Below are 60,948 nucleotides of genomic sequence, written 5' to 3'. Positions count from 1 at the left end.
GCGTGTGTGAAGTCCGCCAAACCGTATTAGGCCAGCGTGGTGGTCTATTGGCCTTACCCCTCTCATTCTGAGAGGAGACTTGAGCTCAGCAGTGAGACGTATATGGGTTGATATGACCTCATCCTTTCGGGTTGCAGAGAGCCGCTAGATGCTGCTTGAGATGGTTGTGCTTGGAAGTTCATTTTGATGACGTTGTGACTCCGTGCCTCAGAGAGCACGTCATTGTCGCCGAACCATTCTCATTAACAAATATGAAGTGCTCATAACAAAATCAGAACTATTCGAAGTCGCTTACCCTTAACTGATGTATATTTCTTTACTGATGTATATTTTGATCTTGTTCCTATTTTACCCTTCTACCTCAGAACAGCAAGACACCGTGAACAGTGGTATTGTCATCCATGCGACCCGCACCAGACCATCCAGGTCATGGTCATTAACAAATATGAAGTGGTCATAACAAAATCAGAACTATTCGAAATAGCTTACCCTTACTGATGTATATTTTGATCTTGTTCCTATTTCACTCTTCTACCTCAGAACAGCAAGACACCGTGAACGGTGGTATCGACATCCATGCGTCTCGCTCCAGACGATTCTGTTTATCTAATCCGAACAGCAGCTCTAGCCACGTTACAAATTGATTTTCTTTCTACAACCGCTAACGCGATCTGATTGCTAAGTTGGTCACTGACCTATCGATAACGAAGGTCATTCCCATACATTTTATGGTTTTCGAAGCGTTTGCGATAGCAAAAAAAGAAACGATTTGTAACATCAGTTAAGTGTGAGCACACCGAAGGTTCCGTAAAAATTCGTGGTAGATTTCGTAGGTTAAATAAAAAAGACTTCAAATATTTAGATAAATACTTAAAATATATATATATTTTTTTTTAATAGCTAAAGCTAAAAAACTGAGTTTTACTCGGACGTTGTCACGTCTGATAATAGTTAGTATAACAACTAAATGTTTTCTAGTTCTAATTATCGTGCACATCGAAATATACAAACCTCTGAATACGTTGAGGAAAACTCAAGTGAAATGGCGTTATCTACAATAGTTTTGAATGAACCAATTACTACGATAACACTTCTATAATAATATAGAAATTTAACTAATAACATAATTACACTATTACGTCTGTGGATGGTTATTATGAAATTTGATAAGGTTATTTGTCTTAATAGTCACATGAGGAAGGAAGGATAGCGGCGCTTCGGGGAAACCCATTCATTCGCTACAGGCACCGGACGCTGACAATCCAGCGTTCGGTGTCTGTAGGCGTAAGTGCTTGAGTAATGGTAGGCGTCCACTGATCCGCATCGTACGGATCGCATTAAACGGATTTTATCCAACGCCTACTATAATAGAAAAATCGTGGTGGTTTCGATAGCAAGTTCAAATAGATTTACGATTTTATATGTTCTGAATTAGCTCTAGTCTGGTACAACTCTACCGGAAAAGATACCACCAAGCGATTCGCATTCCGGTACGATGCTGCGTAGAATCCGTCATTGGGTAGAATAAGCTTGTATCTCTTTAAAATAAGCCCACTGCTAGGCTATTCTGTAACGAAAAGTTTCGAATACACCTCTATGTCTCTCTGTTTAACACGATGCTATAGAATGAGAAAGATAGCGGTAAATTCGAGATATACAAAACGTCGTAAGAGAATAGCCGTGCTGTAACTGCAAACTTAATATAGTGAGATTTCTACTCACTTACCTTGTTAAAAAAATATTCACAAGTAAAATGAGTATTTTTTTTGTATAACATTTTCCAATGTTAGGGAGTTTGATCACTAAAATATTTCCATAAGTTTGAAAGAGGTCTTGAGTTCGATTCCTAGTTTGAGTCGGTTTACAATTTTATATTTTACCTTGAGGACGCCCGCGACATCGTCCGCGTGGAATTCAGTTAAGTTTCAGGGAACCACGGATTTTTCCAGGATGAAAGTTCCCAATGTGTTAATCCAGAGTAAAATATATTTCCATTCCAAATTTCAGCCAAATCGCTCCAGTAGTACCGGCGTTAAAGAGTAACAAAGATCCAAATAAACATCCATTCAATAAATATCAAACTTTCGCGTTTTTATTATTAGTCCATCCATAGTAGCATCGTCCGTTGTTAATTACAAGCCTAACATATTTCAGTTTTAAATATAATTATGAAGATGTAATAATAAACTGTAACCATTTCTTAAATATTTACTGTTAAATATGAACTTAAAAGAAAAGTACTGTTAGTAATAGATACAATCGGAAAATTTATTATAAAACATGTGTAAATATAACTTATGCAGAGCAAAACAACAATCTATTATTAATATTCTTATCATAAAAACCCCACTATGCAAGTAGTGTTAAGAAAAAATTACGTCCATACTTAAAGTTAAGTATGTCGATCTTTACTTCCAAATATACATACATGTTACATGACTGTTTGTGTGTTTACTTCTCTACCCATGCATACCACTTTCAACTTAATTAAACAACAAATTAGCGCCGGGTTGCATACAAAAAAACTTTGAAGTCCCTCAAATTGATATGCTTATTTTAGTTATTTAATACCTAATTTTACCATAGAACATATCCTTTTGTTTCTTTTTTAAATCTAGATAGTTCTCGTTCTTAGACGGTGTGACCTTGGGTTTCATCCATCCTTCCCTATTTTGTTCAGCCACATTTATGAAATAAGCCTGTCTTGAAGCAGATTGCTTGAAATCCTCGCCTTTGAAGAACCTGTCCACTGCATCATAAACAACGCGAAGGAGGAAGAATAAAAAGAAATCAACTAGTGAGATCACAGTGAAGCCCAACATTAAACTCAGCAGTCCACCAAATGCAGCTGAAACAAACAAACATTAGATCCAATTATTTTATTTAATTATTGACCCAGCTTTGCTTACTTATGAATGGAAAATTTTCTAAAAATTAAACAGGTATACAGGTTTCTATACGATGTTCTTCCTTCACCGTTTGAAACGCGTGTTATATAATTTCTTAAATTGCTTACAGCTGAAAAGTTGAATCGAGGAGGTTGAATATCCACTCGGATATCACAGCTCCAAATAACGGCTATAAATTGAAATCCTATGCACATGCTCTATGCCAAATTTCACGAAAATCGTTGATCTTGTTTCCGAGATTGAGAATAAATCTAAATACAAGAATTTCTCGTTTAAGGTATACGATTTAAATATTTTTTTTAAATAATTAAATATGTTATTTGATTATTTTTAAAAGAATGGATTCCCATAACTTTCAAATAACTGTGATCAATAATATTCTTTCCAATTTCCCCGCGTATATCCTGTTTCCGCAGAAATATCGAGAAAAACCGGACAAGTGCGAGTCGAACTCGCCGACCGAGGATTCCATACGTATAGTTTCTCAATTGCGTACTCATCAAAGAATCCAAGAGTATAATATTACTCGTATATTTGAAAGTTTAAATTCAAAAAAGAATAAAAACAGACTTGTAGAATGTGAAATACAATATTTATGGCTAGACTAGAAAATATTACCAACATTGAATAAAGAAATCGTATAAATACTTTGAAGATATTCCTAGACAGTGCACGTAGAAACCGACGTAGTTTTAGATACCGAATACTCGATTAAAAGTTATATCAAACCCATGATATAAGGAGATAAGGAATTAGATCCGAGTTCAAAATACTTACGGAAGGAATACGTTTTAAAGAAATAAATTTTAAGATTTATTTTTATTTGTAGAGACTTTATCGGTTTGGACGATGGATATTACGGAAAAGAGCCGGCATGAAAATCAGGCTTTCCCAAAAAAGGTTTCATGTATGTAATCAACAAAATCACTTGTTTTTTAGTGACTGGAGTTAGTATCCAGTAACTCTAGGTTATGTCTAAGGCATAACCTAGTGTTACTAAAATGTGTTTTAATATTTATTATTATTATTTAGTTTTTCTTTTATTTGATAAGCTTGGCTGCGCTTGTATTGTATTTTATGGCTGCAATAACGCTGTAAGCGATGATGCAGCCTATGGTAAAACACGCTTGCCTAGAAGATTAAGTTAAGTTTTCTTCTTTATGCTATTGTTTTAAAATTGTATACTATTTTATAAATTTTAAAATTAGGTAATAATTAATTTTGACATTTAATCCTTCCTATAAATTTGACATATTATTATAATTAGTTTAGTGTTGACATATAATTATATAAATGTTATGTGCGCCTATTGTTTATATGCATATCAGAACTCTTTAATATGTGTTATCTTATGTTTTAACGTTTAATATGTGTATTGTTGGCGTGCTTTATATAAATAAATAAAAAATAAATAAATAAATAAAAATAAATAAAGATGCGTAAAATTTAAAATTCGTTATTGCAAGTAGGCTAGCACTTTTGAAAAATCGAATTTGACTACTTGTAAGAATACCACCGGTTCGGCAGGTTCTGCTGAGAAGATCCGGCAATAAATATCAATACATATAGCCGTGACAGTCGAGTGGATATGACCTCTGCTTCCGATTCCGGAGGGTATGGTTCGAATCCGGCTTGGGGCATGCACCTCCAACTTTTCAGTTGTGTGCATTTAAAAAAAAAATCTGCCTCTCCGTATTGGGCCAGCGTGGTGGACTATTGGCCTAACCACTCTCATTCTGAGAGGAGACTCGAGCTCAGCAGTGAGCCGTATATGGGTTGATAACGACGAAGATTATTAATTCTACTTCTTGGGTGAAGGAAACCTGACCCAACTGATTTAAAATATTTTTGTAATTAATTGTATTTGTATAATAATCATGGCGTGTAATATTATGAATGATGGCACTCTAGACATCTGTCGAGCGTGTCATCGTCCTGGGGAGTCCATCAGGCATATTGTGTCCGGGTGTTCTCACCTTGCTAACGGCGAATACTTGCACAGACATAATCAAGTAGCCAAGATAATCCACCAACAGCTTGCTCTTCAGAATGGCCTTATCGATTCTGAGATGCCTTACTATAGGTACGACCCAGCGTCAGTGAGTGAAAATATTGTATATTTTATATGTATAACATTGTTAAAAATTAAAAAAAAAATATGGTGTAATATTGTTTAAACTTAAGCATTGGCAGGTCTACTGATTTAGGATCTTCGGGAGTTATCGAAGAACTACTATAAACTCATATAGGTATAATATCTTAAAAGGATATTCCATTATAATAATAATAAATAATAATTAGTGATAAGATTAAATGATTAATACGAAATGCGTACATGCCCCTCACGTTTACTGATTCACGATATCCCTTGAAGGTGAACTTTATCATCGCATCTGATGTGATAGTGTTTGAGCATAAAGCTTAGAGGACTAATTAATGTTTTATCGTCATCGACACAGCAAGTTATGTAGATATATGAAACGTAATAAACAAATAGGTAAATTAGTAGATATACCTATTGAGATAATACACACATCTCACATTGAACCAGCGTGGTGAACTATTGGCCTAACCCCTCATCGAGACTCGAGCTCATCAGTGAGCCAAATATGGGTTGATAATGTTGATGGTGATGACACATCTCACACATCACATCTAGCCCTCAAAGTAAACGAATCTTGTCTTATGGGTCCTTAGATCATCATTATCGACCGATAAACTACCCACCACAGAGGGCTAGGCCTTTCTCACCACGTTGTTACCACGACCCTCAGCCCCCATTCGCACGAGAATTTTTTTTACCCGACGCGGTTAAAAAAGCGTTCAAATATAGTATGAAGTTAAATAAATTTCTATTTCCAACGCTAAAATTGAAAATGCAACTACTCATAAAAAGCGTTGTTTTAAAAACGTTGTCGTGTGAACATATACCTACTTGGGAATGCATTCGTTGTATTTAAACACATATATAACGTTCGTTAAAAAAAAATCGTGTGAATGACGGCTAAAAGCAAGCATCCAACAGTACTACTAGTACTATATGTTGCCAGTGATGACACACGGAACCGAGACTTGGTCGCTGAGTATCACCCTCGTAAGGTAGCTCAGAGTCACGCGTATCTTTGCATGATCAAAACTAAAATGAGAAGATCTGCAAAAGAACCAATCTTACCAACATAGCTCAACGAAGCGAGAAACTGTAGTGGCAATTAGGTCACATAGTACGAAGAGCTCATGGACGTTGGAGCCTAAGGCAATGGAATAGTGACGCCACACTGGAAAGCACAGTGTTGCAATTGCTTACATGACGCCTATGTCCAATACAAGTATGACTTTCATCGACTGTTAATGTAGAACAATATTTCATAAAAATTGACAATGATATTAAATACAGTTAGATATGTTACTAGCGCATGAAAAATGAGGAGCTCAAAAGAGGAAATTTATACACAACTCAATGTTAGTTGGGGTCAACAACGAACGTTTTTTAAACAAATAAATAATAGGGTAGGGTAGGGCTAGGGTAGGAGTAGAGTTGGGTCCGACATAACCTCCTCGCCTCCCCGTGGCGCGGAGGTATCCATGAGGATTTCCCCACGAAAAAAAAAAAAAAAAAAAAAAAAAAAGGAGTAGAGTTGGGTAGGGGTAGTTGAAAGTTTACATCGAGTTTCACGCGGACGAAGTCGCGGGCGTCCGCTAGTATAGTATAAAATCGTCATTGCAAAGTGCTCTATGTTCGGCTACTTATCCAATAATATCTTGAGACCACTCACCTAATACGTTCTGCCAATTAAGGTAAGCATCCCGACGGTATCTGGTCGCCACGAGATCATTGAAGAACACATTCACCACGGAGCGATTTATCAGATCTATGTCTTTACTGAAAGAAATATTGGAACCATCAGCGTCATAACTAGTCACTTCATCGTTATCAACCCATATTCTCACTGTTGAGCTCGAGTCTCCTCTCAGAATGAGAGGGGTTAGGCCAATCCACCACGCTGGCCCAATGCGGATTGGCAAACTTCACACACGCAGGTTTCCTCCCGATGTTTTTCTTCACCGTTTGAGACACGTGATATTTAATTTCTTAAAATGCACACTACTGGAAAGTTGGAGGTGCATGCCCCGGACCGGGTTCGGACCCGTACCCTCCGGAATCGGAGGCATGGGTCATATCCACTGGGCTATCACGGCTAAATAAGACTATTACTGACTTACAGAAATGAAATGCAACAACATTAAATTATTACAACTTATGATCTTCGATCGACTTGAGGATGCTCCGGTTTCGGGGTGATATATATTTACATAATAATATTATTTTGACGACCTCCGTGGCGCAGTTGTTTGTATGTGCGTTGGATTTACAAGACGGAGATCCTGGGTTCGATCCCCGGCTAGGCTGATTGAGGTTTTATTAATTGGTCCAGGTCTGACTAGTGGGAGGCTTCGGCCGGGACTAGTTGCCACCCTACAGGCAAAGGCGTATGGCCAATCGATTAAGTGCTCCGGTATTGTCGTGTAGAAACCGAGCGGGGTGTGGATTTTCATCCTCCTCCTACAAGTTAGCCCGCTTCCATCTTATATTGCATCATCACTTACCATCAGGTGAGACTATCAAGGGCTAGCTTGTAAATAATTAAAAAAAAAAGCAATGTCCTCCGCCACGACTATCTGTCTTTGTGTTCGCGATGAACTCGAAAACATTTGTACGGATTTTTTATGTTTTTATCAGTAATAGATAAGGTGATTCATTTGGAAGGTTTAGTTAGGTCATTGGTCAAGGTTTTATGTAAATTAGTTAAAATGTGACTATAATTGTGTCCGAAAAATTCAAGACGCCTGGGAGTTTTTATCAAAAACGCTGCCAAAAAAATTTTATCTCAAAGGAATTACCTTTGAGATAAAAATAAATACCTAACATTTACCTGGCATATGGCAGGTGAAGCGGGCGTCTGATATTTAAATATACTTTATTAATTTAAACCTTTATTTGGCTACCACAATACTTCATGAGCAGAAATACGACTTAAGGAACAATAATAAAGCAAATTACATAAGACAAAAGGCGTGCTTATAGCCTTTAACGGGTCATCACAATTGAATGTCGGAATTTAAAAGGTATTAATTCGCGTTTATGTTGTCAAACAATGCATTTCTGCCTGGTGGAAAATGCTTTTCATGTGGACTGCATCTGAGAACTCCTATCGATTCGCTTTATAAAGAGAGGTATGGGGCTTACTGAGCTTAGTATGTTTTTTTTTCAATTTTCTAATTAAGGTTTATTGCGATACCTATAATTGCGATCTCAAATAAAAATTCATTCATTTCAAGTAACCTTAACCTTCATTCACACGTGAGTTGTTTTAACGGATTTTAGAAAAGCGTTCAAATATATACACAGAGGTACAATTATCCGCCCACTTTACTTACTTTGACGCGAGTATATTAACGCGAGAGTATATAGTATGAAGTTAAAAGAAGGTCTATTTTCAACGTCCAAAATTTCAAATGCAACACCGCAAGAAAAAAGCGTCGTATTTTATGCCGTCTCCACATTAGTGCCGTGAATTCACGCGCGAATTCTCGCTATGAATTCACGGCACAAGTACATGCCCTCCACATTCACGGGATACTGACAATCATTTGATCCCCGCCGCGAAATGGACATAGAATCTGCTGCAGCAATAACATTGTTTGCTGTGAATGTGAATGCGTGAACGCTGCGCGAAGGAGGTGTGAAACCTTTGTCGTGGGACAAAATACTGTGATCAGTCTGACTATGACTACTTTGATCAGTCTGACTATGACTACGACTGGGAACTGTCGCGAACGTGCGTAAACCCCGCGAAAACCGTCCACATTCGCGTTCGCGCCTGTTCACAGAGCTTTACGGCACTAATGTGGAGCCGGCATTAGCGCTGTCGTGTGAACATATACTTGCGAATGCATTTGTTGTATTCGAACGCTTTTTAACGTCCTTTAAAAAAACTCTCGTGCGAATAAGGGCTTAGTTTACAAGTGCAGCACTTTTAAAATTTCACCACTAGGTAGAAGCAGGTAGAAGGCATATACTCACTAAAATTCTATTCCTGAGAGCGGTACCCGATTGGATATAGTCCCCAAACCAACTTGTAGCGGATACGAAAAATGTTCACACTCAGGCAGACATTCTATATCATTTTCTATTTTGTCGACGCTCTCTGTTATGTTATTATATGTTAAGCCTTGAATATATGTCATATCTGAAACATAATAACAAAATTAATCTAACTAATCATCATTGACAACCCATGTTCGGCTCACTGTTGAGCACGAGTCTTCTCTCATAGTGAGAGGGGTTAGACATACTTCACACACGTAGAGAATTAAAACAATTCTCAGCTATGCAGGTTTCCTCACGATGTTTTTCCTTCACCGTCACTTGATATTTAATTTCTCAATGTGTACGTAACTGAAAAGTTAGAGATGCATGTCCCGGACCGAATTCGGACATACGCCCTCCGAATCGAAGGTCGAGGAAATATCCACTGAGCTATTACGTTACGTAATAACTGAGCTTTTCTTTGTTCTAAGAAATTGTTAGTAAAAACTCTCAGCCAGTAGTTGGGAAATTGGTGATGTTACAATCCCGTGCTTACAGTGGTCGTTAAAAGATTAAACATTGTCAACCTAAGCCGTGCCTCGTTGGTCCAGTGGTTAGCCTGTATGGTTTTGAAACCCGAGGTCCTGGGTTCGAGTATTCGGAATATGAGATATTGAGTTTTCTTTCTTCTAAGGAATTAACAACTAAAATTCTCAGACTGGAGTTGGGAAGTTAATGGTGTTACACCCCCGTGCCTCGAAGAGCACGTTCAGCTGTCGGTCCCAGTCTTTATCGCAGGGTAGGGTAGGGGTAGGGTAGGGGTAGTTAATGGTATACATCGAATTTTACGCGGACAAAGTCGCAGGCGTCCGCTAGTATCTATACTAATATTATAAAGAGGTAAAGTTTGTAAGTTTGTAAGTTTGTCACATTTTTTAAATGGGGTAATCTTCGGAACTACTGGTCCGATTTCAAAAATTCTTTCACCAGTAGAATGCTACATTATTGGGGAGTGCTATAGGCTATATTTTATATTAGTATGATATATATTCGCCGAGTTAACACAGTTTTTGTCATACAGGTCGGACCGAAATCCTCTTAAGCAGACTTATTCGCATGCGCTGCCTTAACCATTGTGTAAAATTGAAATTAATGTATGGAGGCTTTATGTATCTTTAAAATTTCTACAAAAAAGTCCGCGACGCCATATATCTATCTTCTATATATTAGCAGATATAGTACCTTTTGTGTTTTAAAAATTATAAATTTTATATACTTAGGTTTGCGTCATTATTTATGCTACTTAACTTAAATCCTTATCAAAATAAATTATTTAATAATCACAAGGATATTATGGAGATAAGATTTGCCCTTTATAGTATGTTAATTAGTTAAATAGTTTCGGAGATAATACAAAATTTCTAAAAGACTCAGAAATTCCGCTACATGACGCCCTGCGCTTTCAATTACGTAGTTCCCGTTCCTGTGTGAATATGGGAATCAAACATAGCCTATGACACTCGCAAATAAAAACAATTTTCCAAATCGGTCCTGTAGATCCAAAGATTATAATTTTAACATAGAAGTCTCTATTTTCCTTTGTCATCGCACCACGCTCATAGGGCTGGACCGATTTTGCTAAGGGTAAGGTAGGGAAGGTATAGGGTAGGGTAGGGTAGGGTACAGGTAGGATAGGGGTTGTGTAAGGGTAGGGTAGGGGTAAAAGTAGGGTAGGGGTAGGGTGGGGTAGGGCAGGGTAGGGGAGTGTATGTCTAGGTTAGGGGTAGGGTAGGGGTAGGGCCTACCCCTATCGTAGGGGTAGGGAAAGGGAAGATTACGGGTAGGGTAGGGTAGGGTACGGGTAGGGTAGGGGTAGGATACAGTTAGGGTACGGGTAGGGTAGGAGTAGGTAGGGTAGAGGTAGGAGATCGATACTGAAGCCTATTTTCTATTTTTTGTCTGTCTGTTTGCCTTTTTTTTGACCGGGTATCTCGCTGAAACTACAGAATGAATGATACTTAAGACGATTTGAGACCATAACACGTAGAAGGATAATATGATACTTTTTGTCGCGAAAACAAAATCAGAAATGGGTGAAGTAGGGGTAGAAAGTTTGTACGGAAAGTTCTTAATTTTTCTAGGTACATTTGTAAATGTAAAATGATAAGTGGACTATTTATTAGGTATAAGTTATAAAACTTGCAAAATACAATGTGAAATAGGGGTTGAAAGTTGACATCGATTTTTACGCGGACGAAGTCGCGGGCGTCCGCTAGTTAATATATAAATGTGAAAGGTCATCACGGAATCTCAAAAACCGTTTGACGTACAAAGATGAAATTGGTCAGGGAGGTAGTTTACAGTTAGTACACGTCCGATATGAACGGATTTTGCATGAGGGCCGGATTAAGGAGTTCGAAGGGCGAACGAAGTCGAAAGCATCCGCTAGTGCTTCAGATTGCAAGTAAATTACAAAATAAATTTCTCGACTAATTCAAAAAAGCAATTCAGTACTATCTTATTTTTCAGGGTCGTTTTAATCCGATTATCTGGATCGATAATTTGCTATCAAACTCCTTCTAATAAGATTTATCACGTAGAACAACACTTTGCATTATTATCGATCGATCAAAGCTGTCAGCTTTGATTGGTCGAGTTACCAAAACTGTCACACAATCGATGACATTCACAGGCTTCAATGTGTTTTACAATCTTTCCCTTTATCATTCTCATGTTTTTAAAGTAATGGTTGAGAAAACAAACAGATGGCCTTCGACGGCCAAGAGGTGCAGATGGTAGTGACCCTGCCTTTTGCATCCAACTGTGGATTCGATTCCCACAACGGAATTTTTTTCGTGTAATTAACATAGATGTCTTCCAGTGTCTGATATCGTTATCGTCGTTCGTCGTTATCAACCCATTCGGCTCACTGCTGAACAAGTCTCCTCTCAGAATGAGAGGGGTTAGGCCAATAGTCCACCACGCTGGCCCAATGCGGATTGGCAGACTTCACACACGCAGAGCATTAAGATAATTCTCTGGTATGCAGGTTTCCTCACTATGTTTTCCTTCACCGATTGTGACACGTGATATATAATTTCTTATAATGCACATAACTGAAAAGTTGGAGGTGCATGCCCCGGACCGGATTCGAACCCACAACCTCCGGAATCGGGGCAGAGGTCATATCCACTGGGCTATCACGGCTTTTTTTATTTTATCGTCGTTATTCGTTATAATATATTTTTTTATATTTTTATTTTTTATCTTGATTTTGCAATCAATCAAATTGAAATTAAAAGAGTCTGAAATTGATAGTGTTATTTAACAAATGACACTAATTTCGACATTGTAACGGCTCATTTATCAAATCTGAGCCCAACAATATATAAAAAATAGAATTGATTTAATTATGATTTATTTGTAATCGCATTTCGTTAATATCTCATCTGATAGAGAAAGAATATCAATCAAGTCATCAAACTTAACAAATAATCTCCTTTCCTCGCAAATACGAAAATATGTACTAAAACTGGGTACCAGAGTTTGTCATACAGGGCATAGAACCCACAATCCTTTTGATTCCGGAATGGCGCAACAACCGAGTCCATAGTTCCAAAGTACGTACCTAAGATCACCATGGCATGAAATTAAAAGCACTCCAGAATATAAAACCCAAAAATCTTCATGCCCTCACCACTTGCTAAAAACTTCAAAATTTTTGAATTTTTGAAGGTCAAGTTATTAATTACACTCTCGGTCAAGTCATCAATATTCTTTTTCAGTGCGCGTTCATTTGAGACCCCACTCGAGTATATTTGCTGACATTCAGTCATTCTTCCCCTCTGGCACCCCCAAAACTTTTAAACGGCTCAACCGATTCTTCCTAGCGGCGTCATGCCCGAGTTTCAGCGACCGGCGGAACCCCAATTTCAGCCCAATATTTAGTTAAATAAATATTTGTCGAGACTTCTAAAGGTTACAGTGTTTGTTAGGAAATTCTGTACCCATATTCAATTTCGAATCGAATGACACCTTAACCTCAAAAATGAGACGGAGAACTTTTTTACTACTAAAGAGCACTTGTGAATTAGACTATTACCCACCCGTAAGAAGTTATCACTTCAAAACTTACATGTTCTAACAATTATAAGATACGAACATTAGCTAGTATAATGTACCTACTTGACAATGATTCCAGGCACTCGATGTCATTGAAGTTACATATTCTATTGCGATCTGCAACAAATTGAAAACTTTACAAATAAACCAGTAATTTTAGGCATTTTAAACCCCAATCTGGGGAAAATTCCTACTGTGCTGATTTTTTGTATACTATACACCTTTATTACGGTCTTATTATTAAGATGTGAAAAATCGACATCGATATCGTGTTGGCTAAAAAAATTAAGGAAGGTCAAAAGGTCATGAAAATCAGAATCAAATATCAAAACTGTAAGCATCTATAGAACGGGAGCCTGCTTAGTCAGACCTACTTCATTTTATGAATACTGAATGTTTGTCAACTCATGCTCTCTGGAATGCAGCAAATGTAACTACCCTAGTATAAAACGTAATGCTATGATACTTTCTACGAAATACCATGCCGAATGAGTTCCCCAGCCACAGAAAGCAGTTAATTGGCAGAAGGCCAATTAACTTCTATGAGTTCTATGCAAGCATAGAGTCAATCGCTAGAAGTTTTTTTTTTAATCTTCAACAATGAATTTTCGAAAGTTGCCGAATAGAAAAATTTAAGTGAGGCGATTGGGGACATGATTTCTCATAGTATACGCATATATATAAGAAAATATAAAACAAATGTGCTACCTTTCAAACCACAGACCATAATAGGCTGATTGACTCTTTTTTTTAAAAGGTCTTAAATTATTCATTATCGTTCTACTAGATAAAAAAAATTGTTTATTTTGTTAAAACTCTGTCTGCCATGATGGTCTATGTTTTATCTGTGCCATGACGTCACTTTAACAAATCCTATTCCAGGATAGTACTAGACAAAAATATTAATTTACAATTAGTTTTACTTTGACGTTTAGTTTATCAAGTGTGTTAATGACGTCACAAAATGGACGTCAGCGTTTTTGACGTTTGGAAAATTTGAAAAAATACGTGATATTTTTTTTTTATTGAGAATGAATACAATAAGGAACTTAAGCTAACTTATCCTAATAACTATACAAATCATGCCCACGTGGAATGGTGGCAAGAATACTGGGCTGCATTTCCGCGCTGGACAGCCAGGCTGATCCTTTGCGCAAAAAATGAGCCAGCCCTTCTGTCACCAGTCTAGGCAACAAGCCGCGGTGAAATGGTATGGAAAATTTTTTTGGCACTGCGACTCCATGGCCCAAGGGTCTCCACGGCAAAAGGTACAAATATGTAACTCTCTGTCAGAGAGGCATACTTGAGCCACTTACGCATGTAGCATCCCACATTAGGGCCCGCCCCATTTCGTGATATTTAAATTAAGTGTTATAGAAAATCCTTAAGTTTTATTAATTGATATCGATATATTTCGGACTCTTATTCCATTACTACACGAAATTAATATTGTGTATATTAAATTTGATATGAGTCAACTATCCTATTGAGTAGCGTATTTACCATGGTAGGAACATTGGCTATCACAATATTTTCAATACAGTTCATAAAATGTGGTATGTCTGACTATTGCAAACAGCTCTGAATCCACTACTACTTCATGGCTCTTCCTTCGATAGTTGTGTAAAAAAACGAGAAAAACTAGAATTACCTCTCTTTGGAAAATAAAATGGTACACAGTCACACAATTTTACCATTAACTGCATTCTTCGTAAAGCCCTGCAATTGTGGAACGAGTATTGTTTTATGTTTGGGATTTCGATCTGAAAATAAAATATAAGTCTAAATAAAGTATCAACCATAAATGTATTTAACGATATATAAATAAATAAGTATACTTGCACTACACACATCACTACATAGCTACAAAGTAAGCATATGAGTACTAAGGTAGCGGTTTTAATACATATTTATATCTATGTACATTGTACATATAATGTATAAATATACCGAGACACTGGAAAACACCCATGCTCATTTTTCAGTTGTAGGAATCGAACCCACGACCGTGGATGCAGAAAGCAAGATCACTACCCGCTGCGTCACGCGGTCGTCAAATATATATATTTTATATATTGTATGAAATATGTTGGTTTGATAGCTTATATGTATTTATACCTCAACCCCTAACCCTATGTTGGTTATGATAGCCTAGTAAACAATCATAGGCGTATATAGCGGGTGGGCCGGGTGGGCCGGGCCCACCCTAGAGTAGTCCAGTGCCCACGCTAGGATACTGGGCTACCGATTTGAAATCCTGTGATGAACGTCGAAATACCAATAATTTTATAGAAAATATCATTTAAAATATCAAATAATAACAATTACAATAGATTCAAAGAAAAAATAATAAAAAAGTCGAGCCTTTTCAGAAGTCTACATCTACAAAGTATATTGCTAACGAAATATTTATATTGAGTGTCGACTTTGTCATAGTAACTTTGTTTAGTAATATGCAGGCCCACCCTAGGAAATAATACTAGTCGTCGTCATCAACCCATATTCGGCTCACTGCTGAGCTCGAGTCTCCTCTCAGAATGAGAGGGGTTAGGCCAATAGTCCACCACGCTGGCCCAATGCGGATTGGCAGACTTCACACAAGCAGAGAATGAAGATAATTCTCTGGTATGCAGGTTTCCTCACGATGTTTTCCTTCACCGATTGAGACACGTGATATTTAATTAGGCCTTAGGTTTGAGGATCATGTGGCAGAGGTAGTTCGAAATTGTTTTTATCGGCTAAAAATCATTTATAAGGTCCGTGATTACCTCTCTCAGGAACTACGTATAAAATTGGTCGAATCTTTGGTATTGTCAAAGCTTAACTATGCAGATGTTGTATTTGGTCCTCGACTTCTGTGTAGAACCAAGCGCTTAATACAACGAGTACAAAATGCTTGTGCTCGTTTCTGTTTTAATGTCCCGCCAAGAACTCATATTACTCCATTTTTGAACCATCATAGTTTGTTAAAGATGAGAACTAGAAGAAAGTTACATTTGGCGTGTTTACTGTTTGGAGTTATTAAGGAGGGTAAACCACTGTATCTTCTTCATAAACTCACTTGGGCGGCTGATGATGAAACCGTGCGTCGCAGCTGCCGACATCAATTTCGGGTTCCCCCTCACCGTACTGCCGCGTTTAGAGGGTCATTTACATACTCCGCTACTAAATGCTGGAATAATATTCCCCCACCAATAAAAAAAATCAAGTCTAAATTTAAATTTAAAAAATTATTGAACCGATTTCTCCTCGACAAACAGATGGAATTCCAGCATCATGTGGCGGAGTTTTCTTTCTTATAGCAAATATTTATATACTATACTATGTGTAACTTATATGTGTAATCAATATTATATTTAATAATGTACAAATTTAGTAATTATTCATTCATATTACATTTTTATATAAATATTCTTTTTCTTTTTTTATTTATTATGTAGTTATAGTAAGTAAATATAATAATAATAGTATAGTTATTAAACTTGGGAATAAATTTGATTGTTGGTTTTAATACTGTAGGTACTTTAATGTTATATAATTTTTCTTTTTGTTCTTTTTTATATGTTTTAAACTAGTTATAAGTTTTAATTTGGTTTTGCTTTAAATATAGGTTTATGTTGCCTGTTTTCATGGTGGCACTTAGAACTGGGTCCTAGCTGAAAATCAGCGCTGTATGTTCTTTGTTTATGGGGAGCATACAGCAATATGCTGAGCTAGGACCTTTTTCTAGGTTATGCCACACATCGCAGGGTATTATTCTTAAATAATTGTGGTGTGTGGCATAATGTAGTAATAAATATATTTTCTTTCTTTCTTTCTTTCTTTCTAATTTCTTAAAATGCACACAACTGAAAAGTTGGAGGTGCATGCCCCGGACCGGATTCGAACCCACACCCTCCGGAATCGGAGATAGATAGAGCAGTGATAGCCCAGTGGATAATACTAGTTACGCCAATGTAAACAATAATCGATACCCTCGTTCATATATGTAGGTACCTAAAAATGTTCTGTGCATTATAAAAAAAAATACTAAGAATTCCATCAAATTAGGCTATTCATAATAATTGTTGACGCACACTAATAAGATCTGATAAGTTCTCAAGATATAAAGCCTATGTCGGGTCTAGATAGCTTATCTTGAACATTTTGCGTCAATGCTTATTTGCGAAGATACATCACGATAGAACTGTGAATTGACGCACGCGTTCTTAATACTCAATCGAAATTCTTAAATATTAAGTAGTGTCATAAATTGATTGCTGAAGAAGCCGTCACTAAGCTGAGAAACTAAGCAATACGTTTTTGATAAACGACTTTATATGCGAGCTGACGCCGCGCGGTTTTACCCGCGTGGTTCCCGTTCTCGTAAGAATATGGGGATAATATATAGCCTATAGCGTTCCTCGATTAATGGGCTATGTAACACTAAAAAAAAAATTCAAATCAGACCAGTAGTTCCTGATTTATTTTTTTTTATTTTATTCTTTACAACTTAGCCCTTGACTACAATCTCACCTGATGGTAAGTGATGATGCAATCTAAGATGGAAGCGGGCTAACTTGTTAGGAATAGGATGAAATCCACGCTCCTTTAGGTTTCTACACGACATCGTACCGAAACGCTAAATAGCTAACGTCTTTGTTGGTAGGACGGCCAAGCCAGACCTGGACCAATTAAGAAAACCTCAATTGGCCCAGCCGAGGATCGAACCCAAGACCTCCGTCTTGTAAATCCACACCACTGCGCCACGGAGGCCGCCAAAAACTAACTATTAATAAAAATAACTATTAGTTTTTAATATTTTCTCATGTATTCTACGGGATATCATGAGGTATCATGTCTCCAAGATCCTTAGCTTTGTGGCAACCCTTCGCTAGAGCCCTTCTCTTTAAAATTCTTTAATTGTGTTTTTGGGAGGGTTACCGCGAAGCTAAATGACTGATGACTATACTATAGTCTGGCAAGTTGATAACACTCGCATGATATGCGGGCGACAGGGGGAAAGACTGCGCGGGTATGAAATCGTGCGTGCGGGGAAGTGACGTGCATCACTCGTGGGTTTTTTATTTATCGCTACACGCCCTCGGTTCTGTATTAGGAGTGGGTACGACAATAGACCGGCGGGGCTGGTATCGAATCACCACCGCTCGGTGATGAGTCCAACCGCTTTACCGTTGAGCTATTGATGCTCTCTAGTGAGGCATATATGTCTATCGCAGGTTCTCAGTCCACACCCGATTTGTTCGTGTCAGGCACAGTATAGAGATGATCCAGAATGAGTCTTTACAAGCAGTGTGGTGACGCCGGTGAAATCCATAAAAAAACTAAATTCACGCGTATTATTCACACATCCGCATATACAAACTTTTATCATAATTTGTATTTTAGAAAAAATTAACACTAACAACAATTATGTAAATCGATAAAATAATCAATAAAAAATACTTACTCCATCTGATTTCTTCAGTTTTTGTGAACAGTTTGTGTTTTTGTTTTTTCTTTAATAGTATTGAAAATTACTGACGCGTGTCGTACTGACTCGAGAATGTATTCATTTTTGAATTTTGTATTTGGCTACGACACCGTCGTGTTCCGTGCGCTCTATCTGTATTATTCTTTAATCTGTGGTGTCAGGAATCTGACTTTTACCGGTGACCTTATGGAATTTTTAATAAAGAGCATTCATTTTCTGTGCGCACGGTGTCAAATAACATGAACAACAAACCCATAGTTTTCATAGGTTCCATCCTTTATCCCATGAAAAGCGGACGGACGTTCTACGTAAAAGCTTTTAGAGGAAACAAAGGTGGGTATGGATGGTGTATGTCATAGCAATGCCTTTGCTGGTGTGACATTCGACGGCTTTAGCCTTTTATGATGTCAAGCTCTAATAAAGCCTTTGTTTGGAAGGTATTCTTTGAACACAATGACCACATATCAAATAACTCCTATATTAAATGAAGTAACTTTATTATTCTAGTGATTTTTAAAATAAACAAACAAACAATGGATGTGGATGTGTGGCGAGGTTCTAAGAAATATTGAAAGGGAAAAGCCAAGGAAAATTTTCTTGGCTCAAATATCAATAAAAGTCCAGATCAAAAGCAAGGGAGATGCAAGGATAATGGCAAGTGGAAAGATGGTCTCAGATTGCGTCTATTGTAATGGGTCGTGTTAATATGTATATTATTATATTGGTATCACACTGGGATCAGTAATTATATAACATTTCAAGCAAAATACAAAAGAAGCCGAATATAGCTCGATCGCTCAGGTATATCAACAAAATCAGTTTTTCACAAATTCCCCGGGAACGATTAATTGTTTTGGCATAAAAAGCATATATGTCGCTCAATAATCTCCTCTTTTCAATATAAGTGAAAGTCACATTAGAGTCGTTTCAGCCGTTGAAAAAGATTAGCCCGGACAAATGGAAAGAATATACAGACAGAAAAACACGAAAATCTATTATACTTATAATAAATCTGTAGAGAGGTCAATTTAGTAGTATCAGGGGGTGGTTAGTGATAGATAAAACTTTCGTCTGTTTGTCTGTATGTTTGTTATAGAAAAAAAAACTACTCGACGGATTTTAACGTAACATGGTATTATTATTCTTCATACTCCTGGGCAGATTATAGTATACTTTTCGTCACGCTACGATCAATAGTAGAAGAGTAGTGAAGGGAAACGTTCGAAAACCGGGAGTAGTTACTCCATTTTTACAGCGATACTACTGCAAGGGCTGGATTATAGAGGCCTAGGCCTAAGGGCGGACGAAGTCGCGGGCGTCCGCTAGTGTAAAATAAGCTTGTTTGTTTTTGGAATCGTGTACATAACTATACACACTTGGTAAAACAGTTATCTTGAAATCACAAACAGACACTTTTTATTTATATGTATTGATAGATAATCGATACATCTATTTTAATGACGGCCTCCGTGGCACAGTGGTATGCGCTGTGGATTTACAAGACGAAGGTCCTGGTTTCAATCCCCGTCTGGGTTGATTGAGGATTTCTTAATTGATTTAGCGTTCCGGTACGATGTCGTGTAGAAACCGAAAGGAGAGTGGATTCAAAAAGAAATCAAAATACATTTATTTCAGTTAGGCTTAGTTTACAAGCACATTTGTGCATTTTGAAAGGCACACGCGCATTGGTCAGAGAAGAGCCCACAACAAACTCAGCCAAGGTTTATTTTTTTTGTTTACCACCACTTTACAAACTTATTCCAAGCTTTTTTATCATTTATATACTCATTAACAGTATAATAAGACTTTCCTAAAAGCTTGCGTTTAATAAACACTTTGAACTTTTGATATTGTAGTCAAGGGCTAACTTGTAGAAAGAAAAATTAAAAAAAAAAAGTTACATACTTCATCGGTGTAGTAGCAGTGTCTGTCGTAGACTGGGAACGATCTGATTCCCGACGTAGCGTAAGTCCTCTCCGCTGATACAGCGATTAGTAGTTCGGATGACGGGTTGACTACTCGCATAGGCGAATCTAGGTCCGGAACGTTGTATGCGTTGTCAACAAACACCTGTGTGATAGCCAAATAGTCATCATCATCATCATCATCATCATCATCATCATCAACATTTTTAGCTTAATTACTACACTTATATTGGTTTATAATTTAGTTAAATTTTATTATTTCAGTTTGTGTAAGTGATAATAAATAAATAAATTATCATCACTATCATCATTTTGGCCCTAACAGGAGAGGAGATATGGAACTTCAGATATGCTTCCCTAAGTTAGAAGACAATAATCGTCATAAACACAATAATCTCAAATTAAACGATTTACGACATTCAATAAATATTAATTTAATTGCACCACTGCATATTTTTCTCTTTTACAATTATTCCATAACTAATAACTTTGCCAACTTTCAAAACTCTAGACCAGAGTTCCCCAAACTGTTTTTGTGTTGTAGACCCCTTGCCATGGTTTTCCGTGTTGGGTAGACCCCCTACTTACCTGATATGGATTTCCTGTAAATTTCTAACTTTAGTGAAGTTTAGTGTTAAAAACTTAAAATAAAAATATATGTTAATTAATACATTTATTTATTGCATGCCCCGGACCAGATTCGAACCCACCAGAATCGGAGGCAGAGGTCATATCCACTGGGCTATCACAGCTCCATGGGTGCGTTTAGGGCAACAAAAAAACTAACTTCAGAAATAACATTTAGACGGCCTCCGTGGCGCAGTGATGTGCGCGATGGATTTACTTGTCGGACCTGGGTTCGATCCCCGGTTGGGCCGATTGAAGTTTTCTTAATTGGTCCAGGTCTGGCTGATGGGAGGCTTCGGCCGTGGCTAGTTACCACCCTATCGACAAAGACGTACCGCCAAGCGATTTAGCGTTCCGGTACGATATCGTGTAGAAACCGAAAGGGGTGTGGATTTTCATCCTCCTCCTAACAAGTGAGCCCGCTTCCATCTTAGATTGCATCATCACTTACCATCAGGTGAGATTGTAGTCGAGGGCTGACTTGTAGAGAATAAAAAAAAAACATACTCAACCAACACGTCAGATACATAGTATATACATAGTAGGTTAGTTAATTACTAGGTGTGCATTTCGAAAATCTAACGATTTGAGAGTTATGTAATGGAATGGGAGGGTCCCAAAGTTACATAATATAATCCCTATACTATTTTAGTTCTCGATTTACGAGCGCGATGAAATTATTACTTATTTTGATCAAAATAATCTCTTAGTTAATCGCCAAAATTTTCTGATAATTTCAGTAAGCCGTAATAAAAATTGCTTTTATAAGAAAAATAATATTTTTTCATGAAACCTTTGTTTTTACTTCATGCCCTTTTTTATCCTCTTGGCTATTTTAAGGTTGGTTGTATAATCGCCCAATTGAGTTACACGAGTTACTGCAAAAACACTATGGGCCTATCGTAAGAATAGACGGCAATCTCGGTTTCCCTCCAATCACTTTTATCTTTGATCCGGAAGCTGCCATAACGGTAAGTATTAGTAACTAGCTGATACACGCGACTTTTTCCGCGTGAACTTGATGTACTTTATAAATTCTTTTTTGTTAATAAGTTCCTATCTATCTAAGACTGGGCAGTAAGTACTCATTAGTTAAGATTCGGTATCGCCCAAGTTAATAACCCGATCCCAGTGAAATTCTGGGAATAACTAAAAGCAAAAAAAATTAATTAACGTTTGTTCTTCCTATCATTTAATCTACCAAATGTAATCAGTTCCCATGACGCGTTAGTAACTGCAAATTTAGCATCCCGGGCTATTACTATAGTGTGATGGACCTGCCAATGCATAGCTTTAAGCAATGTGTTAAAAAACATTTACTTAGTCGAGGATACTACAACATCGATGAGTTCCTTAAAGATAAAAGCGCTTGGAGGCCATTGGATCATCTTCCACCTTTAAACAAAAAGTAAAACTATATGAAATTGTAATGTTATCATCAATTGTAAATAATAATAATGTACCTATGATTTTTTAAAAAGAGCAACAGTTGAGTTTCTTGTCGGTTTCTTCTCAGCAGAACCTGCCTTACGAACCGGTGGTAGAATAGAAATAGTCAACTGACGTATCAAAAGTGCTTGTAAACTGAGCCTACTTGAAATAAATGATTTTTGATTTTTTGATTTTTTGATTAAGTACTCAACCTTAAAGACTTTCCAAAATAACTGGATTAGCGAATCTAAAAGAAAATCTGCTAAGCAGCCGTTAATACCAATTAGGATATTGTTAAAGGATTAGTCAGGGTTCCGTAAAACATTTTGTAAAACTATCAAGTTAATTTTTCGCAAGTAGCCTCATATCGATGAGACGATCAACATTTTTATTTACGAATATTTTTTTTTTATTCTTTATAAGTTAGCCCTTGACTACAATCTCACCTGATGGTAAGTGATGATGCAACCTAAGTTGCAAGCGGGCTAACTTGTTAGGAGGAGGATGAAAATCCACACCTCTTTAGGTTTCTACACGACATCGCAACGGAACGCTAAATCCCTTGGCGGTATGTCTTTCTCGATAGGGTGGTAACTAGCCACGGCCGAAGCCTCCCACCAGCCATATTTATATTTTTGTTTCTGGTAGCTAACTGAGTTACTGGGAAATAAATATTTCTGAGTGTCAGAATGAGATAATATGCCTCGCAATTTGTAGGACATTGTTGCTATTAAGTTGTATAACTATTAATTAATCAACAGTAACAGTAGTGTGATAGCCCAGTGGATATGACCTCTGCCTTTGATTCTGGAGGGTGTGGGTTCGAATCCGGTCGAGGGCATGCACTCCAACTTTTCATTTGTGTGCATTTTAAGAAATTAAATATCACGTGCCTCAAACGGTCAAGGAAAACATCGTGAGGAAACCTGCATACCAGAGAATTTTCCTAATTCTCTGCGTGTGTGAAGTCCGCATTGGGCCAGCGTGGTGGACTATTGGCCTAACCCCTCTCATTCTAAGAGGACTCGAGCTCAGCAGTGAGCCGAATATGGGTTGATAACAACGAATCAACAGTAAAAAACATCTGGTACTTCAACTTGTATCAATAACGAGGTTATTAAAAGTTGTTACTAAGCAGCTGTTTTTTTTATTGTGCTTAATAAATAGTGTTACATTATCTCGTACCACTATCGTATCGAAATACGTAAGTACTTACGTATCACAGTAGTAATCATGCAACTTAAATCAACAATACTTGATATTGTTGTTCGAAGGCTTTCCTTGATGGTACAGTGGTTAACCTATGCGGCATCGGATCACGAGGTCCGGGGTTCGAATTCTGGGTCGGGTAATGAAATAGCTACTTAGATTTTCTTACCCGCACCTTGGAGAGCAAGTTAAGCCATCGGTCCCGGTCATTATCATTAACATCCGATAGTGATCATTAATATAACATTATCAAGTGAAAAACCCTTGCAAGGGGCATTGCTTGAATGCCCTTCCGGCTTCTGTGTTTCCTAACAATTATGATTTGTGCACCTTCAAGACAAAGTGAATAGGCATTTTCTAGGCAAGCGCGCTCCAACCTAGACCTCATCATTGCTTTCCACCAGGCATGATGTAGTCAAGCACAAGTCTATTATGAATAAAAAAAAGCCCGCCAACCCTCATTGGATCAGCGTGGTGGGTCAATGCTCCATATCACCTCTCCTATAAGGAGGGACGCCTGGCCATGTAGTAGGCCGTTCCTCACACGTATAATTTGAGCACCTTCAAGGCAAGAGTGAACAGGCAACTTCTAGGCAAGCGCGCTTCGTCTTTGACTCTCATCATTTCTTTCCATTAGGCATGATTGTAGTCAAGAGCAAGCCTATACAACATGAAAAAAAATATCGATTGTCTATAAAGTCGGTTTACTGACAATAGTTGAACATGACAACGTCATAAGAAAATCCCGATGGAATGGTTGCATTTTTCATCGTTTTTCTAAAATACTGTTTAATAATCTTTATAGACTACAATATACTTTATTTCTTGTAAAAAAGTTGGCAACCCTAGAGCGTCGAACGACGCATGATGTCATTTTTTTCGAATGTGCAGCCGGCTCCATCGAATTATAAGACGTTGTCACGTCAAAAAACTTACGAGTGATCCTAATGAAGCATGGTTACTGCTGTAGTAATCTGTAGGATCTGTTTTGACGACAACTGTCAAGGCAGTTTGATATCCGCAGGAGGCTACGCGTCTGGGTAACGAAAAGCGGAACACTTTTAACCTGTAAAACCAAAAATGAAACTAATTCGTATAAAATACTAATATAAATAGTGTACTAATGTAAATAGTACTTTAACACATTAAAGAATAATAGACAGATAGAGCATACGGAACCGTTCCAAATATAATTTCAAAAACTAATAAATTCTTGAGTCAGTACGACACGAAGCGTCGCTTCAGTAATTTTTAATATTATTCAAGAATAACCTTGTCTTGTGTTTTTAAACATTTTTAAAACTGTTTACAAAAACTAAAAAAATATGATGGAGTATTTTTTACAGGTTTGATTAATTATTGATTATTACTTTATTATGATATCAATTTAAGTATTTAATTGTTGTTAGCGTTAAATCTTGAAATACAAATTATGAAAAAAGTTTGTAGGTATATATATTTTTTTTTTATTCTTTACGAGTTAGCCCTTGACTACAATAATCACCTGGTGGTAAGTGATGATGCAATCTAAGATGGAAGCGGGCTAACTTGTTAGGAGGAGGATGAAAATCCACAGCCCTTTCGGTTTCTACACGACATCGTACCGGAACGCTAAATCGCTTGGTGGTACGTCTTTGTCGGTAGGGCGGTAACTAGCCACGGCCAAAGCCTCCCACCAGCCAGACCTGGACCAATTAAGAAAACCTCAACCGGCCCAGCTGGGGATCGAACCTAGGACCTCCGTTTTGTAAATCCACCGCGCATACCAGTGCGCCACGGAGGTCGTCATGTATATGCGGATGTCAAGGACGCATGACGTTTGTTTTTCTGGGTTTCACTCTGTATCATTCTTTATTCTGTGGCAATAATAAAGTTGTATTTGAACTTCCGGGTAAGTTGAAAAGTCTAACTGTTGTAATATAGTCGCAAAATATTTTTTTTAACAACAATTAAAACGCAGTGTCAGCGTATTGTAATTTGTTCGAGAATGTCCAACGAACCTACGCAGAGCTAGTGGTACGTCGATTCTCTATCTACAAACGCTAACGCTGGAAAAATGGAGGGCTATGACAGATCCGATGGATACCTTGATCACCTGTCGATAACAAATGTCATTGCCGTACGTTTTCAATTTTCGTAGAAAGAGAATCAACGTTCCACAGAGCTCTTTATCCATTTCAAAAATGCCTGTAAACTAAGCCTTATTAAAATAAATGAATTTTGATTTTTTTTTTGTTCGTGGCACGTCGTGTAGGGACATGGTGACTACCTAGTTTGTTAAAAAAAAATACATACTAGTTACCACCCTACCGGCAAAGACGTACCGCCAAGCGATTTAGCGTTCCGGTACGATGCCGTGTAGAAACCGAAAGAGGTGTGCATTTTCATCCTCCTCCTAACAAGTTAGCCCGCTTCCATCTTACACTGCATCATCATTTACCATCAGGTGAGATTGTAGTCAAGGGCTAACTTGTAAAGAATAAAAAAAAAAAAAAACATACTCATTGTCCTCGTCGTTTACGGCGTAATAATTAAATGTGCAGCACTGATGGACTGACACGAACGTGTGTCGGAAAATCTGGTTGCAGTGATATATCGTGTTCTTCCACATACATCGCTCCAATATGTTGCTGCACACGTTGGTTGACGAAAGCTAAAATACAAAAAATCAGTTGTCTGTAAAGTCGGTTTAAAACAGTTTCTTCGTGTAAAGCTTAAGTAACAGTAAAAGTAGTAAGTAGTAAAGAAGATTTTATTTTTCAGTGAATAAGACCGTCTCTTTTGATTTATGACGTTACTTTGACTGTTACTTGCGATGAAGAAACTGGCCGTTACTGACGATAGTTGAACGTGACAACGTCATGAGAAAATACTGATGTAATGGTTGTATTTTTCAAAAGAAAATGTTCGTTTTTCTAAAATACTGTTCAATAATCTTCATAGACCAGAATATAAGTATATTCTGGTCTGGATAGACTCTCATCATTTATTTCCATTAGGCATGATTGTAGTCAAGAGCAAGCAACATGAAAAAAAATCAGTTGTCTATAAAGTCGGTTTACTGACGATAGTTGAACGTGACAACGTCATAAGAAAATACTAATAGACTTTTGCATTTTTCAAGAGAAAATTTCGTTTTTCTAAAATACTGTTTAATAATCTTTATAGACTAGAATAAACTTTATTTCTTTTAAAATAAGTTGGCAACCCTACAGTGATCCCTCACTGTAGGGTTGCCAACCTTAGACGAGGGATTATAAGACGTTGTTACGTCAATAAAGAAATAACAAATATATCTTTACAGAGGCGGCTTTATCTATTGATTTTTTTTTATTATTCTTTACAAGTTAGCCCTTGACTACAATCTCACCAGATGGTAAGTGATGATGCAGTCTAAGGTGGAAGCGGGCTAACTTGTTAGGAGATGGATGAAAATCCACACCTCTTTCGGTTTCTACACGGCATCGTACCGAAACGCTAAATCGCTTGGCGGTACGTCTTTGTCGGTAGGGTGGTAACTAGCCTCGACCGAAGCCTCCCACCAGCCAGACCTGGACCAATTAAGAAAATCTCAATCTGCCCAGCCGGGGATCGTACCCAGGACCTCCGTCTTGTAAATCCACCGCGCATACCACTGCGCTGAGGCCGTCAAATTCGTCAAAGGGGAGGCCACCTGCGCCTATTGTGCAGGGGGTGCGTTGCACCCGCCGCGCGAGTTGTGATAGCGGGCCTGGGCCCAGTAGGTATAACTTTTTTTTTTAATGAAATCCTCATAGATACCGTCTCGCTACGGGGAGGCATGAAGGTTATGTCGGATTTCAACCGACTAAAACCCCACGGTGTTCCGCCTCGTTGCTTGATGACTCAGCCACGGGAACATTTCGTAAACTACACACTTACATTTTAAAATTTTAAAGTTTGGTTGGTTTATTATTTATTCCGAAATTATTAATTTTAGAATACAAATGTTCTTATGCGTGACCGAATAAGAAATGAGGAGATCCGCAGAAGAACCAAAGTCACCGACATAGCTCAACGAGTTGCGAAGCTGAAGTGGCAATGGGCGGGGCACATAGTTCGAAGAGCCGATGGACGTTGGGGTCCCAAAGTGCTGGAACGGCGACCCCGCACTAGTAAGCGCAGTGTTGGCCGACCAGGTGTACTGACGACATCAAGCGAGTCGCAGGGATTCGCTGGATGCAGGTGGCTCAGTATCGTGATGTTTGGAAGTCCCTACAAAAGGCCTATGTCTTGAAGTGGACGTCCATCGGCTGATATGATGATGATGATGATGATGATCCCGTATATATATACTAACTTACTCTTTTGAATAATGTTTTCATGGTAATTTTGTTTAGCTCCAGAACGTCCTGTAGAATGTTCAGCTCTCTTTTCTCATCAGGCCCAACGGTTTTTAAGGAATGCAATAGTGGGACCAGTCGTAGTGTCTTGAACACGAAATCTGATGTCACGTTCTCAGGCAACATCCTAATTAAACATTATGTAATCAGTGCAACAATATATAGTATAAAGCATCGTTGAGTGCATTTAATTTTGTTTTGAATTATTTCAACAAAATTGAATTACATACATACATACATACATACGAGTAGGTAAGCCGTGATAGCCTAGTGGATATGACCTCTGCCTCCGATTCCGGAGGGTGTGGGTTCGAATCCGGTCCGGGGCATGCACCTCCAACTTTTCAGTTGTGTGCATTTTAAGAAATTAAATATCACGTGTCTCAAACGGTGAAGGAAAACATCGTGTGGAAACGTGCATACCAGAGAATTATCTTAATTCTCTGCGTGTGTGAAGTCTGCCAATCCACATTGGGCCAGCGTGGTGGACTATTGGCCTAACCCCTCTCATTCTGAGAGGAGACTCGAGCTCAGCAGTGAGCCGAATATGGGTTGATGACGACGATACGAGTAGGTATATAATATCAGGGTAAGATTGCTTTAGATGAAGCTACTGTTACACGTGTTCATTCCAAGCACGAAAGCTTATTATTGCTACTTATTAGCATGTGTATCGCAACATATTCAGGAGCATACTTGAAAATAGAATGCTTATTGCTAGGAAATGTAAAATGATGATAAGCACGCTCGTATGGAATATACTTAATAACACGTTTTTAGCATGGTATTTTAGAGCAGTGTAACAGTGCCTTAAGTGACAAAGACTGTGAAGACTAAAATTGTCACTACCCACCTCCGAATATTAAAAATCACATGAAGATTAGTGGACCTTTCAAATAGATTTTTATAGATTACATATTATTATATATTTTATGAGCCATGATAGGCCAGTGGATATGACCTCTGCCTCAGATTCCGGAGGGTATGGGTACGAATCCGGTCTTGTGCATGCACCTCAAACATTTCAGTTGTGTGCATTTTAAGAAATTAAATATCACGTGTCTCAAACGGTGAAAGAAAAACATCGTAAGGAAACCTACATACCAGATAATTTTCTTAATTCTGCGTGTGTGAAGTCTGCAAATCCGCAAGGGGCCAGCTGGTGGACTATTGGCTTAACCCATCTTATTCTGAGAAGAGTAAAAGTTGGAAAAGTAAAAGGTTTTGGTTGTTAGCCGCTCCAGTAATAAGGGCGTGTGTAGTAAAATAACGGTCTTATTCATAAAATTGGATTAAGATTTAAGCCTCAAATGTCTTTACCGTAAAGAAAACTTTAAACTGTAGTTTAAAATTGAGGTTTAAATCTCAATCTATGTTTATGAATATAAAGGTTAAAACAAAAAACATAAGTTCTATGTAGTGGAGCCGAAATTTTAAATACTTTATTCATATGATATATATTATATCCTAGATACTTCGTAGTAGTGTACCTGACATAGTAGAATAATAAGTCAGTTATACTAACAGTTCTAGGGACAATCTTCGGGCTGCACTCTTAGATACAATATTCATATCGCATAGAGTTACCGCTGGAAATGGAATATCCCAAATAACGCCTTGAGTTGTCTCTACCACCTGCGAAATAAGTAGACATAGTTGTATGAGAATACTTTAGCTTGGCAACTTCGTTCGTAACACTCCCGATGCGGGAGCGGGCCGGGGGCGTGTAGCGATGAATGAAAACCCACGGCTGACGCACCTCACTTCCCCGCACGCACGATTTCACACCCGCACAGTCTCGTCACCCGCATATCATGGGAGTGTCATGAACCTGGCAAATCCCACACGTTACTAAATTAGATTTCATCGTATAATCGAATATACTTTGAGTTTTTCCTAATTTTTAGTCAATTTGCTAACTAAGCCTAATTGAAATAAATTTCAATTAGGATTAGTATACAGTACTTTCGAAACGCCAGGTAATAATTAATATTATAAGATAATGGTGATAATAATTAGTCGAAAACTTAAAATTTAATTTACGAGGGTCCTAAACGCGCGTTTGTCCGAAAAGACCCACAACAAACTCGGTCAGGTTTTAGGTTCTGTACCTCAAAAGGAAATAACGAAACCCATAAAAGATCACTTTGACCGTTTGACCAAAGTTGTCACCACTCAGCAAAGGCTACGCTAGTATAGTGTAGTAGAGGTGGTACCCTAAAAAATTATTATACAAGATTTTATTTTACGACTTTGTTCACATTTTTAATATACTCGTACATACTCAAGCCAATTTACAACTTTCTAGTAGTACCTAATAGTCTCTACGCTAAACCGCGGACGGACAGACAGACGGACATGGCGAAAGGATATGGATTCCTTGTGGACTACGTTCGTTATCAACCCATATTCGACTCACTGCTGAACTCGAGTCTCCTCTCAGAATAAGAGGCGTTAGTTAATACGGATTGACAGACTTCACACACGCAGAGAATTAAGAAAATTCTCTGGTATGCAGGTTTCCTCACGATGTTTTTCCTTCACCGTTTAAGACACGTGATATTTTATTTCTTAAAATGCACACAACTGAAAAGTTGGAGGTGCATGCCCCGGACCGGATTCGAAGAACCCACACCCTTCAGTATCGGAGGCAGAGGTCATACAGTCTATCACGGATCACGGTTGTGGACTACGGAACTACCTAAAAACAGGGCACACATTTTTGTAGGAAGTGGGAATTTCAAATTGATGCGACAAATTCAAATAGTGCAGTTCGAATCCTGGACTGTTTATTGTTAATGATCCTACTGTTTTTAAACCCCTACGCAAAAAGAGGGGCGTCAGTGAATTTGAGCACCATTCCCTTTAACTCTCCCTTAACATGGAGTGTTCTTAGACATGTTTGATGAGAATCGGTTTAGCCGTTGAACGTTCTGGGGGTTAATTTTGGTTTAGAATAAAAATATCACAAATATCACAAATATCACTCGAGTGGGATCTCAAATGAGAGCGCACTGAAAGAGAATATTACTAACAACATCGAATATCTGCTCGAGGAGCTAAATCCCACTACACTGCTCCAATTAGCTGGCTTAGAGTGAAAATGCATTTTCAACAATCTCTGTAACATGTTAATGATAATAATCGTGACTGAGGGCTTTACGTTCTCTACAATAGGGGAGTGTAACACCCATGTGGGCAGGATATTAAATTAAATTAATCTATTTCAAGCAGGCATTATTTCAATTATATACCTGAGTAGACATTACTTAATACCTTGGTAGGGCCATGAAATGGGGCTAGGTAGGGAGAACAACACGAGCAGAGGAGGGGAGTGCTAATCGATTGTCAAGGAATTCCTTAACCCTACGAGTACATCCTTTAGTCACAAGTTTAGGACAATGCTCGGAGTTTTTCTCTACCACGCGATGGACCCGGCACCTGAACGGCGAATTTATGGAATGCTAAGATATTTGTCTCATAAACTGCATCGATTGCTGCCGAATGTATTCAATTGGTTGCTTTGTTGTTGAGTGAGCAAATTTTAAGTGTTTCAAAAGAATTCCTTTTAAATTTACCCACCAAAACTTAGTTTCTTTAGTACGAAAAAATTACCACATGATTATGTGGAAGTTTCGGTTTCGGCCGTCCAATAGCCACTGCGTTGCTGACGCTCACCGCCCTCGAGAGGGGACGTGAGATGAGGTCGAGTTTCGAGTCGAGACAAGTTAATTCGCACGAGTTACACGTCTCAGGTTGAACCACAGGGTGGTTTGTTGGACGTGTTTCTGGCGTGTCCAGAAAATTATTGCTCTGTTTATAGGCGATGGTGTCCCACCTATTATCAGGTGCAATGATTTTATACTATTAGATACGTTACGTGCCTACAAAACCACCTCTACAAGTGCTCTAAGCTCAGCTGCTCCACTGGGCGCACACATGCACAATATTGTGTTTACTTATAGTAGTCATCAACCCATATTCGGCCCACTGCTGAGCTCGACTCTCCTCTCAGAATGAGAGGGGTTAGGCCAATAGTCCACCACGCTGGCCCAATGCGGATTGGCAGACTTCACACACGCAGAGAATTAAGATAATTCTCTGGTATGCAGGTTTCCTCACGATGTTTTCCTTCACCGATTGAAACACGTGATATTTAATTTCTTAAAATGCACACAACTGAATAGTTGGAGGTGCATGCCCCGGACCGGATTCGAACCCACACCCTCCGGAATCGGAGGCAGAGGTCATATCCACTGGGCTATCACAGCTCCAGCTTGTGTTTACTTAATATATACTTATAATATGTATAATGTTTATCAGTTTTTACACTTCCTGAACACGTAGACAATATAAGAAAAATTTGTTCGCCTCAGTTTCGACGAGCTAGTGCCATATCTATAGTGTAAAATTATCGATCAGGTAGACTATGTCCGCAAATTATTGCTAGGTAAGTTAAAAAAATATATTAGAGTTTGGCTAATGAAAGTAGATAACGAAATTATCCGCCAAATTTAAAAAATCAAATAAAAACATGCGTTTTCATAATTTGTTTAAATTATGCCTATGATTGTGAATACATTACTACCTATACTATAAGTATAGGTAGTTGTTCCAATATTTGCACCGATTTCTTTTTTAATTTGGGTGATTTCAGTCTATACTTTTATTCGCCAAACTCTAATCAAATACTTACAGTCACGATGGGATTTTTGGCGTACCATCTGTACGCTGTGACTAGAAGAAATCCCGCACATATAATACTGATTCCGACCACGACCGCCCACACGGTCCTAGTAAAAAAAAAACATTTGACTCCAATTAATTCCTTCGCGAACTTCAAACGATACTGGATTCATTTCCCAGCTTTAAGTAATTAGGAATCTAAATTAGTTTATGTCAGTTCTAGTTATTGGATTCGGTGGTGAACAATACGTAAACCCTCTGTCGACATAGTGGTAACACCAAACGATGTATCGGCACGGTACCGTATAGAAACCTTTACTTAACGAAACCTTTAATATTATATTTCCTCGTTGTTTCCGTTCCCGCATTTTATAAAACTCACTTCATTAGTTTTATAACATGCAACTCGTGCTTTAATAACCATCATTATGCAACCGTTACATAATCTACTACTTTAAGAGCGCGCAGCGCGTCGTTACGATATGGATAAAATTCGAAGCGCAAACGAGACGCCGAATTATGACTTTCACGTGAGTGATAAAAATTTTAATAAAAAAATTCAACCGACTTCCAACTCAAAAATTAGCCTAAACTAAATAGCAAAAAATAACATCTTACCTATGTGCTACCTTCTGATCAGTTTGAAGGCGGTGCCAAGCCAGTGATGTTTTAATTTAAGCCGTTTAAATTACAAAATTTCTGTGGTTCTTTCAGAAACGGCTTTTTGGAAGTCGGTTAAAAAGCACGGAGCGATTGACGCGCGACGCAAATTTTATGACGTGAGCGCCAAAACCATTTTTACCTAATTGCAAATAAATTAAACAACATAACGAAAAACAAAACGGCCATGTTCAAGATTTATACCTAATTTTCTATACAAAACAAAAACTTAAGAAAATAAGTTTGCTTTTCCTGAGATTGAAAGCAAAATGTGAGCAAAACATGTATTTTTCAAAAAATAAATTATCGAGAAAAGTTTTACAAATTGTGTATTTTGTATAGTCGTAAATAACACTTTGAAATATCATTTACTCAAATATCAGGCTCCTAACTTTTCCAGAATCTGAGATCCAGAACCATTTGTAACCACCAAATTACATATTGCACACTCTTAAAAAGATCATTTCTCAGCAGTACCTGCCTTCCGAACCCTTGGTAGAGTCTTACAAATAGTCAAACTTGTCGGCTCAAAATTTCTTGTAAACAAAGCTTACTTGAAAATTCTGATTTAGATTTTTAATTTTAACAAACAGAGTACAAACCTTTCAGCTACGTTGAGCCCATCCTTGGTGATGTACTTAAAACCGTGCAGATCCGTCCTCGCACAGAACTCCTTGAATTTTATAGCGGCAAAGTGTCCTAGGGACGTCCGCGGAGGCTCGGCGGTTTTATTTTTTAAATTATACTTCATATTGAGTTTTTGGTGATGTCTGTAATAAACCATATCGCGGGATTTATTTCAGTGTGACCGCATGCAAACTGATCGAGGAATCCGGAATGACAAATAGTTGTTACGTTAGGGTTGTCAGTTGTCGCCCGAATAGTGTATACCCAATAATCTATACTAAAATTATAAAGCTGAAAAGTTTTATTTGAACGCGCTAATCTCAGGATCTGATTTCAAAAGTTCTTTCAGTGTTAGATAGCCCATTTATTTATCCCCGTATTCCTATGGGAACAGGAACCACTCGGGTGAAACCGCGCGGCGTCTACTAGTAATATTATAAAGAGGTAAAGTTTATGTTGTAAGGGGTAATCTCTGGATCTACTTAACCGATTTTGAAAATTCTTTTACTACTAGAAAGCCACGTTTGTGGCTCATAATCATATCAAATCAGAATCATAGGCTATATTTTAGACTTGTATGCTCAAGGGAACGGGAACTGCGTGGGTGAAACCGCGGGGCGTCGGCTAGTATTTATATCTAGTCTACCTATCATCATCAATAAGCACGAGTCTCCTCTCAGAAAGAGAGGGCCTAGGCCTTAGTCCACCACACCCAATGCGGATTGGCTTCGAGCCTACGTCCTTCGAATCGAAGGCAAGGGTTACATCCACTGGGCTATCACGTCTCCTAAAGAAAGTCTTCCTAAACTAAGTGGTAACCCTAGACCGGTAAGCAACAGAACGACCTCCCGTCGATTAGGTATACAACGGTAATTATAAAAGATAGATCGAATAGATACGTCAAATACGTACTCGAATGAAATTGATGGACGTGTAAAGTACCACACAATTATAAAAGGCTTTCGTTAACCCTGTACTGAATAGTATAATTTATTTATTTATTTATTATCATTATAACTTAAACTAGCCTTACAGGTATCACCTAATTCGCTAGCTTAGCAATATATTATGAATCTAAAACTTGATTCTATTTACCTACTTAGTATAACAAATACACCACTCAGCAATCCTTGTGAGTTCACACAGAGTACAATAGAATATGTCAATGTTCTCAGCTACGACGTTCAGAGTGCGAAGTGCGCACGTCAACGGAGCTTTTTTTGCTAAAATTGTACGTCCGTTCCATTGTACGTAAAATGTCAATAGTAGGTAGGGCTTTTGCGAAAGAGTTATACTGAGGAAGTACTACTACTTGTTTTTATCACGAAATATTTGTTTTTCATTTAATGGGACTATAGGTATACAAGAAAAAACATTAGAAGCAATAGATACCGCGATGCAAATAGTAGTAATGGGATTACTACAGAGTACCGGAGAGTACTCAGGGAGAACCGAATTTTTATAATAAAAATAATCATAAAGCCGAACGTAAAACCTCCTCCTTTTTGGAAGTCGGTTAAAAAAAAGGAATTCAACCCTTTATTCAAGGTGGCGGAAAATGCACATAGAAAATCTTGGTCAACAATTTAAAGGTACCGTGAGCCGTGATAGCCCAGTGGATATGACCTCTGCCTCCGATTTCGGAGGGTGTGGGTTCGAATCCCGTCCGGGGCATGCACCTCCAACTTTTCAGTTGTGTGCATTTTAAGAAATTAAATATCACGTGTCTCAAACGGTGAAGGAAAACATCGTGAGGAAACCAGAGAATTTCTTAAATCTCCGCGTGTGTGAAGTCTGCCAATCCGCATTGGGCCAGCGTAGTGGACTATTGGCCTAACCCCTCTCATTCTGAGAGGAGATTCGAGCTCAGCAGTGAGCCGAATATGGGTTGATAATGAAGCTTTTCTAGGCTCCCCCAAGTCATATCAAAAATTCAGCTAACTCGGTTAATTTGCATTTCCAATAGGTATTAGGTATAACTACTGGACTACTAATACCTATAATTAATATGCATCGGTCTATTTTGACGATTTACTAGGGCTAAGCCTCCCTCCATATAAGAGAAGGAATATAGAGCGTAAATCCACCACGCCGCTCCAATACTGGTTGGCGGGCTTAGAGTAATAATGTTCTACTATTTAACAATCACTATCAAATGTTAATAATGGCCGGGGCGGGATTAACACCGCGAACTTTCTGACTCCGGGCTGAGAATTTTTACTGTAAATTTCTAGAAAGAAAGAAAAGCTCGACTCAGAATTCAAAACTAGGACCTCAAGATCCGAAGCCTTAATGACGATAACCACGAACTGTAATGTAACGAAAAAAAATGTATGTGCGTATAATATTAAATAAATAAAACAAAAACTCCGGTAAACATATACAGGGTTATTTATTAACCTATCCCTATACCAACTAGAGTACAGTAAATAAATACCCATCGTACATATTGTAGGTACCAATTTCATATTAATAATCCTTCGTGTGATTATAATCAGAGCTAATGATACCATATTTAATTTTCATGCTCAGCGTTAATTAAACCTACTTAAAGCCTTAATTCATAATTGAATATATATGAAAAGCACTTTCAATGACCATGTTAACTGGCCAATTTTTAGGATTCCGTAGTCCACAAGGAACCCTTATAGTTTCGTTATGTCCGTCTGTCTGTCCGCCCGTCCGTGGATTAGTGCAGAGACGATTACTACCAGAAAGCTGTAATTTAGCATAAAATAGGTAAAATCTTGAAAAATATTTTTATGGTACTTTTAGGCTTTATTTTTACGTACTTTTTTACTCGTTTATCTCATACTTGTGGGGTTCCGTTGGATAGGTCTTTGACAGATATGACGGGTCTTCTACCACTATTTTTCAATTTACGGATCAGTTTGTAAAACATTAAAGTTTTAAGAGTTAATTTTTGTTAGAGTCAAGTGTCCTACCAGCTGAATGGAATGACCGCGTGGTGCCCAGCCCCGGATACGGGGATAATATTATACAGCCTATAGACTTACTCTATGAATGGGCTATCTAACACTGAAAGAATTTTTCAAATCGGACTAGTAATTCCTGAGATTAGCGCGTTCAAACAAACAAATTCTTCATCATAATATTAATATAGACTAGCGGATGCCCGCGATTTCGTCCGCGTGAAACCCTACTACTACCCTACCCTACTCCCACTCTACCGCTATGCTACCAAGGGGAGTGGGGACTCAACCCTATCCCTAACCTACTCCTACCGTACCCAACCCCCACCCCCCTCCTAAGGAAGCTTATAAAATGGAGTAACTTCTCCCGTTTTCCCAACATTTCCCTTCACTGCTCTGCTCCTATTGATTGTAGCGTGATGAAAGTATACTATAACCTGCCCAGGAGTATGAAGATAATTGTACCAAGTTTCGTTAAAATCCGTCGAGTAGTTTTTGTTTCTATGACGAACATCAGTCAGACAGACAGACAGACAGACAGTATCAGTATCAGTATTCAATACCGTCTTTACCATAAGGGCACACGGGGCCCGTGCCCAGGGCCCCTGCTCTCAGGGGGCCCCGAAGGATTGACAATATTCTTCAAGATGTTGACTAATGATATACCTAATAGAAGATTTTGCTCAACAAAATCCCAAAAGAAACTGTTATCGTAATCGTTACCAAAAAACCAGCAGCATTCTAAGATTATTAATGACATATTCGATTACCTATAATAAATGGCTATACTTAGTAAATAAAGTTAGGGGTAAAAGCAAATTACTTATAATTCGCTTTTTTTTCTTTCCAAAAGGGCCCCAAACTCTTGTGTGCCCAAGGGCCCCAGCCTAGCTTAAGACGGCGGTGTCAGTATTGATCACTAATCTCCCTCTGATAGTTATTTTGGAAATATATTTCTTGTACAGAATTGATCTCTCTTCAGATTTATTAAGTTAGTTTTGAATAATTTGATAAGTAATCATGGAAAGGCTAAAGACATGTAATCAAAATCAAAGGAAAGGAAAAACATGTTTCTTATTTTGGCAACTTTTTATTTTATACGTCAACATAGTTTAACACTTTACAGTTTAATTTAAAAAGTTACATTTGTAAAATTCTTTAAAAATAAAATATTTTTATAATTTTTTTATAAAAATACAACAATTATATAAATGAAAAAATATATATATTAAAATAAAATATGTATTTATAAAATAACTGCATACTTTAAAGGTTTTCAAGTTTTTATCAAACTATATTTACAAAATTACGTAGCACCTGTTTTAAAGGGAAAGAACGTATTCTATGATTATATATTTTAATACAAATATTCTGTAGTACTACTACCTTTCTAATGGCATTTTACGAAGACAATATACACAAGCGTAAGTACAAATCTAAACAATTTGTTTAAAAAAATATATACATATTTACATCATGCTCGTATGTAGGATGTATATTGTATATTATGTTTTGTTCGTATTCTAATAATCCTTTAGTTAACATACAGATTTGATACATCTTTTATCTATTTTAAACATTTTTACAAAACTTCTTTTATTTAAGGCACTCACGTTTTTGTATATAATATACATTTAATATATAAAATTATCATGTAAGGCGTTTGTTTGTTTGTTAGCAAACTCCTCCGAAACTGCTGGATTATATGTGTACATATTGGGTAGGTCTGAGAATTCATATAAGGGCAACCCACATTTTTTTTTTTAACAAAGAAGATGTCCGAAATTGGGCCAAATTCAGAATGATACAGAAATGAAAAATGTACTAAAAATCTTGTATAGATATTTTACTAGATTGCTCCATTAAAATCTAAGCCTATATATTGGGTTAACAGGGAAAATAAAGTGATTTCATTATTTTCACACCGATCGCAGTGATTTATGTATCCTCTTTCATGCGTATTTCACTGATTGTCAGTTGTCTTTGTCAACGCTGTTGTTGTCAATGTCAATGTCAATCAAACTAAATTTTGACCCGTCTAACATCAACCCCTATTTATTAATAGTGATAAGGCAAATCAAATCAATCTTTGGTCATCTGGTACATCACAAATTACTGCCTTTCCACTTTCATTAAGCACATGATAAATTTTTAATAGTGATGATCTGAAATTCGTATTATTTTCCGTAAGACGCAGTATATGATGGAACATTTTATCATGTTATTCTTTAAAAAATTTTAAGCCTTACTTCAACGAAAGCGATAGCATAAATATCCCTTTCTAAGATAACGATATAATTTTGTCTAAATATTAATCTCTCTCTCGTTCCATTGCAACGAATTGTTTTCGAAGCGTTAGCGTTTGTAGAAAGAGAATCGACGTGCCACGTACCCAGAGGCCCTGCCCTCCTAGCTAAGTGGCACGTCGATTTCGATTCTACAAACGCTAACGCTTCGAAAACAATTACGACCTGACGATAGCAAATGCCATTCATATGAATGACATTTGCTATCGTCAGGTCCCGTGATCAAGATCTGTCATTCTAATACATTTTTATAGTTTTCGAAGCGTTTGCGATCGTAGAAAGGGAATCGACTTGCCACCTAATTCCAATATTAAAGGATTATTGAGCAATTCTACACACAAACATTACGCTTGGTATGAAGCAACAACTTGCTTAACTTATAAATTATGTAAGGATTTTATCAAAAAAATGAAAACAGATTCCACGCGTAAACGGAAGTCCGGTGGTAGTTACATATTTAGCACCCGTTTTAAATATCGACTCAACGGTCACGGAGTATTTTTCAGAGGTGTATAATTTGTTAAAATCTATAAATAATTATGACCTAATTATATGTCGGATTATATCTCTGAATTAGAGATGAAATTGCTTAAAAGAAATATATTTTGCGCATGACTGAAGGGCTAGGAAAATGCTAACCTACCTCCTCCTCCTTCCTTATAGGGAGCATACTGCTCTAGTGTGGGTTGACGGGCTATATATGATTAATTAAATTTATTCTAATACTATTAATATATATGTCGGAGGAAGTACTGAGTTGGTTGTATAAAAGCAAAACCAAACATTGTTAATAAGGTTGTTCAAAAGAGTGGATAGCAGGTTTTTGAAAAGAGCTACATTTGATTAAAGAAATTATCAAAATTCTTTAAAAGTAGAATTTTATATTGTTTTTTATTTTGTTTTACTATTCTGTTTTTCCTCTCGTTGACTAGCTCTATAAATTGAGCATTGATCTTGTATAATTCTAGCTGACGCCGCGCGGTTTCACCCGCGTGGTTCCCGTTCCCGTAGGAATACGGAGATAATATATAGCCTATAGTCTACCTCGATAAATGGACTATCTAACACTGAAATAATTTTTCAAATAGGACCAGTAGTTCCTGAGATTAGCGCGTTCAATTAAACAAACAAACTCTTCAACTTTATTATATTAGTACCTATGGATTTGAGTTCTGAAATAACCTCGTAGTGAGATCAGCTAGCTGGTCGTTAATTTTTCTCTTATTTATTTATTTATCAACTTTTTTTTTTAATTATCGACATTGTTATTAAAATTTCTGGTTGTTATATTGTTAAGTTAAAGGCTTGTGTGAAATTGTGATTAAATTTGCACGTAACCCTTATCAAGCCGAGATAGGTTAATGACAAAGATGTCCAGAAAAATCATAAAAGAATAGCGTTTTCTCCGATATATATATATAAGAAACTTAGTACCTGATATCACCAGTGCAGTTTATTTGTCCCCATTTTTGTCAACTTTCACTAAGCATTTGTTTAATTAAACTACAGCACTTGCTCTTAGTACTAATAATCCATCGTTACCGATTAGTTCAAACTGCATATAGCAACTGCAACACGTGGCAACTGCTAGATACTGAATTATGCACGGACTTCGTGGACAGTATACCTCTTTCCTTTTACCATATAACAAAGATAGAGATAGAAGATTTTAAATGCCACGATACAAGATGGCGTCGACGTCGACCATATGGGAATATATGGTCGATTTTAATTTCAAATTATATTACTAACTACATTTACAAAGTTCCCTTGTATTACTATTTCTTAACTATGTAACAGTAAATATATATAAATCTTTACAAAATACTTTATAAAAATATAAATCTTAATCTACAACATAGAACTAATAAATTTCAAAACTTGTATATTTTGGTAACATTGTAAATGTTCATAATCCTCGTACGTAAAAAAAAGTTTATTGAAGGAATGTAAACAATTAAATTGTAATATATTATACAATAGTTATACGAGTAAAACATCCATAGAATATTAAAACAGTAAACAAAAATAAGATACGCACAAACGATAGTAAAAACATTTTTTATAAACGACTTCTTGAAACAGGGTTCAGTGTTCGATCCGTGATTTTCTTTAAATATACAAACATAACTAAAAAGTTGGAGGTGCATGCCCTAGACCGGATTCGAACTCACACCCTCCGGAATCGGAGACAGACGTCATATCCACTGGGCTATCAAGGCTCTAGTTATAGAATACTCTATATATATGCTATTGATCTGACCCATGAAACTCCTATGGCATCGCAAGCAATTTGACACGAGTGAAGACCACGCATGCGCCATCCCATTTTATTGACAAAGTAACCATCTCGAAACTATTAACAATATATCTGATTTGAAAAAACAGTACAAAATATATATAAATTGCATAAAAAGTGAAAAATCTTAATGTATTATCATAAACAACCATAACTTCTTAATTTGATGTCAATATAGTTGATGTCATTTGATTTGATGTCATAATTGAATATCGATTGTAAAGTGTTTTGAAACCTATTTCCAAATAATGAAATGTGTGTGTGTGTTGTCATTAAATAGCTATTCAATGGTGTTCGAATAATTTTCAACTAACAGTTTATTAACTATGTTTTAAGTTTTATAAAAGACAATACTTTTTTTTTAATTATTCGACTTGAAATATATAAACTTTATTTTAATTTTATTAAAAAAATTAAAATGGAAGTGATATTAAATTAGCAGCTTTTCATAAATAAATACATATATTGGCACTTATTTAAAATGATGATGAAAAAATGTTTGTTTAATACTTTGGCTAATTAATGAAAAGGCCTTATTTAAATCCGATTAAAAGAGACTTTTACAGACATAAATTAAATATCAAATGTATTTTCAATTCTCAATTTAATATTTATTTAAAAAGAAGCTTGCCCTTCAGTTGTTTTTTTTATATTCGATATAATGAACTAAATTTCTAAGTATCCTAAGTATCCAAGTAACGAATCACTATAGTTCATTTTAATTAACCTAAAATAAATTTGAAGTGTCAAGTGATTATAAGCACGCGTCGCGAGTGGTATAATGTTATGAAACGTTAATCACGTAAGTATGTAATCTAGTATCACCGAAAATACCTCTCTTCCGTTCGGGACGAAAAGAAAGAGTAAGCAATATTTTCGATATCGCCAATATTGGTCGACAATATTTTGTATGTCATTTTCCCTTTGGTGTAAGCCGCATAAAAGTTTGTTCCTAAAGAACTATTTGCTTGACGTTTTTAAATATCAAATATTATTGTCACAATGATACACTATCAGCTAGGTTATTTTTTAGTACGATGTTGTATAAATTATAACAAAATTTATTAACGATTCAAAATGAGTGTTTTTAATGAATACATGATTTTTTGACTTTATTATCACTATCAATAATTACTTATACGAATTATTTTTCTATATTTTAAAGGATAAGATACCTTTAGGGAAATATTTTGAGTTAGATATTAATTTTTTTAATCATTTCAGGTTATTCTGTCAATTACTATTCGTTTGTGCGTATAAGCGCATTGCATATTTCTTTACACAATATATACAATTTAGTCAGCGGCGGGGCAAGACCAGAATTTGATACGAAAAAATTCCGAATATTGAACAATATCCTTTATGAACTTCTAGACCTAGAGCCTAGACAACGGCCAATACGAGTCCAGCTTACCCCGCTTCTGGTAAAAATAATCGCTCCATGTATTTCTTGTACGTATACAAATACGTACGTATATTGTACATTTACAAATGTATTTACACGTTATAAACTTAAAATGACTATAAATGCTTTGTGATATTTTGCGGACTTTAAAAATAAGCAAACAAATATTTTCAAGATAGGCGGTTATGAGATGTACAAGTAAATAAGGGTTAGGAGCCGCCAAAAATGTTTATTTTGACTTTCAAACTTACATTATGTAAAATCTAAATTATAAAACCGTTAAACTTGAAATATTTTGTTACTTATTTCATTTTAAAGTTTTAATTTTTACGTAATGACATGAAAAATAAAACTTTAAATGATACTTAATGACGTAATATTTTTCATAATACCTATTTACTTCCTTTATAGCCACATTATTACTAGAATTTTGCTGACTATTTGTCACAATCTGACTCCTCAATACAAAATAATATGTACGAGTAATCCGTAATTTTTTTGGCAATCTTATTAGATTTTATATTTTATAGTAGTACTATTACACTAATCCAGCCCTTTTGATACCCATATTGATAAAGAGATTAATAGAAAAGGTATAGTTATACATTAATAATAATCTTGTTTTTTTTTTTTAATTTTAAAGAGATTAAATTTTATCCTTGGAATTTAAGATTCAAAATATATTTCTACTAACTGCTATTATTTGACATACTAACTAGTCACGTCAAAGTATGAGTCATACTCATTGCAAACAAATTGAAAATATGTATATATATACAGTGAAAACTCTATGTAACGTCACTCGATTTAACGTCAAACTCGCTAAAGCGTCAAAATCATGGCTTTGATTGGTTAAGCTTGCTTTCCATACAATGATACACTCTATATAACGTTGTACTCGCTATCTATAACGACAATTAAGTAATAAAAAGTATTCTTTAAGTTCCCAAAATTAGTTAAAAAAAAATTAGAAAAAATACTTTTGTCGCTTTATTATCCTAGCCCACAATAAACTCGACTGTCGGCAACATACAAAAAAACACATTCCAAGAAATTCGTTCTTTTGTTTACAAATTGGGATTGGGATTACATGTGTACACTGTTGCTGACCATGAATAATAAGTAGAAGTCATGGACTTAATACGTTATCATATTCTTAGTTGTTCACAAACTATATAGTAAACATGGCTAATAAAAGAAAATCACTGTGTACTGACGAAAAAGCTTACCCTTACATTTTTCTTCTGTCCATATAACGACCACTCTCTATAACGCTGCAAAATTTATAATCCCTATAGTGTCGTTATATAGAGTTTACACTGTATATTGAATTTTAGTAATTCCGCATTTTGGAATAAATGCAAAGTTCAATGGGAACTCCTTTTAGGGGTATTTGGTATTAAAGCGTCAGCATCACTAAAATTGCTCACAAAGTGCGGCCACTCTTTAATAATATCGAAAACTTTATCACCAGGGCTCAATGTGGACATCAATTGTCTATGAGCAAAAAGTTTATAGTCCTTCCTTAGTTTTCCTAATTTTACACCCTGTTTGATAATTTTTTCGCACGCTTCAATTTGCTGTTTCGGCGGTGAGTCGTTGTTGAAGGTACCTATGAAGGCTATGCCGATACTATACTTGTTGTATCCCTTAGTATGTGCGCCCTCATAGTCCCAGCCACGACCGAAGTATACTGACCCGTCACCTCCTACTAAGAAGTTGTATCCGATGTCGTACCAGCCTCTCGACTCGACGTGGAACGATTGTATCAGCCGTACCCGTAGAACACATTGGCTCTGAAATTATTTATACAAATAATCTACTTTAAAATAAATATACAAAGATTAAAGAGTTTGCAATGTCAGAAAGAGACTACAATCACAATTGCACATAGCATCATCATTAACAACCCAAACCGGCATACTGTTGAGTACGAGTCTCCTCTTAGAATTATAGGGGTTAGGCCCCACCATCCTGGCCCAATGCGGATTGCACTATATTTGGCACAAAATTATTCATACTTAGGGCCACAAAAAAAAACGTTGTTTACTCTATGGCAAACAAAAAATATCCTGTAGTTCAAGGTTACACACAGTAGTACTGACAGATACACTACGATCCAAAATTCAATGCACCTATTTTTCGTAATGCCATTTTATAACAGAACGGCGAGAACTTATTCAAGGTCCTTTGTAGATAGCGGACTATAATATAATATAATTGTTTATATATTTTTATATAAATTTACCCTAAGTCCACACACTTGCATCGGAACTGCGTGGTCAGTCTAAGCTTCATACCCACTCCTATAAAAAAGGTTGCCTGTTGTGCCGTCAAAATTGACTGATAATCATGATAGATAGCGGTTTACATAGATGGAGGTTGTGGTATGCCTTTCGGGTCAATAAATAATATATATGTATATAGTACACTATCAAAATAATGACTCATGTCACAAAAGGCACATCATTCGCAATATCGTGCGACGCAACGTCAGGAATTCCCCAATATATACGATTATAGTATGAGCAGGGGCGAAGCTAGCGCCGTATCAGCCGTATCAATGATAAATGGCCCCCGGACTACAAGGGCCCCTTGTAACAAAAAAAACATTGGTCTTTGATATTGTCTTAATTAAAATACGAAATTCAAAAATTCATGAGAACTTTTTATTTTTAAAGATTCCATTGTTTAATGAATTTTTTTTTTCAAACATTAACTATTTTGTACCTTATTAACATTAAAAGATTTACCACATATTTACATTTGTTGCAAAATTACTTGAAGTATTTTGTGTTATTTCAAATCGAAATATTTAAGATAACCTGAGATATCGCGAGTACAAGTCAAAATTTTATTAAATTTGAAAATTAGAAACATAGACATTTTCATTATTTCAATGTTCCCGCATTCAAACTCAAAAAAAATATTACATCTTGTAAATGCTCATGTAGTTATGCTACAACAATAATTTTGGTACCAATTTAACATTGTGATGAAAGAGTTAGGGGTAATTAAAAAACTACAGAGGCTTTGCCGCTCGTCTATTGAGCCCCCTAACAAATTTTTATACAGAGCCTCTCTAAAACACGCTACGCCACTGATATAGTCTTAGAACGGAAGCATGCTATAGCCCGACATACTTAATTTTATGAAGGCTGATAGTTTGCGAGCCTATTCTCCTAAAACAGATAAGTACGGTAGCTAATATTAAAAAAAAATATTAGTGGTGGCTTTGGAAGGTGGCAGTTTCAAGGGACCAATATCCAAGGCAAGCATGGCAGACTTCACACACGCAGAGAATTGAGAAAATTCTCTGGTATGCAGGTTTCCTCACGATGTTTTTCCTTCACCGTTTAAGACACGTGATATTTAATTTCTTAAAATGCACACAACTGAAAAGTTGTAGGTGCATGCCCCGGACCGGTATCGAACCCACGCGCTCTGGCTCAGATTCCGGATTCCAGATATCAAGGCACGTACAACAATAATGATGTTAAAAACAGGACTAAATTAACCTGGGTATGACAGCTCTCGGTGGCAGTGTGAGTGATGATAACCCAGGGAACCGGTTGAAGCAGCCTATCCAGTTCACCTTCCACTGGTTGCGCCAACCAATCTGTGCGCGACACTATCCTCAAATGATCAGGGGCAATTAATAGGGGATCCCCTGAAAATTATAACAATAGTATTAAAGTTTAAAATTAATTCAATTTTGTCACATCATGATTCATGGATTCGGCTAATAATAGCTGTTGATGAGGCAATGTAATACATATCAATACTATGTGGTGCCTATGGCTATGTAACGGTTATCGGAACGCGTTTTTAAATTTCAATAGAATGTCTTAAATGGTTCTAAAAAAAAGCTTATGAACAAAGTATTTGTTTTTATTTCACATGAGTTTGCTAGATATGACATCATATACATACATTTCAGATATAGAGCATTCAGAGCCTCAATAGCTCTAAACCCATGGGTTTGATTTGTGCCCATTAAACTAATGTCGAATCTATTATAAACAAAAGTCTTTACATACGACTTTCTTTAAAGTAAAAGTGAAATATATACATTGAGTTATCATTTCAATTTGCTGCTAGTAATTCTGCATGCTAAGTAACAACAGTAGTAGTTAAAATATTAGGCTCGTTATCATTCATACACCTTCAATCTCCAATTCATACGTGCTTACATATTTCCGTAAAATTAAACACAAATTCTACAATATGCATTATGTATATGGCATTCATTTTGATTCCCATCACACAAAGTATTTAATGTAACAGACATAAAGACAATTTTAAACTTATATATTAACAATCTGACATCAACAAAATATGTGGCTAAAGCTTTGATAGAAAGAATGACATTCTGCGAGACGCGAGAGGCTGTGATTTTGTGATGATTGATATCATACCTTCGTTGTTGCATTGCATGCAATACTTATCCATGCAATTTTCATGAACCATAGTCTTCCTTATATCATTAACCAGTCTAGTACCGATGGCTTCCTTTGTTAGTAATGAATAAGAAATTAACATAAATGTTAATGGCAACAGGATAACTGATATGATAATGACTTGATAACTCTCAGAACAGAATCCCACCACCGGTGTATTGGCTGAAATAAACATAACAAGCTTTAAAAACACCTGTTATTATATAAAATGGTACTCGAAAATGTTACAAACATTTTATACCATAGTATAGATAGTAGTGAGGTAAAATTATGTCAATATTGATATGTGGCAGTGTTTTAGTAATTACAAATCCCATAATATTTTATGCTTATTGCAATATTGTTATTAATTATATTTTACATTTAATTTGACATAACATTGAATAAAAAGGTCAAACGGGAAGATAATGCCTCAAGTCCTTGTTTTGCCTTTGTACTTGACCTTGTGCAATAAAGTATTAGAAACTAATAATAACATGAAAAGTTTAAAAAACACGCTTGATACCCGTATCATGGGGGTGCATTTCAAATAGCCTGTCCGCCATCTTGGACGTCTGCCATATTGAATTTAAGTCACTTTGCTATTTTTTTTGTATTCCTGACAGCAAACCCTTTCATTCAATATCCATATCATGAGGGTTTGATACAGCTAGTCCGCCATCTTGGGGAGGCCGCCATATAGGATTTGTAATGACGTTTTTTAGCTAGTCATGTATTGTCATCAGAACTCAGGGCGTGTGCAAAATTTCATCGAAGACCGGGAAGTGGGTTAAATTAAGATTCCAAGTTTTCTTACTTACATAGTTACAAGTGAAGCTAATGTGAGCGTGTTAATACCCCCTAATAACATTGACTTTTTGATTAATTAACATGCTGTGCGCATGTGTGTCATGGGTACAACACCAAGTGTGTGATATGAGTATATTTTTACCTCTCAACTATGAGTATACTTATAAATAAAAAACACAATATTAAATATAAAAGAAAAATCCACAATCCAGTGCAATGCAAATCAATGTTAGTGCACATAACGAATCCCTGAACCTTGAGCCATTTTCAATCATATAATATGTATTATATAGAAAAGTAATCTCAGTCTTAAATAACATCCATACTTATTATCAATATGATGGATATTGGATGTGTTTGTTTGTTACAATTTCACATTATGTTACAAATAAGTGCTTACTCTAACCAATTATAGTAAGGACTTCTTTGTAAATATAATGATTCCAATAATAATCCTTAAAGAAATATTTGTCAGACAGTGAGAGATCAATATGCAGGGAATTAAATTTTTTGGAGAATAACTTGGACACATAGGATGGGATTGAACACTTTCTTCGACAAGCAAATCAGACAAAAGACAATAATAAAATTTTTACGATTATACACCTACTTTGCATACCGTCCCCATAGAGCAAAAAGTCATTAACTTGAAATTCACTACTTGAAATACAAGTGTTGAAAGTTTTTGTTTAAATATAACTTTATTTGCTTTTATATAATTTTATGTACATAACCCTAATTTGAATCTTAATATATAAATGCAAAAGGTCATTCATCACGAAATCTCGAAACCACTTGAGTTACAAAGATGAAATTTTCCAGGGAGGTAGTTTATAGTTAGTAGACCTCCGCTAAGAACGGACTTTGCAAGAGGACCGGATTAAGGAGGTCTAAGGTTGGACGAAGTCGCAGGTGTCCGCTAGTATACTATAACAGTTTGTTTTATACTAGCAATATAAAACAAAAAACGTTTAATAACAGACAAAAGTAAAAATATTTATTTATTCATGATTTTTTTTCTATAAAATCACTGACTTAGTTCTGAGTAAGTAATTGTCAACCTGTCAAGTGTAGTGATTTTTAAAGTAAACAGTCATTCATTGCTTTAGATAATTTTGAACTAACTGATACTTACGAAATGTGTATGCTTTAACTATTAAGACGTATTAAATAATATTAAACTACTAATAAAACTATTTTAATGCAATGCATAAATGCAACACTTGATAGTGTTTAATATTGAAATAACTTAAGTTAATTCCCCAATAGGCACTAGTTTCCAAAGGGTAGACATAGTTACTTTGCACATTTCATAAAACGAAAACTAAGGCAACTACAAAAACAACGGTTAGTCCAGACATTTAGAGAAAAAAATGTTGATTTTAATGAAATTTAGAAGTCAAAATGGTAATTTTGGGACTTAGTGACTTTTTGCTATATGGGTATGGTATAGTGAACAAAGTAATACAATTATTAAAGTCAGTTTCTTCTTGGTTAAAGTTAGTTAGTTACCACTTACCAGTAGGGTCTGATGAGGTGAAGTCTGGCTGTGTATAGCCATTTGTGGGCTGTTGTTGTTCATACTTATTTTGCAGCACAAGTACAATTGCTATTATACTTCCTATAACAGTTATGCATACTGCAGAGAATGTGATTTTGTGCCATACTAAAATTTGTTCTTTCTTGTCTACTGTAAAACATGAGATAAAACATATTGATGAGTATTTAAATTTCGAGGTTAACACATGACAGCCCAGTGGGTGACCTCTGCCTTTGATTTGAAGTGTATCAGTTCGAAGCTGGTCGGCCTAATCCCTCTCATTCTGAGAGGAGGCTTGTGCTCAACAGTGAGCCAAATATGTGTCGTTAATGATGATTTAAATTTTAAAAGTAGTAGACACAACTTTAGTGGAATGTAGATCTGATCATAGTTCATCATGATCAAAGATAAAGTGTTTTAACAAAATCTATACTAATATTATAAAGTTGAAGAGTTCGTTAGTTTGTTTGTTTGTTTGAACGCGCTAATCTCAGGAACTACTGGTCTGATTTGAAAAATTCTTTCATTGTTAGATAGCCCATTTATCGAGGAAGGCTATATTTTATCCCCATATTCCTTTAGGAACGTGAACCACGCGGGTGAAACCGAGCGGTGTCAGCTAGTGATACTTTATGGGGTATTTTTTTTGCTTTTGGGGTAAATAACCTTATAAAAGAAACCTGCCAAATCTACTTGACATGGTTTTCCATAAAAGGCAAGGTGAGAAACACTAATTTTTTATTATATTAATTAATGATATCTTAGACAAATAGAATACTAATAATATTAAACCATACAAATGTCAAGAAAGAGAATTGTAAAAACTACATAAACATATAATGTAAGTAAACACAAATTTGTTGTGCAAGTGCATGTGTCCAACTTTTTGCATTGCTTTTGTAGGCACATAACATACCTGATACTTAATACTAAATAATAAATAGTTGATTTGGTCATTAATGTCAAATTCTGAGATTTTGCTAAAAATTACAGACTCTCCAATTAGTTCAGCAGATGTAGGGTTAAGGTATTCCTTGATGATCGATCAACACTCCCCTTCTCTGCTCGTGTTGTTCTCCCTACCTATCCAAATTTGGTAAATTAGAGCAGCTTTGGATACTCGTTCTAGCTTGGAATTAGCTGCACTTCTAGAGAGGCCAAGGTTTAAAGACCTTGGCCTCTCTAGAAGCAAGGCAAGTTATAGATAGATTTTGCTGGTAATCCTCTCGCACCTACTTCTATGGCGTACAGACTAACTACATAGCCAATTTTAGTTAGTTCATCTGTTAAGTCATAATATTTATTCACTTTTAAACTGTGGTCCTTCGGAATGTTAGTCTCCCACGGCACAGTGAGCTCTACAAGTACTATTCGCTTTGTTTGTTTGGACAAAACAAAGAGAAACAGTGCTCTAAAAATCACAAATCAACAAAACACATTGATAACTCATGAGTACACAACCACTTCATTTAAATATTTATCTTATTATGATTCAAAAATGAAAATTTAGATAGGATTAACATTCCTGAATTACTTAGAGTTTTTCTTCCTAAGACGTAAACCCCAATATATGTTGTGAAGACAAAATGACATATTGTCGACCAATAGCGGTTGAATTTTTTAAATTAGTGCTTTTTTAGTTGCAGTGGGACAAAAGAGTGTTGTTTTCAATGTACCTTTGTTAGTCAATGATAGGTCATCTACCGACTGGATTATTCTGATAGCAACATACTAAATGTCCCCTTCCATACTGGTTGTAGATAATATAAAATATTAATATATTAACAATAGCAATAGCCTATGCATAGTGGGGACTATGCATAGGCTATTGCCCATAAAATAACCACACTGAGCATGCAGGTTGGTAATTTCTTGGAGGTCCATGCAAGAGGCCTATGTCCAGCAGTGGATGTCTGTGGGCTGATAAAGTAACCCCCACTAGGTGGACCGAAGTCATCAAGCGGGTCGCAGGGAGGTGCTGGATGCTCAAGACAGTTGGAAATCCATGCAAGAGGCCTACATCCAGCAGTGGACGTCCATCGGCTGATAATGATGATTATGATAAAATATCAATTAACTTACAATTCTCCTGCTTTTTCCCATTAGTAGAATGGGCGGCTGTATTCTCATCATCAGTCCTAATGTACGAACAATTGTCTACACCTGTTTTGATCTGTTTTATAGTCACGGGTCCATTGAAATATGTGTTGTTGCCAAATTGAACATTCTCAGAGTTTGATATAGCGACTCTACCAAACGATGGCACAGTATTGTGTATCAAATCGGAAGGTATAGGCGATATGGCGTTAACATTGCTAAGGATCTTTGAGACTTTTTGTTTATCCGAAATATTGTCGTCACTATCACTATTCACGTCGGTTACAGTAACGTCCCCCAAGTCTCCTGCTATTTTGACGCCGAGATTTACACCCGAATTGGATCTATCTAGTTTGACAGCCATTTTAATTTATCTAACATTTTTGTTGTAAAATTTTGTTCAGTTATCTACTATTTTATAGACAATAATTTGCAATCTAAACAGTAAACACCCATATAATATTTAAACAGGAAAATGGAAAACAATAAAATTAAATCTCACAACAATCCCACAATAAACACAAGACCACGGAGGCACAAACCGCACAAACGTCAAAAGAGATCACAGATTAATAGATAATACTACGTACTCTTTGATACAGACCAATGACCATAGCTTAAGTACATTGTGTTTATTGTAATAGAGACCACAGGTAAAAAAGGTGCTGCCATCTAGTTCTAATTACACAAACTAATATAATATGTCCAACTTTTTAAAATGTCAGTACATTTTGAAACGGTATTACATACATATATACAAGCTGTCTCGTAAATAGTATTTTGAGATTTGTGAGAGCCGTGATAGCTTAGTGGACATGATCTCTGCCTCTAATTTCGGAGAGTGTGGGTTCGAATCCGGTCCGGGGCATGCACCTCCAAATTTTCAGTTGTGTGCATTTTAAGAAACAAACGGTGAAGGAAAACATCGTGAAGAAACCTGCCTAGCAGAGAATTTTCTTAATTCTGTGCGTGTGTGAAGTCTGCCAATTCGCATTGGGCCAGCATGGCGGACTATTGGCCTCAACCCTCTCATTCTCAGAGGAGACTCGAGCTCAGCAGTGAGCCGAATATGGGTTGATAATGATAAATTGATGAATGATAAGATTTGTAATCTTGAAATTTAATAGAGTTTAAAGTAAAGACAGAAATCGTCAGCTAAATTAAAAAATATCGGAGTAAATTCTCAAAATTATAGCGCAAATATTGAAATAACTAATAAGTTTGATATTTATAGTAAGACGACACCCCATCATAGATGTCTACTGGAGAAAATAGATGATTATATTAATTTGGCAGTAGATTTTTAAATATTGAGTTGTAAAACTGCTAACTGTTAACTGCTTTTATTAAAATCTTAGCTTTAATATTTAAACATTTTTTGTATTATAGTGAATAGAATAGTTTATAAAGAATGAAGAATAGTTTATAAAGCCAAATTTTAAATTTTAATAATAGTGATGCAAAAAAATGCATGCATTTAACTATTATGTAAGGCATAAGAATAAAAAATAAATTTTATATATTAATAAATTAGTCCAAATTGTTTCGATTTGTACAAAATATTGTCCGACTACAAAAGCCAAATGTATTTTTTGGCTTTACAAAGTAGTTTGACAATAATTTGAAATTTCCAATGTAATATTGAAGTAAATTTACGAATAGTACATATAGATGGCGCTACTGCAAAAACCAGCGCCATCTCTTGAAAAGGGGTTCTTGTTTGAAGTTAATACAAATAGCAAACTACAGTGTGACTTATCTATCTCAATAAAATTGTCTATGATCGTGATCCCAGTGTTCCCAACTTAGGGGTTTTCCCCCCAGATTTAGGGGGCAAATAAGTGAAATGGGATTTTTTAGGGGTCTGAAATTTTTAGGGGTATTTTCAGGGATTTTTTGACTTTTTAATATTTTTAAATTGATGATAATTTTAATATTTCTTTCTTGACCTAGCGACCTATAACGATGTATAATACGTTATTCTACAACCACTCTGAGGCAACTGGCGGCAATTTTCATCGAATAAAAAAAATGTTAAATTTATTCATTGTCAACATGTATGATTTAAAAAAATCTGAATCTTCAGATAAATACGTAATATTTTGTCTGTATTAAATAAGACTTTTAAAACATATTACAGCATATTATTTCTAAATTATTATGAATTTATATTTTTAGGGGGACAACTCAATAATTAAGGCGATTTTAGGGGTTTTTGACACAAACTTTAGGGATAAATATTTTGGAGAGTTGGTAACACTGCGTGATCCACAGAGTACATTAAAAAGTAATCCATCGATCGTGTATCGATCCATGATCCATCCAATTCCATTCTACATTTATTATTTTACTTTTTGCATTCCATCCACCTGATGATGTGAATAAATGATGAAGTGATCTGTGATTCCGCCATTCCACGTCAACGCCGGTGGTTTATCATCTTTTTTAACTTCAAATTTTCTGCGAACACGTTTTGAATTTGCCTATATTTTCATATTTTTGGTAGTTAATATGGAGCAAGAAACTTTATTTAAGGAATTTTCTACTGAGAAAAGGCGTACTATAGTAAAACCTGCCGGTAAGCATTTAGAATTTATTTTATCTTTTTTGAATCGTTACCGTTAGACTCAGTACAAAATTCAAAATTATCCTTGAGTTTTTGCGAAAGTCTGGGTAAGAAACCTTAAGATTTTAACTTTTCAGGTCAAAATAACGTTTCTGTACTTAAGGAAAACCAGCCATTTAGTATACAAGACTTTATTACTAAAATATTTTTACCACGAGGATATCCTGACTCAGTTAGTAAAGACTATATTGAGTATCAAATTTATGATTGCCTACAGGCTGCCTGTAGCACTATTATCGGTAAGTTGTATACAAATTTTTTTAGCTTGTTGTAAAGCAAGCAAAGCAGATAATTCAAAACTAGTAGTAGGAATTGACCGGAGAAGCATAGTCATTGGCATATCTAGGATTATTTCCTAGGGTGGGTCTGGCCCCCGACATCTAGTCTATTATTAGTCATCATCATTATCATATCAGATCATAGACATAGGACATAGGCCTTTTGTAGGGACTTCCAAACATCTCAATTCTGAGCCACCTGCATCCAGCGAATCCCTGCGACTCTCTTGATGTTGTCAGTCCACCGGGTGGGAGGTCGACCAACACTGTGCTTATTAACGTTTATTATTAGTATCATAAAAGAATTCCATATCATTAACCCAGAATCCTAGGGTGGGCACAGGTCCGTTCTTGGGTGATCAACTGTTCAGTTTTATATACACCTATGAGCGTAGCTTGCAATCATAGAGTAGAAAAGGTGAAATGTAGGAGGCCATCTGAAGGACATGGCCGAAAACTTAAATTAAAAATTATGTATGTATTTATTAAATATTTCTAAACGTCAAACACGCTGTTGTCCATATTGTGACGTCACGATTAATTGATTTTACTAAAAATTAAATAAACTCATATAAATTTAAATTATAACAATAAAAAGAATGCCTTGTAAACCCAGCCCTATAGGCATTTATGTTTTAAGAACATGTACTAAACCTCATAGCAGTTTCTGTTAAATAAATATTTTTTTGAAGTTTTTTACCTGACTGCAAGAAGGGTTATGTATTTCTTATTGATGTATCCTAAAACATTTAAGAGAATGTTTAAATCAACCTTTAAAATTAAGTCTCTGTTCAATGCTTTTAATATCTGCTATTTTAGTCTACTGTGAGCCACATAAGAGAACTTTATTCCAATAATGATTTTTCTGTGTAATTATTAAAGGTATCATAGCCGCTCAAGCAGTCTTGAAAGGAGTAGGTGTCGGTAATGTACAGGCTACAGCCTTAGCAGCCACGATCACATGGATCACCAAGGATTTATGTGGACACTTAGGGCAGATCATGTTTGCCTTTTTTTATGGGTAAGTCATATAACATAAATTACAATTTTCAAAATAGTCCACCACGCTGGCCCAATGCATATTGGCAGACTTCACACACACAGTTAATTAAGTTAATTTCCTCACGACGTTTTTGTTTCACTGTTTGAGACACGTGATATTTAATTTCTTAACATGCACATAACTGCAAAGTTGGAGGTGTATAACCTTACACCCTCCAGAATTTGAGGCAGAAGTCATATCCACTGGGCTATCACAGGTAATTTTAATTAGATGCTGTACCTCAAATGGATAAAGACAGAATCCTTATTGTATAATTTTGAAGTCCTGCTTGTCAAGACATACAACTATTTTAAAAATTATTATTATTATTTGATGATATTATAACATTACTTATTAATATAATATTTATTTAAATTAATCAATTAATATAATAAATTTATGAAAGCTGAAACACATTTAAATTGTTTACAGTGGTGTGTTGGACGCTTACTGCAAAACATGGCGTTTGTATGCAGATGCACTAAATGATTTGGCTATGTTGTCTGAACTGGCATTGCCATTATTTCCTGAAAGTTTCACAATATTGATTTTGTGCTTTAGCACTCTAGTCTATAACATAGTAGGAGTTGCAGGTCAGTTTATATTTCTTTTTAATAAGTAAGAAAATGTTTAATATATGTCATCTTTATCAACCCATATTCAGTTTAATGCTAAGCTAGACTCTAGAAGCTAGACTTAGAATAAAAGGGGTTAGGCCAAAAGTCCACCATGCTGGCCCAGTGTGAATTGGCTACACACATGCAGTGAATTTTCTTAATTCTCTATACAAAAAAAAACATACTAATCAAATTGAGAACCTCCTCCTTTTGAAGTCGGTTAAAAGAATAAGCATTTTAAACTTACTTATCGGTAAATCTGTAGTATAATTATTATTGTCTGAATTGTACCACAAGTTATGGGTCTGTAAAAAATAAATCAATCTCATCAATACAAATAAATCAAGCCTAATCACAAGTTTTTATTTTGTCTTACTTAAAAAAATGCCTAAACCACACTATTCTCATGAGCCATGAAATATCACAGCAAATGTGTAATAGACCTAAATTTTTTTGCAAAAGTAAAAATCATGAATAATATAAAAAAATGTTATAACCATATTTAATTTTCACCTTACGTTTGAAAATATCTGTAGCAAACCCATTGTCCTTCACTTTTTGCAAATAAATGTAATATTTATAATAATTTTTCAATAATAATAATGTATTTAACACTTAACTCACTAAGTTATCTTTATCTATATACATTAAACATAATACATATATCACAAAGCGATTGTATACACATGTATACTGATGTTACGATTAATACTGATAATACTGTGTTCATCTTAAATTATTCACTTCTCATAGATATTTGCTGTGTTACAGGGTCGGACTCAGTAACATTTATGTAATGAAATCTAAATAAATAATTTGGTACATACATACATATTATGTAGTTTACTTGGTGCAGCCATATATTTACAGTGGCATGCACAAAAACACAAAAAATGCACAAAGAACAAACATATTTTTGAATTTTATGAATTTACAATTTATACATATATGTAATTTCTATGCTAGGTAAACATAGCATAGGAATTATACGTTAAAATTGTAATATCATAAAACTCATAATTTGTTTGTTTCCAGTAGGCATTAATTAACAAGCACTCAATAATGCTTGTAACTTAATGCCTATTAAGCACACTATTTTTGTCAAATTTGACTATTGTAGAGTTGAATGGCAGCTGGAAAGAGCAGGACTCAACTTGCTCCTTGCTCTTTTTAAAATCATCATTCTTTATTTACAATTTATTGGATAACAATTTTAGAATGGAAATTTCCTTCTCCAAAACATTATATATGTGCACACCACTAGCATACTGTGCAATTATTAAGATTTTAGTATTATTTTATTATTGAAATGTATATATTGATTTGTGCCCCATCAGTGCATTGCGTTGTTTCGACGCAACGTCGACGCTGAGTTGTTTTCCATATATTTTATATGACATATCATATTAACCTGCTGTGTCATCGCAACGCAGGTATGACAAACAATGCATTGATCTGCACTAATAAGTCATCTCCCTAATAGTATGATACATGAATATTGATAAATGTCTTGGTTTAATATATATTTTTTTGTAAATTAAATGTTCAGAAAAGTGGACTACTTACGGGCCTGATAATCTCTACTAGATAGGAATTTTATAAGGTCAGTGAGATCAATCCGATATTGCCGGGAAATAACCGAGCCCAAGCATTATTTTATCAAGGAAAACATATTACGTGTAAAAAATTTCCTTACTACTTTGCTTATTTGTATTTTGCCAAAAGTGAGTAAACAAATAAGTGTTCACCATTTGTCTGTTTGTCAGGCTGATTATGTGTTACATGCCAGGGAACTAACACTCACACTCACACACACAGTGCACTCTTTATAACAGCTGTGTGTAAAGGCTGATGATATGTTAAATTCTTATGGAGGTGATACTCATCAATACAGCCTATTTTAACGCCCACAACAAGGCCATGCCTACCTCCTTATAAAACAGGGGATATGGAGCTTAAACCCACCAAATTGGGGTTGGTGAGGTTACAGTGATAATGTTAAATTAACAACCACTGTCGGTATACTAATAGTTAATTAGTTAGGCTTCTAAGCAAGGTAACTATAATATGCTGCATCTTCACTTTCCAGCAAATCAACCGTCAGCCAAAGTCTAGTTAAGTATATACTACATACATACGAGTACCTACGAAGTAGATATTTTATTTTAAGCTCTTAAAATACCTATTTCATGTTACAAGTTCAAAGGTGAAGAACATGCTCTCTAGTAAATGCATTCAATTGATTATTTATTTTAATATGATGTAATCACACACTGATCATAAGAAAGTTCCCACAATAACTACATCAAGAGAATTGTTACATATTTTCATCTTAATAAAAAAAAATCAACTGACTTCAAAACTATAAAATATACTGACTAAATTAAAAAGCGAAAAATTACATCATTCTAAGTTCTACATATCATATTGTGTTCTAACTGATGATCAGTTGTAAGGCTTTAGGGTTAATTTAAGCTGTTTCTGAAAGAACTACATGAAAGAACACTGTCTGAAAAAACCTAAATCTTTATGATATTCTTACATGGCTTGAATTACTACTTACCACCGCCTTTAAACTGATTATCAGTTAGAAAATTATATGATATATATAACTTAGTATGATGTTATTTTTCGCTTTTTAGTCAGTTGAATATATTTTATAAATTTTTTATTTTTTTATTTTTAGTGTAATCACACTAGGTATAGATCTAGCGCCAAAGGTATGGTGCTATGAGTCGTGTTAAAGCATTGTATGAAATAGCGTCGTCTGATTTAGATGCAAACAAATTAATGAGTAGGCCACACAACGAAAGATCATTACTTAGTATGACTTGATTACGCAACTAGAAATCAGTTTTAAGTTAGTGCACCATCATGACTAGTACAAGTACGTAGGTAGTTGTTGTTCATGTAAAGCGTCAATCTTGATTAAGTATTATTTTTTTCGAACTGAACTATTTGGCACATTAAACCGTATAAAATAAGCCTAACAGAAGGTAGCTACTGTAAACCGATGAGAAATTCCTTTGACTGTCCTAAACATCAACACCATACTCCTAATGACAGTCATAACCCATCTAGGTGAAATTTCCTTATCGATACAAATAAATCAATCTCAATCACAAGGTAGCCACCCATTAACGAGTTCCATTAACCCTTCATTCAGAAAAGAAGGAACTCTTATGCCAATGTAAATACTTATCTACCATTATTATATCCAAGAAACAGAAGCAGAACAAGTTTATGGGATAGAGTAAAAGTAGCACTTAGATTGTTCTAAGAGTTTATTCTCTCAAATCTTAACTATATCTAACATTCACATTAATCTATAGTTATAATAAATCTGTAACTACTCGGCGGATTTTAACGAAACTTGCTACAATTGTTCTTCATACTTTTCATCACGAGCACGAGCTATCAATAGGAGCAGAGCAGTGAAGGGAAATGTAGAAAAAACGGAAAAAGAAACTTTCGTCTCGTGTGCAGCCTTAATGGGTAGGGTAGGGGTAGGGTTAGGGTAAGGGTAGGGTAGTGTAGGGTAGTGGTACTTGAAAATTTACATCGACTTTCACGCGGACGAAGTCGCAGGCGTCCGCTGGTTATATTAATAAAGAAGCATACTGCATACTGTTAAATGGCAACATCAACTTAAATAATAACAATATCACATAAATAAATTAAGTTCATAAATCAAAACATACAATGACAGTGCTTAAGGTATCATACCTAATTTATAGTACATTGTATTCAACAATAAAAAAAATAGCCAAGATTGTTCTCTCTCTCAGAAGGAGGGCACACTATACCCACTTTTAACAAAAAATATCAATTTAATCTTAGTAATAAATATTATACGCATTATGTTTATAGAGTTATACAACTACATCTTACACTATGAGATCAAACAGGTAAGAAAATACCTTCCGCGCTTTACATTTAGCAGAGGTATAGAAAATACTTAAATGGAAAAATACAATAAGGGCTTCTATTACTAGTACACTACAGAACCAAAAATACAATAAGGGCTTCTATTACTAGTACACTACAGAACCCTATAAATACTCAATTTCTTGGTGTAAACTCTACTCCTCCTCCTCATCTTCCTCCTCCTCCTCTTCTGCGAATTTTGCAGAATTCATGGCAAATTTCAGATTGGCTTCAGATATATTTAAAGGGTTGTAATTCGTTTTTGTGATCAAATCTCGGAGAACGGCTAGTTCATCGTTTTCTGTAGGTCTTGAAAATCTAAGAGAATCGTCTGTGTCTGGGTTCGCCAGGGACTCAATGAGCTTTTTTAAATCTGGTTGACCTTTAAGGAGGTCCCTGGCACTCTCTTCTGTTTCAGCCATACAATGTGCAAGTACAGCTTCAATGTTCTTATCCCCCTGTAATGGTTTGCCTTCCAAAGCGTCGGCTAGCATAAGGTATGCTTTTTTGA

At 35.9% G+C, this 60,948-nt stretch overlaps 3 protein-coding genes across 5 annotated transcripts in view; 1 reads left to right on the top strand and 2 right to left on the bottom strand.

The window, feature by feature from the left end:
* Positions 1–1,979: 1,979 nt before the first annotated feature.
* On the bottom strand, positions 1,980–34,323 carry LOC112053532 (sodium channel protein Nach-like). Of its 2 annotated transcripts, XM_024092979.2 has the most exons (12): positions 34,094–34,323; positions 32,842–32,938; positions 29,671–29,780; positions 28,107–28,272; positions 26,286–26,437; positions 24,721–24,850; positions 20,498–20,662; positions 14,771–14,882; positions 13,183–13,236; positions 8,992–9,157; positions 6,683–6,789; positions 1,980–2,848 (listed from the first exon to the last, which is right to left on the bottom strand). In XM_024092979.2, exons 1-12 carry the CDS (start codon positions 34,273–34,275, stop codon positions 2,565–2,567), a joined length of 1,725 nt encoding a protein of 574 aa, XP_023948747.2. In that variant the 5' UTR covers positions 34,276–34,323; the 3' UTR covers positions 1,980–2,564. The 2 variants fall into 2 exon arrangements, with proteins under 2 accessions (XP_023948747.2, XP_052746693.1); XM_052890733.1 differs by lacking the exon at positions 6,683–6,789 and having other exon boundaries at positions 2,647–2,848.
* Positions 34,324–38,121: 3,798 nt separating this feature from the next.
* On the bottom strand, positions 38,122–52,952 carry LOC112053531 (peptidoglycan-recognition protein LE-like). 2 transcript variants are annotated; one of them, XM_024092977.2, is made up of 5 exons: positions 51,933–52,952; positions 49,830–50,000; positions 47,480–47,683; positions 46,580–46,731; positions 38,122–44,857 (listed from the first exon to the last, which is right to left on the bottom strand). In XM_024092977.2, exons 1-5 carry the CDS (start codon positions 52,309–52,311, stop codon positions 44,429–44,431), a joined length of 1,335 nt encoding a protein of 444 aa, XP_023948745.1. In that variant the 5' UTR covers positions 52,312–52,952; the 3' UTR covers positions 38,122–44,428. The 2 variants fall into 2 exon arrangements, with proteins under 2 accessions (XP_023948745.1, XP_023948746.1); XM_024092978.2 differs by lacking the exon at positions 47,480–47,683 and having other exon boundaries at positions 51,933–52,949.
* A 547-nt stretch (positions 52,953–53,499) lies between these two features.
* Positions 53,500–60,948, top strand: part of LOC112053530 (RUS family member 1) — a 22,957-nt gene continuing 15,508 nt past the window's right edge. The window contains exons 1-4 of the mRNA XM_052890837.1: positions 53,500–54,525; positions 54,651–54,812; positions 55,734–55,872; positions 56,326–56,486. Of these exons, the coding sequence (XP_052746797.1) occupies positions 54,459–54,525; positions 54,651–54,812; positions 55,734–55,872; positions 56,326–56,486 (529 nt within the window). The 5' untranslated portion in view covers positions 53,500–54,458. The remainder of the gene's footprint in view (positions 54,526–54,650; positions 54,813–55,733; positions 55,873–56,325; positions 56,487–60,948) is intronic.

Source organism: Bicyclus anynana, chromosome Z (assembly GCF_947172395.1).
Source record: "Bicyclus anynana chromosome Z, ilBicAnyn1.1, whole genome shotgun sequence".
Lineage (NCBI taxonomy): Eukaryota > Metazoa > Arthropoda > Insecta > Lepidoptera > Nymphalidae > Bicyclus > Bicyclus anynana.
This window is presented reverse-complemented; position numbering and strand designations above follow the sequence as displayed.

Excerpts from the sequence above, each read along its gene's own strand:
- LOC112053532 (XM_024092979.2), bottom strand. The coding sequence starts at position 34,275 with ATGGTTTATTACAGACATCACCAAAAACTCAATATGAAGTATAATTTA. Across the intron at positions 24,851-26,285 it reads GTAAACGACGAGGACAATGA|GTTAAAAGTGTTCCGCTTTT; the intron begins GTATGTTTTTTT and ends TTGGTTTTACAG. Across the intron at positions 13,237-14,770 it reads ATTTTATTTTCCAAAGAGAG|ATCGCAATAGAATATGTAAC; the intron begins GTAATTCTAGTT and ends AATTTGTTGCAG.
- LOC112053531 (XM_024092977.2), bottom strand. The coding sequence starts at position 52,311 with ATGGCTGTCAAACTAGATAGATCCAATTCGGGTGTAAATCTCGGCGTC. Across the intron at positions 50,001-51,932 it reads TGGGAAAAAGCAGGAGAATT|TAGACAAGAAAGAACAAATT; the intron begins GTAAGTTAATTG and ends CATGTTTTACAG. Across the intron at positions 46,732-47,479 it reads CATGCAATGCAACAACGAAG|GGGATCCCCTATTAATTGCC; the intron begins GTATGATATCAA and ends TATAATTTTCAG.